Source organism: Tetrao urogallus (genome assembly GCF_951394365.1).
Source record: "Tetrao urogallus genome assembly, chromosome: 1".
In the NCBI taxonomy this organism is placed as follows: domain Eukaryota; kingdom Metazoa; phylum Chordata; class Aves; order Galliformes; family Phasianidae; genus Tetrao; species Tetrao urogallus.
This window is the reverse complement of record NC_136813.1, coordinates 148,695,339-148,767,014: the sequence shown is the minus strand read 5'-3', so window position 1 is coordinate 148,767,014 and position 71,676 is coordinate 148,695,339. Positions and strand designations below refer to the sequence as shown.

The 71,676-nt window shown below is 42.5% G+C and overlaps 4 protein-coding genes across 4 annotated transcripts; 2 read left to right on the top strand and 2 right to left on the bottom strand.

Annotated features, from left to right (window-relative positions):
- Positions 1–28,813: 28,813 nt before the first annotated feature.
- On the top strand, positions 28,814–29,995 carry SNRPF (small nuclear ribonucleoprotein polypeptide F; the record flags this gene model as incomplete). Its single annotated transcript, XM_079533016.1, has 4 exons — positions 28,814–28,909; positions 28,952–29,077; positions 29,249–29,313; positions 29,929–29,995. 4 exons carry the CDS (start codon positions 28,814–28,816, stop codon positions 29,993–29,995), a joined length of 354 nt encoding a protein of 117 aa, XP_079389142.1.
- Positions 29,996–33,058: 3,063 nt separating this feature from the next.
- Positions 33,059–39,505, top strand: AMDHD1 (amidohydrolase domain containing 1; the record flags this gene model as incomplete). Its single annotated transcript, XM_079544672.1, has 9 exons — positions 33,059–33,195; positions 33,399–33,505; positions 33,661–33,725; positions 34,333–34,610; positions 36,123–36,348; positions 37,254–37,378; positions 38,253–38,346; positions 38,749–38,909; positions 39,391–39,505. The coding sequence occupies 9 exons, from the start codon at positions 33,059–33,061 to the stop codon at positions 39,503–39,505; spliced, it is 1,308 nt and encodes a 435-aa protein (XP_079400798.1).
- Positions 39,506–42,682: 3,177 nt separating this feature from the next.
- On the bottom strand, positions 42,683–54,572 carry HAL (histidine ammonia-lyase; the record flags this gene model as incomplete). The annotated part of the gene is made up of 20 exons (XM_079549053.1): positions 42,683–42,832; positions 43,719–43,788; positions 43,877–43,985; positions 44,527–44,661; positions 45,710–45,875; positions 45,960–46,025; positions 46,853–46,933; positions 47,727–47,785; positions 47,902–47,997; positions 48,076–48,223; positions 49,851–49,898; positions 51,051–51,190; positions 52,471–52,596; positions 52,675–52,712; positions 52,915–52,981; positions 53,067–53,139; positions 53,245–53,319; positions 53,610–53,637; positions 53,815–53,875; positions 54,326–54,572. 20 exons carry the CDS (start codon positions 54,570–54,572, stop codon positions 42,683–42,685), a joined length of 1,983 nt encoding a protein of 660 aa, XP_079405179.1.
- Positions 54,573–57,427: 2,855 nt separating this feature from the next.
- Positions 57,428–70,935, bottom strand: LTA4H (leukotriene A4 hydrolase; the record flags this gene model as incomplete). Its single annotated transcript, XM_079538200.1, has 19 exons — positions 57,428–57,548; positions 57,904–58,008; positions 58,962–59,044; positions 59,602–59,697; positions 60,030–60,084; positions 60,668–60,738; positions 61,049–61,152; positions 61,236–61,380; positions 62,956–63,067; positions 63,179–63,249; positions 64,249–64,272; positions 64,432–64,572; positions 64,882–64,954; positions 65,651–65,703; positions 66,929–67,033; positions 67,718–67,786; positions 68,343–68,463; positions 70,106–70,236; positions 70,783–70,935. The coding sequence occupies 19 exons, from the start codon at positions 70,933–70,935 to the stop codon at positions 57,428–57,430; spliced, it is 1,833 nt and encodes a 610-aa protein (XP_079394326.1).
- Between the last annotated feature and the right edge of the window lie 741 nt (positions 70,936–71,676).

The window sequence follows — 71,676 nt, the reverse complement described above, 5'->3', positions numbered from 1 at the left end:
AAGACTTGTTTTCAACAGTACATTTTCTAGTTCTGTCATCTTACTGGAAGCGAGGACTGAGTTGGCATTTATTCCCAAATTGAAGTAGTCCACAAACCACATCAATTATTTCTCATGTGCAGCTGTTTTATCCATATGCTGTGGCTCCAGGCACTGTAAGGTTTTTTTCCTCTCTCTCCCTCTCTTTTTACCATACATTTTGGACAAGGAGGAATGAAGGGGAGCCAGCTAATCCGCATACATCCCACTTACAGCAGATTCGGGAGAATAAAAAGCCAGGCATGAGAGAAACAGAGGTGAAAGGACAGGCCGCAGAAAGAGAGCAGAAAGAGTAGGTGTAGGTGACACATGCGGTGTGACATTATGGCTGTTTCAGTATCTTCTCTTCTGCTAGGCAGAGGACAAAGCCATTTCATACTAAAGATTCCTTGACCCATATGAGGCTGTACACAGTAAGAGTCATCACATTGTGGTGCAGTATGAAGACTCAGTGTCAGAAAGAGCTCGTGCTACGCTAAGTGAACACATTACAGTCAGACTTCACAGTACTTAGATTACTTAGTACTACTGAGTATTGTTGAGTGCTGGCATAATTTATAGTAGAAAACACATCTTAAAAAGGGAATTTCTTCAATTTGTCTAACATACAACTAGCAAATTATCCACAGTACATCACACAGTTAAATGATTGACCTTGTCAGTGGAAATGGCAGACCACTTAGCTCTTCAAACTAGAAAAGTTTCATAAATGCGGAATGTGCTGTGTCTGACAATATAATGTAGCAGAGCTATGGATTCAAGTGACACATGCACATGGGTCTGCATTTAGTCTAGTCACCAGCGTCTGTTGTCAAGCTTGGATCACTAGAGAGCTTTTAAATGTCTTTTTTTTTCCTAGGTGGTTAAATACGACAATGCTTGTTCTTCACTGTCTGTGGACGTAGGACATATGAACTAAGAAGATACTCAGGGAACCAACTTACTTCTAACTGTCTTATTCTGGCATATATTAAAGTTGCATCATAATTTTTCCTGCAGTTGAAAACTGAACAATAAGCTAAACTAGCCTTTATTTTGCTTCTGCTTACAGCTAGTTCTGATGTCTCAAAACCATGCTGCAAGCAGCAGTGAAGTCATAAAATACCAGCACAGCCTGCAAAAAGCATTAACACCGATGAGGGAGTCTTCCAGGGGCTATCTCCGTCCTCTTTGAAGCAACTCTGAATTTCAGGCCCTAGTGTGCGTGCCTCTAATTCACAATATCCAGCAGGAACATGGAGGTCTGCATACGTTTTGCAATAAATCCCAGAAAAATGACAGATTTTTACAGGAGATCCTGCAGACCACATGCATGTACTCATGAGATTTAGGTGTTGGTTCCTAGAAGCTCTCAGAGGAGAAAGACAGCTTCGCTGTGCACATCCACTTCTCACCGAGTGTAGATCCAAGCTGGTCTGGGAAATTCACAGGAGCAGTGGAATGTATAGGTGCTATGGGTCTGGGAGGCCCAAATGTCTATGTCAGTTTTGCAAACAGTCTTTGGGCACTGCTGAGTCTCATGCAAGACTCTTTTTGCTTAAGGCTTGCATATCTATATGCAGCCAAGTGCACTAATTCATCTAGGTCTTTCAGCAAGGACACGTAGGCTTATATAATGACATTTCAAATGCAAGCCCTCTTTATGCAATTGTTTTAACTCTGCTGAAATCTGTGGGATGATTTTGATAGCTAGCGGCCAAAGATTCTGCTGGCACCTCCTTCAAGCACTGCTTACTTTGTATTGTGACTGTGCTTGGAAATGGAGGAAAGAGCATACAAGAAGGGAAGGATACCAGCCAGGTGCTGCTTTGTGTGCAGAATGAAGCCATTCAACAAACAGCCCTGCAACTCTTGTTCATAAGAGTATGTTAATTCAGTGGCAAACTGGAACATTCCTACAATATTTTTGAGGAAGTTCAAGTTGCTATATGCTTAGACCGGGACATGCCAAAAATGGGGTGAAGTGGAAGAGTTTACGTTTATCTTTTTGCCATTGTTGTTGACCTGTTCCCTGCCAGTTTTGTTGTTCAGCTTTAGGTGAGGTCTCTGCATTGGATCAGCTGGCACACCTGTCCTTTTATGCATGGTTGCTTTTTATGTTATGTTGGAGAGATTCAGCTCGTTTGTTTACCGAGACTGCTGGACGTCCATGTGAGACATGTAGCTGCTCCTCATGGATTTCTGAGCTGTCCCAATGGTGTGTCCCTGACATTACTAAGGATCAGGTGCTTCTGTGGCACTTCAAGGCTATGGGACCATAATTTTCAAGAAAGTTGAAAGCACATACCTAGGACTGAGTCAGCAGCCATTCTTTTGGAGTTTTTTGGAGAATGTTATATTAAACTGCCATATTAAATTGTATGGATGAGTAGCTATGAGATATGGTTTAGTGGCTTGTGGTACCAATGGTAATGGGAGCATGGTTGGACTAGATGATCTGTAGGTCCTCTCCAACCATGTAATTCTATGATTCTATAAACAACAGCAACAACACCAACTGAACCAGTTTCTTATTCTTGAAATGAAAATTTGAATAGTATTTAAAATTATTCTTCCTTTTGGAGCATCTTTCTGCATATCCTTAAGTGTTGTCACTGATGAGAGTCTCTGAGAGTTTCGCTATTTGCCATTTTCATTACACCAAAACGGTGAGTTGACAAAGCAGCTGAAGGATGTGAACGAAGCCCTCACTCATAACAGTGAGGTATTGGGATGAGTCCTGAGTAGAATTAAACATCTTTCTTAGAAAAGAATCCTAACCGACCAGCTATTGTAGGCTGAAATGTTCCCAGAGTTTTCTCCTTGCTCCTTCATATTTGTTTAGCAAATGTTTCTTTCTTACCTCCCTCTGCATCCCTATCTCTTCCTCTTCCCTTATTACCTTCCTGCTGTTTTTTATACCAAATTTGTATAACATTTATTGTAATAAATTGACACTGGAGAAAACTGTGCAACTGAATAATAAAGGAAATGCTAAAGCATGGTGGATTGCACTTTTCTGGGTCATGGTAACATTCTTGTGCTATAAAGCATGAGTTCAGAAGCCAAATGATTTGTGGAACTCAAAACCATAGGACAATCACTCTTTGTGTTTTCTGTCTTTGTGGAATGAGTCTAGACTTCTTGGAAGGCACCCTATTGATAGCCTTGAAACTCTTCCTTCATAGCATAAGAACAGTAAAGCAGTGACAGAGTAACTTTCCATACACCCAAGCTACATCCGAGCTGTTCAAATCTGTATCCTTATCCTCATCTGACCTATGTTGTAGTCCCACAGAAGCTGCTGGAATCTTGTGCCTAAGATTTTGCAAATGAAGGAGTGCTACAGAGACCACTGTCTCTGTCTTTCCGTCTAGATTTGTGCTTAGCCTCCGAAAATAACAAAATACAGCAGAATAGTGGTATATTTTCACAATTATGCCCATAAAATCTATGAGAGACAAACAGGGAAGTAGTCCTGGCAGTGCAGGAGCAGTGAGAAGTTTGTAAATGACTTAATTGACAATCTCCACTTATTTCTCACTGATTCAATTTGCAGAGCAGTTCTGGTACGCAAGATCACCCTTGAAGACCCCTGAGCCAGAGGCTCTGCTCCAGGTGAGCAGCACTCCAGCACCCAGGGGCACATGCAGGTTCATGCAAATAGCCGGTCAGTCGTTCAGTAGCTCTAAGCCATGTGCATGGTGATGATGTCAGAGTGCCAAGGAAAACCCCAGGACATGCATAAGGTGGATGCTGCTTTGATCTAGTGATCAGCTTAGCATAATGAACTACCTACTCAAGTCCTGACCCTCTGATGCTTTAATCAGAAACCTAATGCTCTCCAGCCTGTTACAGGGAGCAAGGACAACTCAGGGTATAGGGACCAGAAGGTGGCATGATGTCTGAAAAGCAAATGACAGGACACTAAGATTTACAATTCTGCTGATTGTCTGTGGCCCCAGGCCCAGTGGAAATTACATTCCTACTCACTGAAGCACCACTAAGCCTTTCAACTCTAGTCCTTCAGTTTGAGTTTTATGATGCCAAGGGGATTGGGCTCATTGCCCACTGACAACACAAGCAATGAATTAATATTCCTTATGCCCTAGATCTTTTCTATAATGGAAAAACTCATTGGACAGCACCTATAGGGCTGTTCATAACCTTGGGAACCCATTGTTGGAAAGATGCTGACACGCTGAAGGAAATCCATACAGGAGTGGGAAGAATGAAAGGGGGAGAGCAGACCTTTGAGAAATGGGCAGAAAACCAAATCTGGTTTTCTGGCCTGGCTAAACAGGAACTGAAGAGAAACTTTTGTATATACATACATAGAATCATAGTATGATACATAAACGTTTGTACATAGAATCGTTGTATGGTCGTTCAAGGTAGTGTAGTGCACAACACAGCTGAGAAAAGAAAACCTGAACCGAATGCCAGAAACAATGAAATGAAAGGAAAAAAATGAAAGAAATGGGAGTGAGAATAAAGAAGTGTAGGGGATTTCTAGCTCCATTATAAAACTCTGTGATAATATATGTGTGGATAATATAGGAATATCAAAGCAATGAGAAACTTATGTTTCCATTTCCAGTTCATATGTCTTTACAGATCTTAAGACAGAATGTACCGACCTAGAGGGCTAATATTTTCGAGAGGCAAATAAACACATACATAGTTGCTTATGAATGAACAGTCCACAGCCATAGACAGGATAAAAAAAACCTTTTAAAGACACAGACCAGACACTAAACTCTGGGGAATATCTCTTAACTATCATCAAATACTTTCATAGTTTTCCATTCCAAGCTTACTTGGCTCTTCACCAAGCCCCAGCCATTCTCAGAGATGGTACATGGAATGACTGAATTAAGGCTGAGATAAAGTTCTTCTTCCCCAGTTTAAAAACAGAAAACACCGGAAAAGTCTGAGGAAAGATAAGGAATGCTTAAGGGTTAAATTCAGAATGATCCAGGAGTAAATAAGGCTGGGAACTTTTTATAGCTTTGTAATTTTGGCAGAGGATAACATTCTAAATACATTCCTGACTGATGAGATCCCCAAACATCTGCAAAGATATGAGCTGATAAGAGATCCCTAATTCTCATTTCATAGAGGACAGACGTAGACATCTCTAACAGCTGGAGTGACTGTGAGACTTGGGCAGAGACAGTGACACAAGCTGTCAGAAGCTGAGTGAGGAACTGCTCTCACAGCTGGATGAGAGAGCAGGGCTGCACCGTGAGAGCCCCTCCAGCCATCTGCACTGGGGTGTCCTCCTGAGCGCAAAGTGATGCAAAGAGGTGACAGAGCTCTCCCTGTGCCCTGCCCACTGCAGATCTGAGTGGTGGGAACTTGTTCTAGCTCCTAACGTTCCCACAGAACAATTTTCAGTGAGCCCTGTTTCTCTGTTTCTCCTGGGTTAGTGTTTGAAAGCATGACCCAGGCCCGTACCGGGCACAGGAGTTTCTACAGGAGTCTGAAGGCTGCAACAAAAGCTCTGAAACCTCTCTGACCCCTTGTTAACCCTCACAAAAACACTACTTTGGGTTTCTTATAACCCTTCAGGAACACAGGGTTCTTCCTGATCCCCTTTCTGTGCTGGGCCCACAGGCAGCAATGTATAACCACAACACTCACAGCATCACACAGCCAGCAGACAGCCAGGACGAGTTTTGGATATGAACTTGGAGGCATTTTGGCTCCTTGTTGCCCTTGCCTAAATATGTCTGAGCTTCTGGAAACCAGGAAGGAATGGAAACAGCACAGGGCAAGAAGCTCAGATTTTTAATGGGATTAAAATAGGTCTGAAACCAAAGAAGACAAGATCCGGTGATCCAATGTTGATTGACTCTCCTGAGAGTCAGCCAAGGAAAACATGCCACTGTTCAGAATCATGCCAAAGAACAAAGAGGAGAGGAAGGAGATGAAAGGGAGAATGGAAAAAAAAGCACAACGCCACCAGCTCAGTGCATGCATCAAGCAGAGGTCTGCCACACCAGCACTGGTGTCTAATGAGGTCAGATGATAAGACTGATGTCAGATATTCGTCTGATTTTAGTAAGAAAATGAATCCAAATGAAAATATGTCTAAACACTTTTGAAGTCATGAATTGCTGTTCTAGATAGGATGGAAGCAGAACAAGTTTGGGGGTTTAACACAGTTTAAAGGGCCTAGAAGAGATTGTTTTTCTTTCTCCTCCCATTCTCCAATTTGTGGAGCAACAGGACCTTCACATTGGGTGATCTAAACTGAAGCATCTCCATTGCCATGTAGTCTTTATTCCTTCTTCCTCATATGGAAAGGTGAAAGAAAAGAAAGAAGCAAAAATGAAAGTCACTTTTTTTTCTGAAAGAGCTGAAATTAAAAAAAAGTTTCATGCCTGTCCAAATTGTTCAATTTGAGCCACTTCACTAAAAATTCTGTTCTAAAGTATTTCAACAGAAAATAATATTCATTTTGATCCACTGTTTTAGTACACATATGACGTCTTCTCCCTTGTTGCAGCTGGATGTCAGTAGTTGTGAGCAAGCTTCACCATTCTCTGAAAGGCAAGGAGAGATGTAGGACCCATTAGTTCTACATTTCTAAACAGAATGCAGAGACAAAGAAAGTCATCACATTATCCCAGCCTACACAAGGAGACAGGGGCAGAATCCAGAGCACAGGTTCACAACAGAGGCAGGAGGAAGGCTAAGAGCGGCTCATCAGATTGCCATTGTGAAGGGTTGCTCACCAGTCTTCAACTTGAGTGTGGTGATTCACATTTTCTACTTCGGGACAATGTATTTTTCTTCAGTGAATTCTTGGCATTATGTGCCTCTGACTGTGGCCTCCCACGCACAGCAGCTCTGTATTTTGTGAAAAGCAACGTCCATTGGCGCTGAACTCTGACAGCAGATTTCAGTGCTCAGTGAGCAGCAATGATTGCTTGTGTTTTTGAAAGCAAGAATAGATGCTAAGCAGAGTTTGGATTTCTTTTTCAAGGTAATTAAAAAACAAAATAAAACAAAACAAAAAACCTCCAAAACAATCCACAACAAAATACTAAATCCATTAGGAACAACCCCCAAAACACAGCAACAAGTTTGCATGTGTCCATGTTATAACCACATTCATGATGTTGCTGGGACATGTGGTGATTGACTTTACAATACCATGGGCTCTTGGTGTAAGAATTTTAATTAACCTTAAGTTAAAGGTACAAAACTTGTGCTAGCTTGTTCCAAAGACCTTTTGTAATATTAACCCAATTACGTCAAACATTTTCTGTCAGCTATAAGGTTTATCATAAATCACAAGAAATCTTGTAATCATGTAGATCTGAGCATTATGCCTCCCCAAAGCCTCTTTCATAATGGGAAATACTGCCTTGTGTTTTTTAATGTCTTTCTTTCCTCCCTCCCTTGGGCTGTACTCTTTTCCTTCCTTTGTCCTTTCTAGAGAAATTAAAGCTTTCCCTTTGAATGACTGGAGAAAATCAACCATTAAGTTAAAATGTTTCTATCTCCTTTGTCTCCCTGTAATAGAGGAAATTTGCTTTCATCTGCACAATTATTCAGTGCAGTGGACTTCAGACTTAGCATCTAGCTTCTCCTCGGTAGTTTCTCACATGAGGTCTTTCAGCAAAAGTGGTCATGAGCAATCATACAGAAAAGATTGCTAGACCCTGGGGACATTTAGCCCAAAGACAAACCCCATTCCTGAGAATGACTAACATCACAATCATTCAAACCGAAATACCAGAACCATGCGATGTTGTGTGTCTTGGGCAGGTTCTCCTAAAGTTAAAGACATTTCCTAGAAGCTGTCTTCCTTCTCACAGATCCTCAGGATGTCCAGGGCAGCTGGCTCAAGCATGGCTGGAGCAAACCAGACCATGTCCCTATTCACAGAAGTTCATTCCCCTGGGCAGTGAGTGCCTGGGTTTGCTCAGTGGTGATCTGGAGCCCTGCACTTCAGTCCCGAACACTGAAGGAGTATGTGAAACGGAAAAAAGGAGATGCTGCCATTAGCTAAAGCTGTCTTTAAGGGGAACCCACCCAGAACCAGCTGACAGGAGAGGCCAAGTCTCAGATGACTCAGATTACCACTCTGTGGTGACTCAAGGCAGGCAGCAACTTTGGCTAAGCTGCTTGCAACAGTCATTGGGACGTGGCTATTTACTTGTTTTGGATCAAAGCATGAAAGGAGCAGCTGCTGCAGCCTCTTTGGTTTCAAGAAAAGTCTCGCCAGAGTGTGCAAATCTGGGGAATATATCTATGTGAGGTTTGCAGGTCAAATCCCATACTGGGGACTTTGATGTAATTCTGCAGCAGGCCAAAACCTCTGTTTCGATTACGTTGCTTCACCTCTTTTCCCTTTCCCTTCAAAGAATGCTGGTCCCGCTACTCAATAAGTTTAAGGCTGGTCTGATCCAATGAGAATCCTTGGTGAGAATAGCTGGCTCCTACTCAGAGCCACCTCAATGTGTGAGCCTGACCTGCAAAGACAGGTGAGTCTGGGTAACACTGTCACATCACCACATGAGATGGAGCTACGTGAAGCATGGCAACAAGGCAGGACCTGATTCTGGGGCTCTGTTCCTGAGCTTTGCTGAATGTGGAGCTTAGGCCCTGAAGTACCCTTGAAGTGTACACAGCCACTCAAACAGGCCTTGAGCAGCAATCAAGTGAGAGGCAGAGGCGTAGTGCCAGCGCTCTGCTGATCCTCTGGTCAGAGCCACTCAGCAGCACATAGAAAAGAAGCACATATTTGGGAAAGAAGACTGAAATGTTTTTTGTGTTTGTTTGTTTTGTTTGCTTTTGTGTACGTTTTGTTTGTTTAAACATTTGCTGGCTATCTGGGCAAATCATTTTCCAGCTAAGGATGTTCTTCAAAATGTTGGCTACTGTGATGGATCTTGGGGATTAGGGTGCCTGGCAAGTGAGCCCATGTGTCTTCTGATCCCCTAGGCAAACGCTGACATTTCCTAGCATGAGCAAGTTGAGTGGTGAGCACTGACTAATGAACAGCTGGTATGAATTCTTGACACTCCTGGAATCCAGAAATATGTTGAATTCTGGCAGAAGCCCAAGTATTTGCAAAGTAATGACTAAGGTGGTAATGAACCACAGCTGACTGGTTTGTTCATGTTCAGAGGCTCAGCAGTTTATCCAGCATTTCTGGCCCAGTTCTAGGTCACCTCTTCATGTCTGGGAGGTAGCTGGTGCTGGGCAATTCTATAAACACCACTGTGAAACAAGGACCCTCAAGAAGACCCATGCTCTATTCCATTGTGTGCTTGCTTCATCTTAAGGCAACCAGGATTTTTTGGTTTGTGTAAGGGCTCAAAGTTCCATCCTAGCTGCAAGGCAGGGTATGCAAACAGTTCTACAAACAGCGACCCAGGGAGAGAAGGTACCATAGGGAGAGGCTGAATCTGAGCATCAAATTAGGGAATGCCAGTGGCTTCAGCTTGTGTAAAGAGCAGCACAGAGAAGATTAAAGCTGATGAAGGAGACAGGGAAACTGCCAGGTGACTGGAGGCTTTAGGCTTAGATAATTCCAGACTGGGATTATTCTCTGAAAATACAACATATAGAAGCTGATAGACACCAGTAAATCTTGCCCCTGCCCCTCCCCCCCAACTAGGTCAACTTTGAAAATGGGATTTAGGGTCCTTTAAGCATTTCTGAACACACTGCCTCCCAATGAGGCATTTACTAGATTTGTAACCATGCCTTCATTTCTGTAGGATTTGTCTTGCTGAGCACAAAGACAAATATGATCAGAACATCCTTCAGATAACCTTCCTGCAATAGCTGGGGACATATCTGGATTGTCTTTACAGCCTCCTGTGGAGCAGATACATTCAATATTGTGAAGACAAGGTACATTTCCCAGGATGAGCCAAGAATGCAGACCACAAATTCTGAGGAGAAGATTCATGCAACTGTCTCAAATTCACCTAAACTCAGCCCAACAAATGGTTTTGCTTTCCCTTTTCCTTTTTCAAAAGGGATTTATTCTAATGATATGTGAATTTAACAGGCAGGTAAACCACAGATGGGCAAACATGAAAGATTGATGTAGCCAGATGGAATCATGTTTGTTTTAATCTGCCATCAGCAGGCACAGTAGTGACAGCCTTTTCACGCTGTTTTACAGGAACCAAATGCTCTGAAACTTGATTGCAATTATACCACAAGAAATAAGAAACCCCAAGAGAGACAGCAATAACAGTGAATGTGAGGCAGTGCTGGAGTAATACTGCTACAGAGGGGATAAACACTTCATCTTGGCCTTGCTTGTGCCAAGATGAGCAGTCTGCTCAGGTGTGGAGCTGGAGGGGAATACAGGCCCCAAATAGCAAGAGATATTTCTCAGCAAGTGCCATTTTTCTGCTGCTACCACTGCTTCCTTTCCTCCTGCTACAGGAAAGAGCCCACAGCTGTAAGCAGAGCCCAACATGAACCCCACGTACTATGGCTTTTCCCCCAGGCAGGCAGCCCTTAGCCAGGGTGTCCCACCCTGCATGTAGGCGTTCTGGGCCATGGCAGTTGTATGACTGAAAGCCCTTTTCCTGTGAGGTCACCACAATGGAAGCCTCCCTCGCTCTTCCTGCGTCCAGATCAGGGGCTGCCAGAACAAGAAAGACCTGGAGCTGTTGGAGCAGGTCCAGAGGAGGGCCTTGAAGATGCTCAGAGGGCTGGAGCACTTCTCCTGTAAAAAAAGGTTGAAGGAGCTGTGTTTCTTTAGCTTGGAGAAGGCTCCGAGGAAACCTCATTGTGTCCTTCCAGTACTTGAAGGGAGTTTATAAGCAGGAAGGGAAGCAACTTTCTACTTGGCCTGATAGTGATAGGACAAGGGAAGACTGGCTTTAAACTAAAAGAGGGGAGATTTTGGTTACATGTTAGGTGGGCATTCTTTAGCCAGAACGTCGTGAGGCACAGAGTGACCAGAGAAGGTGTGGGTGTTCCATCCCTGGAGACTTTCAAGGCCAGGTTGGATGGGGCCCTGGGCAGCCTTACCTGGTGGGTGGCAGCCCTGCCCAGAGCAGGGAGTTGAAGTTCAATGATCTTTAAGGTCCTTTCCAAGCTAAGCCATTCTGTGATTCTCCCCAGAGCCCCTGGCACTCCTGTGGCAAAAAGCCCTGTCAGTGCTTTCCAAGAAAAGCAGCAGTGTTTTGCTAAAAGTTCTGGCTGGCAGCAGGTTGGCACTGGGTTTCTTTGTTAAAAGATGACAGAGCTTACGTCTTCCGGGAGAAAGAAAAGTCCTATTGATATAATAATATCATGCCAGGCAGACAGCCCTGCCTGTGTAATCCGCCGGGAGCACAATGGCGTGTTGTGGCGCGGGCATTGTTCCCAGCTGAAAAGTGGCTGCGGTGTGCCTGGCTGAGGACGTGAGCCTGACTGACAGCTCCACAAAAGGAGATGGAGCTTGGGGAGCCCAGCTGAGGGTCCGGGGACAAGGCGGAGGCCCTCGGGGCCTGCGCATTGATTCCTTATCAGAAACGGAATGGGTCCTCTGTTTGGAAGGAACATGGTGGCAGGGAGCCTGCTCAACATGATGCTTTTTCGCGGCAGCAGGCAGACTTTCCCATACATGCTTTGCATAGAATTATTGCTGAAATCCTGGTATTCCAAGGAAACACCAAAGCTAGCTAGAGACGGCAGTAATGAAATCCTACTGACACTGAGACTTTTTGTCTTCCTTTCTTTGCTTTCCTTACTATACAGAAGTACTCACCTTAAACTCTGAAATGTCCCTTTGCTCTCAGAGAAATCACTGAGAAATGTTGGTCATTTGAAGTCTTAATTGTTAATTGGTCGTTGACAGTTGCCAAAAGCACTCAGGTTTGTAATAAGTACTTTGTTACTGAGAAGAAGTAGAAATGCAGATGATACAGAAACATTAAAATACTGCCTAGCAGGTGGATTTTGGACATTACAATTTACTGTTGCTATGCTAGCACTTTTTGTTCATTCAGATATCCTGGAAGCCATAGTAAACAGTGGAAGACATCAACAAAATTATGCTAATTATGGATGTTGCCAACAATAGAAAGCTTTTTATCTTCAAAGAAAAACATATTGCTTGTTTCTGCCCATCTAGTGTTAGCAACTAGCTTTAAGGGGAACACTAATATATCTAAATCTGGCAACATTATATAAACAGAATTAGACACTGCAGAAAGCTTGATTTTCATTTTGCATTTTTTAATGACTTTGGCTGTTCAGTGGCTGTTGAAAAGTCTAATTGCTTGATTCTCTCAATAAATGTGATGAATGTGACAAGGTTTCTTTACAAAGAATTAAAAGGTAGTATCGTCTCATAGGCAGGAATTTGCCTTGCAAATTGCCTCTTCATCTTCTATCTCTCTTTTTGACATTGGTACAGGTTAGAAATTCAACTGAAGTAATGAGGTCATAATTTCAAGACACTGACCCTGGCTTGTCTTGGGCCAAACACTGATGCCATGTCAAAGATGATGGGCTGAGCTTTGTGTGTGCAGTAGAGCTAGGTTGTTGTTAAAACTTTGTATCAGTTAACTTCCCTCAAAATTTTGCATGTGTATCTACAAACCTTTCTCAAATTGCACAGCATTTGTAATTGACAAGATACTGTTTTCTATGTAAAGTGGTTTATAACGATTCCTGTATTGTAATGACAATTCCTAACCTGATCTATGTGCAAAACCTTCTTGAGGGCTGAACTCAACTATCAGCTATGCAGTGAGAAATCTGGTGCCTACTGCAATCTTATTCGAGTAGTTTGTGGGTTTTGTGCCACCCCTCTACAGAAGCAGAGTCAGCCAGGTGTGAGAAGAGCGTGACAGTAGCCTGGCCAGATGAGTGCTGTGTCTAGGCAAATAACTAGGAAAAATAATACAGGAATGAAAAGCATCATTCTCCTCTTTGGAGGCTGACATTTTAATCAACACCCTTTCTCTAGTCAAACATATTTCAGTATTTTAGTGATGACAACTGAACAGAATCTCCATTTCTCACCTGACTTGAAGTGCATCTGTAGCATCCAAGCCTGAGCCATCAGCACTGTCATTAGGCATTCAAGAGTTGGCATGTTGCAGATGGCAGCACACATGGTGGGTAGAACCAAACTCCCTCTCTGTATTCAGGAAAGGGAATTATAAGATTTAAATGTCATGTAGCCCTAAATTTAAATGTCTTCAAAATCAGGCTGACCTTCTCTCTCCACATGAAAAATGGGCATTAAGTGCTATGCATGCAGTTGACTCAAATGCTGCTTCACATGTTCAAAACAGTGAAGATAAGCCTGAGATAGTAGCTGAGTACTGAGAGAAGTGCATCACCTGCAGTCTCTGAAACGACTCCTAGCTAAGACACACAATTTTTGACAGCTTTCCATCCAAGTAATGACCAGGCCTGAACATGCTTAATTAGCGAGATCTGACGAGTGTAAAGCCTGGGGATGTATTAGCCTTGTTTCTAAATTTGGACACACACTTTGAACTAGTAATACATGAATTAAAAGCACGATATAAATGGGATTAGACTTGGCTTGCAAAATCTTGGCTTCTTTGTCAGAAGGAATAAAAGACAGCAAGAAAACACACAGTATAGCAAATGTTTTGTACACAAATGGCTAGGAACGGGAAAAGCACAACTTTCAATATCTACTTCTGAGCAGGTATGCCTGGGCATGCCTGGGGTCCTGTGGTGGGGAGCATGACATTGTGGGAGGAGGCTCATGGGAGGGCAATGGCACCCTATGGCATACTGGGCACAGATATCCCCTTCAGAAGGAGGTACCCTCAGTCCATCTACGCATGCAGGGGCTGCAAGAATCACAGAATCACAGAATCACAGAACTGCAGGGGTTGGAAGGGACCTCCAGAGATCATCGAGTCCAACCCCCCTGCCAAAGCAGGTTCCCTACACCAGGTTGCACAGGTAGGCATCCAGGCAGGTCTTGAACATCTCCAGAGAAGGAGACTCCACCACCTCCCTGGGCAGCCTGTTCCAGTGCTCTGTCACCTCACTGTAAAGAAGTTCTTGCGCATGTTTGTGCGGAACTTCCTATGCTGCAGTTTCCAGCCGTTTCCCCTTGTCCTGTCTCCACTCACCACTGAAAACAGTCTGGCCTCGCCATTCTGCCCCCCACACCTTAGATATTTATAGACCTGGATCAGGTCCCCTCTCAGTCTTCTCTTCCCAAGGCTGAACAGACCCAATTCACTCAGCCTTTCCTCATAGGAGAGATGCTCCAGGCCCTTCACCATCTTCGTGGCCCTCTGCTGGACTCTTTCCAAGAGATCCTTGTCTTTTTTGTACTGGGGAGCCCAGAACTGGACGCAGTACTCCAGATGAGGCCTCACCAGGGCAGAGTAGAGGGGGAGGATCACCTCCCTCGACCTGCTGGACATGGCAAGGCTTCCAGGAGCACCAGCCTATCTGCTGGAGAGACACAGGGCTGCCCTGCTCCAGCACTATGGAATGGCCTGGCATCTCCAGCTACAGAGCAACCAGGAAGGTGCAGTATGGTCCAGCCACCCTGATGTGGTGCAGCTTGGGAAGTCAGGGCTGTACAGGGGGCTGGAAGAATCCACCTAAGCAAAGCTCCCACATGGAACAATAATAATAATAATAATAACAACAACAAAAAATAGGAAGTATCCAGGAACACATATTGTGAGATTTATCCAGTGGCTCTGGATGTTCCCAGAGCTCCTATCATTGGACGTGAGGGATAAGGGCAAAGTAGCCATAGGCTCAGAGCAGCACTGCCACCGGACATAACAGGGTGATTACCAGAAAAGATAAAACACCAGAGGCCGTTCAGTGATCTGTTGCAGGGCTTTACCCAGGGATTTTCTGTCTCAGCAGGAGCGCACAAAGAAAATGTAGAACTTGATGGTTCTGAAAATATGTCAGACAGCACCCAAACACATGCACCATGGATGTACACAGCTTACTTACTACCTTGTACCTACCTCACATATAATTTCATAAGAGAAATTCAAGCTTTTTTGAAGAGGGTTATTTCGTAGGAGAGCATCTTCATATGTATAAATTCAGTCTAGCACCTGTGAATCCATGTCCTGGTATGATCTCTTGGCATTAAATTATATTTTTTCCTGTCTTCTGAATATAATACTGGATGTGCTTCTGTCTTGCAGCTCCGGGAGCCGCAGATGCTCTTAGAAATGCATGGTCAAATCGTTCCTTCTAGTCTCCAGCGCTGTATCCCTAAGCAAGGATGTCCCAAGCCAGCCAAAATCTTTTCACTGGCGTTTCTACTTAGGAGAGAGCTAAATCTACTTCATGTGCTATTTTGTCTTCTTTTCCTTTCCTAATTTATCTGCAGATGTTTCAGGACTGGAGTAGAGTGCTTAGCATAAATCTCACAGCTGACGAACAAAAGACAATATTTAATGTAGTTACTTTCAAATAATCCAGTCAAGCCATCCAGACGTTTGTTGCCAAACAAGATCACCAAGGTTAAGAGGCTTGTATATACTATTCCCATTTTTCTGATGAGTTATTTGCTTTGTATTTAGAGCAGTCTGTAAACTATTTTTCTTTATAATGTAAAGGATTTTTACACACGTAAGGAATTCTCCATCCTTCACTTTACAGATGTGATTTAACAGTTCTTGCCTTCAGAGATTTTTATCTTGACAGAAATATCTGAGGTATCTAAAATATTATAATGGAGGTTAGAAATAGTACCAAGAACATAGGGCTTTTTAGAACTCATTCAGCCTGTTGCAGTGAAAGAAATTTTTTAGCTTTGGGGAGGAGTGTTTTTTTTTTAGCTTTAGTCTTGGAAGGACAAGTTCAAAAGCCAAAAAAGTCTGGAAGTTTGAGAAACATTCCCTTTTTCTATTTACATGTTTGTTTTCCCACTGCAAAGTAGTTTTAGAAGTACATTCATGAAGACTTTCCAAGCATTCCTAAGAGACATTTTATATGGAGGATATTTTATATTATATAATACAATATGTATTGTAAAGTGGGAAGATGGACATTCTGAACTAGCTTTTCCCCTTGTCTGATAATCTTCCATATGAATACACACTCAGAAAGTGGTTCTGTTCACACACCAGTAAATGTCACATCAGCTCCTCCCTTTGTCCCAGTGCACATCGGATGAGTTGCTGGTTGTTGCGTTCATGAAGGTGGTGGCCCTTAGCATTTGCCTCCTCTATGAGACCATTCTCCTCCACGGGGATCTGCTGACTCGCTTCTCTCCAGAGTTCTGCATTTTATCACATACTTCAGGCTATGAGCACTGGGCTCTGTTTCACTTGCAAATCTGTGGTCTGAATCACAAGGACGAGTATTGATGCATAAATTTTACTTGAGGTTTTAAGATGTGTGTGTGTGTCATGAGAGCCGCAACCAACACAGTTGTGTTAGTGGCTCAGAGATGCAATGCTGAAATCTTTGCTTGTCTGGGCTATGTCTGTTGCTTTTTGCTCAGACAAGTTTTGTAGTTCCTTTTACCTCAGTATTTTTGAAGCCATTTCAAATTCACTGCTGAAAATGAACTTAGAAGGAATCTTTTTTTTTTCTAGATTTGACTGTATCACTGGAAAATGTGGTGACATCAACTATAGTTCATCCACGTTCAAGTGCAGCAACCACTTCTAATAGCAGCCTTCAGCAACAGTAAAACAACTTAGAAAACGGAAGGCAATTCAAAAATGTGTGGTCATCTTCAGGAAGATCAGTATTTTCCAGTCTAGAAGAAATTTCCACAGCCAAGGAGATTTTTATTTACAAAATATGACAGTATGTGTGTGTATTCACAGTCAAACTATTTTTTTCTTAATAAATGAAGAAGTTACTACTTGAAGTTAAGCTCCCTTGATACTAGCTTGGCAGGGTAGAAATAGACAGCAAAGCTTGTTCTCTGCTACCTCCTGAGTACATAAGCTCAATTCAAAAATACCACAGAAAATGAGATACTGGAGTTGTTAGTGAATCTCCTGCAGGAAGGTTTCCAGAGGAGAGCCTCTCAGCTGCCTCCCTTCCAAGATTGTTTTGCTTCCAAGACCACAGCTGCCTCACTGCTGATCTTAATTTCTCCTTCACAAAGTCAGAGTTTCTCCTTCCAGCAGGTAACCCTTCTTGGTGGGAAGGGCAAGGCCCTTTGGTGGTTTATACCAACAGCAGACTCTGACTCTCTCTGCCTGTGACAAAGCACACATCCATGTTCACAGACATTTCTCTCCTCTCCCATTTCAGTATTCCATGACAGACTGCATGTGGGGGCTTTTTTACATCTTTCCCAAGCTGGACACAGTTGGGGAACAGCATATCTTTGATTACTTAGCAGTATCTCACCACAGCCATAGACCATGTCAACCAATCTTTTCATTTGGATTAATATAGGGTTTTTTTTTCTCTCTCTTTGTACCTTTTTCCAGCAATAGCCATGTAACAGGTCAGTGGAACAATACCAACCATCCCTTGCCAACAGCTGATATCACATTGATATTTGTCTGCTGGACTTCCATTTTTACAAGAGTGCAGTTCCTCTTGTTCCCTGGACAGACTGCACGTGTTGTGAGGAACAATATATTTGGCTCCCCTTTCAACAGTTACAGTTCCCAAAATTGAACAAGCCTGTAGTAATTCTGCCTTATCATTTTAATCTCCACATCTGCCTTTGAGCAATTTTTCTGCCTGCAACACACACAAATGTAACATTTCCTACTGATGTCACTGACATTCTCCTCCCTCTCCAGTTCATTAATAAAGTTGTTAAAAACCTTTCATTAGCCTTCAGGATGATTTACTACAGGTTGCTGCTTCCATGACTAAGGGGGACGTTAGCAGGTCTGGAACATCTCTGCAGTTTCAAGTCCTGCCTACAAGACAGACTGCTTACAAGACAGAAACAACATAATATCACAGTTTTCGGCAGCTGCATGTTGATTAATCCCTTCTCATTTTCCTCCCTTCTTTCAGAAGTTGTTTCTTTGTGATTTTACTTCCCCCTCAAAGTTTAGTAATAGCCTCGAGTCTCCCCTCTCCACAGTGTTCATATACTTGGAGAGCTGTGGCTCAGAAATTCTTCATTCTTATTTTGCAAAGGAGCTGAGTGATGGAAACAGCACACTGTAATAATTCTTCTAATCAATTAATAAACTAATTTATTGCTGGAATTATTTTTTACTTTTTTTGCCATTACATTGGGTCTTGCTGGCATGTTCTTGTCAGTGATTCCAGCTGTGGTGGGTGGGATTACTCAACAGCAATGCTGAAAATTACTTACATCAGTGAAGCTTTTTTTTTTTTTTTTTTTTTTTTGGTTCTGCATTGAAATTTGTAAAAAAGCTACTTGAATTTTCATTATCTGCTACTATAAGCCAGACAAAGAACTTATAAATCAACTGTTTTGCTCTTTCTGATCCTAATGTTTATACTCAAAAATATCACAGGCTTTCTGTGTACAGACAATTGCCTCTTCTATCACAAGATGTATGTAGCAAAGGTAAAATACGTGAACTTTTTCAAGATTCTCCACGTCTTGCTCCCATCCCATTAGAAGCAAGGGTGTCTCTTGTGTGTAGTGATAAAGCTACTTCATATTGCCCTTGTTGGATGTTCTGGGTGAAGACTTCTTTGTAAGCATCACTCTCTAAATTGGAGGTGTGGTAACACCTTGAGGTTGTGCCTCAAGAGCAGGGTGAGGAGCAGTGCCTAGGCTAGGAAGGAGAGGCATCTCAGAAATGCCCGTCTACCATGGGCGTAGGCAGCATCTTGCACATAGCTTTTGACTGGGCTAGAACATCGTGGTATAGTTCAACACAGCTGGATTTTAAAGGACAAACAGGACAGTGAGTCCTGTGTCCTAAAGTCGTATGTAATAGAATCATCCACCTTTTCTTAATTTCTTTTCCCAAACTGATACATTGATCACAATGGCCTGGTCAAGCCTGAAGAGAAGGCGAGAAAGCATTATGAAAATTAGACTCAGAACTTCAGTGCTGGGTTACTGCCTTAAGGGTGGACAATGTGAGCATGTGTTCTCTGCTGATGACAGCCTGCATCCTCCTCAGCAGCTGTGGTTTCATTATAGTATCATCTGACCCCCTGCTGGCCTCATTTTTCTCCTGAGCACTTCTTACACAGCCAATTTTTCTGTTTTTTCCCTCAGGATTCTTCACAAAGTCACTCTCCTTTGTGAGGAAAAAAGTCACTTTTTGCAGCAGAGGATCACCCCACACCAACCAGCACTGCCCAGTATTGTTCCTCTCCTGCTGCAATGTTGGTGGTGATCCCTGGCAGAACCCGACTGTATCTCTGGCTAATGAGTTGTCAGAAATTCGGCTCCGTCCCTCGCCTCCCGGGCAGGTTATTATTATGAGGGCTGTCAGTGGCGGGTGAGGATGGGGCAAGCCGTCCATTCTGCAGTCAGCGGGGAGCTGCGAATCTGTTCACAGGGGATCAGCGGGGTGCTGTGGGAACCGGTCTGCCCTGCAAGCGTCCACCAAGGACGACCATTCAAGTGGGTTCATGGCGAGCTCAGCGCGCCTGCCTCTAATGTATGCCCTAATGAGCTGACGGAGGGTGTTCTGCCTGCCTGAATGTCTTTAGTGTGGCAAAGTGGAGTGGACATTCCCATACAATAGTGGGCTTAAATTCAGCTTCTCACCGACGCCTAATTCATGGGCGGAACGGCTTTTGTGATACCTATAGAACACAAGTACAGTAGGTCATTTCACTAACTAATTGGAGTTGACAATTGCATATCTGTCCATATCTCAGAGCCATTCACACGCCTCTGGAAATGGAGGAGGTATTTTGTCTTTCTACGTGTGGTCAGCTACTGAGGAGGGAAAAATGTAGGTATCCTTCTGTGTTTCAGACAGCAACAGAGCTTTGCAACAAAAAACAGAAGTCAGACAATGTCTTTTTCACTTCCTGAATGGCAGGTAGAGCATTAAGGGTCACCATTCTCACCTCTGCTCTCCACTTCTCAAGCGATCCTTCGTTTTCCCCCCCCATCATTTGATACCCACGCAGGGAAGCCTGGCACCCTCGTCACACTTGCCAGTGATCCCACACAGGACAGATCAAGAGCCTTAGTCTTGCACACACCTTCTAGGTGCCATCACTCCCTCAACAACAGAATGGAATAATAGTCATAGTAACAACGAAAAATGTTCCTGCTTTACAAATGACTTCACAGCTTGCTAAAAGCCACTTGCTGGACCAGCAGCAGGGATGAAACCAGCCATGAACCCACACCTAGATTGGTAGGCTGCATCAAAGCTGCCATGTGCTGTAGTCTGTTTGGGCATAGCATGAATGGTCTTCAGTAGAGCATTTGGTCCTCAAAACATCAGCCACCATGACTGTGGCATTCGGACATTCTTTTGAAGAATTAACAGTGGTTTGGGCTAACTTGGGAGATTTTTATTATGATTTTTTAAACAAAAGCTTGTTTTTGTCCACTTGTCGTGCTAGAACCTCCAGGCTTTCTCAGAGCAGCCCTCAACTCAGTTAACAGTCTATTATGAAATCATATAATTAAATTAACATCTTCTATCCACTGAAAGTTTATTCCACATAGGATCTAACACGTTGAAACTGTCCGCTTAATACTTTATGCTGATACTGAAGGAGAACGAAAATTGGTGTTTCCACGTCTTGGAAGGAGACAAATAAACTTTATGCATTGACTCCATCAACTCAGAAGCAATTCAGTTGTTTGTGATTTGACATGGGGGTTTTCTAAGATGTTGCAGAGACAGAAAGCTTATGCGGCCACACCACAAAAAGAACAAAGATGAGGTAAACTGCCACAATGTTTTCCTAAGTATATTCAATAAGGGTATTACTTCGCCTAGAACAAAAGAATTTATGATGTTTTTGCTCTTAGGAAACAGTGACCTGCTAGAAGTGTGGGAAATATGTTTTTTTTTTTTTTTTTTTTAAACCAAACAGTAAATGGAACCCGCGTCAGTAAAGACAGCTCAATTTCGTTACGGTGGTGTGATCACAAAAACATTTTCTACCATGCAACTTTTAATTAGTCTCGCAAAAAATTATTCTGCTTCACTTATACGGAGTACAGTAAATGGCCACGTAAATGCGTAAGGAATGAAATAAATACGCTTTGTTCAAATGTGGTGACCTTTGGGTGGGAGACAAAGATGATAAGAGAATGAAGTTTCTTTCTGTTTCCCCTTGTATCAATGTTCCCTCATGAAATACAGTAATTATGATAAAAAGTAAACCAAAGTGAACTTCTTCACTTCACACTTCAACAGTCTTCCAGCCATACAGACGCATTCATGCATGTATGGCTGTCATTTCCAATCCAGACAATTTCTGATAAGCTTTAGCAATTCTGAGGTGCTGCCAGTTTGAGTGACAACCTTGATACCTGCAACTAAATGGTTAATCTGTTCACCATTGTGAATGTAATCAGTGCTCTTACACACAACAGAATCCCACGTTTTTCTGATGTCTGAATAAAGTGGTTGTTAGTAAATAATACAGGCTTTACATACACACTAAATGTAGTACATAATTATAGATCACTACGGATGGCATTGACTGCATTGTTTTGCAGTATTGCAGATGCACATATAAAACACATATTAGATCTGAGAAAACACGGAAAGTGCAGCATATTTACAAGTGACATAGAATGGATCTGCTTTTGTAATAAATATAATTGCATGATACTTTTCATTACAGCAACACTTCAGATGTAACGTAAGTGTGATTCATCTGTGCTCTATGGATTTTTAGTGCAATTCAGCACCCAGTTCCCATGGAACTCAGGGACATTCTGCCCTTGAAAGTACAGCGATTACTCCCATCCTGCTGCTATTTAAATGCACTTGAGATGATGTATACTTCCAAATGTGAACAACACAAAAACAGCGAAGGCAAAGGTTATGAAGACAAATGGTATTCCATTTCCCTCATTTGCTAAACACATTACAGCTCAGATCAGTGTGCTTAGCATGCACCTTTTGGCCCATCATCTGAGGTTCGAGTCAACCTGGCACACATTACAAATGTTGTATTTTTCATTTCTGTGAGCTACTGTATACCCATATATTGATTCTGAAACATTCAATCTGCAGTATTCCACATCGATACTGCAGTATTTTTCATGTGTACTTATTAATGTTGATTGCTCAGTTAAAAAAAACAATCATGCAAAAGAACACCATCTTTTCAGAATTAAGTCATTGGAATTCTGACAAACTTGGGACTGCCAATAACGGACCCATAAAGAAAACCTACTATGGATTGAATGTCAGAGAAAAGAAGGTCAGTTATTGATAAACTCAAGCGATACCTCAATAAATACAGATTCTTAAGTCTGGTAGGTGTTGTTCCCCAAACACCTCAGGGAGCAGAACTATAGTGTTATAAAGGTCACTGTCAGCACGGCCCATGGGAACAGCAGACCTGTGTCCAGCTGGATACCACATGGTGAACAGCACCGTGGCAGCCAGGCTTCCCGCTGAACATTGCTGCAAAGTAAGCTGAAGAAGGACTGTTCACCTGTGGATTTAATATCCCTTGTTACATACGTTCTTCACTGTATCATTTAATCCTCAAAATCACCTTTCCCAATGATAAAGAATGATAACAGGTTCTTTTTGGAGTAATTCAGGAAGAACCCATAAAATCACAGGGGACTGAAGCGTTTTACATCCACTTCACAGAAGCATGTAAATCCATAAAGTGTCACAAGTATGAACTAGCCCCTTTCAAATTACATATCTTTAACCATCTGTCAAAACAAGTAGTCACTTGCCTTCTGTGAAGCATCATATAAAAGGAACACAGTATCAGTCCATTGCAATCTACAACTGATCAAACAACCTTAAGGATACTTTTAGAGGTAAAATTTGTCAGAAAATACTTCACATTAAGCATGGATATTGTAAACCTTTGCCTGTTGCACATCAAAAAATGGTACAACAATTTCATATCTAAGCTAGTGTTCATTACATATAACACAGATTAAATAGATAAGTTTATTAAGTAAAGTTGGTAATGCTGTTATTAAGTTTTCACTGTTTTCCATTCAAAGCTCCTCTTTTTTAGCTGCTTATAACTTTGGCAGATTTGAGCTGTCTGCATAAATATTTACAGGAGTAGATCTCTAGAAAAGCTTTCCTGGAAAGAAGGAAATCTCTGCCCAGCTAATATTTTTAAAGAAAATTTCAGCCAACAAGGTCACTTCCAAGAAAGGTTCCTGGGAGGAAAAAAGGTGACTTTCTCATTAAAAAAAAAAAAAAAAAAAAAAGAAAAAAAGAAAAAAGCTTTTTTTTTCTGGAAAACTTTCAAGGAGCTTTGGAGCAGGGACTTGGATATCAGAATAAATGGTCCTTGCTAAGGGTGTGCCTTTGGAGATGCTTGTGAAAATCTGCTGAGATGCAACCACCACGCTAATCCCTGATTGTACTCTTCTCCAAATAATAAGTCTGCACGTGCTGGTGGGAGCGAGCTGGCTCAGACAGCACAGTCTATTTGTTGGCAGAGAGGCAGGCTTATTTCAATTGTTTTGGTTACCCAAACTAGCTTAAATATCTCTATCCTGCACTGCAGTAAACAGTGCATTGGGGTCTAATCTCCGCACTCCCCTGTCCCTGTAAGTGCATCTGCTGCCACGCTCCTGTGCAGAAGTGCTGGTTACCTACTGACCATCTCCAAACCCTGCTTACCTCCTGACCCTTCCCATCACCAATGGAGTTAGCTGTCACAGCATGAATGAGCAGCAAGACAGTGACTTGAAAGCAGTTGAAAATGGGCAGGGGATGACTCATACTTGGAGGCAGAAGCAAGAAGCAACAGGAGGATGTCCACCCAAAGTTTTGCTCTGGAGAAGAAAGACACCACATTGAGGTGAATGTCTGCCTCAACTCGATGCTGCTGAGCCCATTTGTGCTCCAGTGTAGGCAGGTGACAGCAGTTGCTAAAAGGGCCATAAAGGACTCCCATGTTGTGACTCCCCATGTTCTTCTCCATCCTTTGTGCCATCAGCCTTGTGTGCTAAGTTCTTGTTCTCTGGCCATTCTCACAGCCAACTCCTTATTCCCATGACCCTTCCTATCTTGGGCAGGCAATGTCTCTGGGGTTTGTAGGGTCTGGGAAAAGCTTGCCCACCTACACATCTCGGACTCCTGCCAACTGCAGGATGGCAGCAGGGCTCTCAGGCTGTGCTTTCTAGTTTCTCTATGGAAGCTCTTCCTCCACCCTGCTCCACGGGGATGCACACGCAAACATGCCTGGCACTACAGTGGGCCCTCGGCTCTTCCTAACCCAGACAGGCCCTCTCAAAAGCACCACCAGATTAGTAAAAAGGCAGAAGGCACTGCTCTCAGAGACACAGCAGTCTGTCTTCCAGCTGAGACATGGGTCCTGGGCTCAAGTTCAAGCCAAACACAAAATGCAGACATAGCCTCTGGAATACTTTCAGAGTCCGGGGGGTTGAGGATTTTTTTGTCTACAGCCCCTCCCTGGAAGGCAGCTTTCTGCTGCCCCAGGACCAGCACCAGCTCCCCTGGGAGAGACACAAGCAGAGGCTCCCACCCCAAATCCCTCTTCCCTTCAGCTATCACAAGAATAGACATATCTGGCCAAATTAATAAAGCCACACATTCAGAGCCTTGCAATGTCATGGAGGTTGTTCAGAACATATTTGTCCCTGCAGCTGCCAGTCCTTCATGACTCAAAGGTTTCTTTGGACACTGTGTCCGTATTTCTCTGCCTCATTGCTCCAGAACATCGCTTGGGCTCAGAGTTTTCGAAGAAGTTCAGGGATCCTAGATTTGGCTCCTTCTTTTAATCCAGCAGCACTTCTCTAACTTTCTCCTCTAGAGCAGCTTTCCTTCTGCTGTCTCTAATATGTCAAGGGAACCTCTTGTAAAGCATCTTATCTACCTTGACCATTGGCTCCTGGTGACCCACGCACTCATCCAACAGTCCCATTGCTTAACGTCTCCTCTCCTCTCCTCTCCTCTCCTCTCCTCTCCTCTCCTCTCCTCTCCTCTCCTCTCCTCTCCTCTCCTCTCCTCTCCTCTCCTCTCCTCTCCTCTCCTCTCCTCTCCTCTCCTCTCCTCTCCTCTCCTCTATCCCAAGATGTACTGTTAAAGATGGCTTTCCTCTGTTTGTCAGGGTAACTGTTGGTTTGAGAGGGCTTTGGCATGAATAAAAGATTGTCAAGGTTTAGAAACTACTGGTAGGCTTATGTCTACATCACTGGAATTTCAGCCATGGATGGAGGTAAAAAGGACAACAGAAGCAGATAAGCTTTCTTCATACAGTCCATCACCAAACACAGAGTCTCCAACATCAGACACTTTTGCTGATCCCTGCTCAGATTCCTCAAAACACTACGTGATTTGAAGCCAGCTATTAGTTTCTGTTAAGAAGTCTGTGTGAAAGCAGTTTCCAAATTCCTTCTTCACAATGCTTGGTGTCCCCCTCCCCTTTTTTTCCAGTGTACAGAAGAATTCCAGTTTATTATTTATACAGATCACTTTGTTTCCCTCAGTACGTAACCTCCAATTCATTAATGTCAAAACATAAAAGAAACAAAAGCACATAAAGCAACAAAAGTTTTCCCCAAACCAGAAGATAACAGCTGATAATTAAGGAAGTCCCATTATTTCTTGGCAAAGGAGCCCGTGTTTTCAGAAGCACATTCTTAAAAGGCCTCCCTTTAATATAGCTGCATAATTCACATGAATACTATTTTCACAAACAAATAAAGGTTTTCAATATGCATAAAAGAAGGCTTTAATGTTCTCCTAATTCCTGTACAATACCCATTCCATAGCATCCCCAGTACAGTTCGTCCTGGTGAAAGGTTCACAGCACAGCCACACTAGAAATCTCCACATAGAGAGCAACAGATTTTTATGACTCCCCCAAGACATGGGCTCTTGTTAGTGCACAACCCCAGCCTCATTTCAAACCATCAGCATTTAGAAAGAAGGCACAGGGGTGCCTTAGATTCTGGATACCCACCTCTGAAACACAGTTTGGCTTGGTTTTCAGCGATGGGGGGAGAAAGTACAGGGACAATAAGGACGGCAGCACACTCTTGTACTATTTTGTCAGTTTTAAATCAGTCTCAGGTTCATCCATCATGTGCCAGGGTTAGTTCTGTGCTGCCCTAACACACTGAGTTTATTTTGATGCCAACTTCTCCCTGAAGGTGTTTTCTCCAGGTGAAGACAGCATGGGAGCTTCATCCATGGTGTCTTCAGTGTGATGGTTGCAATTCCAGTGGACTGTCTGGCATCACAAGTTGCTCAGTGTGGGAGAACAGTGCAGCAGAGCAAAACTCTTTTACACAGGCATCAGGAAAAGGTCTGAGATGTTCAGCCAATGTGCAGTTCAGATGTTGGAACCTGCTATAGCTCTGGAACTTTCCTTAAGTAATGTGCTTATGACAGGGAGCACAGGGTTATCGCGGGGAGCTCCTGAATAGCTCTGGACAGCTCAGCTTTCTCTCAGCAGTTTGTGAGAACAGGAGCCAGTCCCCTCTGCTGAGTATTCAGGTGATATGGTGTATTAATGATGTCATTGAGCTTTTGCACTTAGATAATGTCTTTTAGGGTATCCTTCCACCAGACATGCTGCTGCTATCAGATGTCCAGCTGCTCAGCGCATTTCCTTAGGAATAAGTGTGGGCAGTCATGCTAAATTCCCAACCAAGCTGTGTAAGAGAATGCTATTCATCCACCCAAGATCTGAGGTTTGTATTAATCTACTACAAAAGCACTTTCCTGTTCATTTCCCGTTGAGCAACATCCTAAATATCCTGAGCCAAAGGCAGAAAAGAATGCAAACTATTACTTCCCCTATTACGTGAGGAAATACAAAGAGGACAAAAGGTGAAATTCACCCCTCTGCTGAAGGCCACGAGAAGACTCACGTAAGCAAACTGTCCTCTGACTCAGAATGATTCAGTCAACAAAGTAAACAGCAAATTCCTCACAGGGGGAAAAAAAGAAAAAGCTATTTTGTTTTCCGATTAACCAAGTTATCCAGTTACCTAAATAAGATGTAGTCATGCGTTCTGTGCTTCCAGTACATCTTTCTACCCTACCAGCAGGCAACACCTCATCTGTAGCTGATGAGGTTACTGACACATGCATTCTTGCACTGATTATGAAACCAGAAGCTGAGCACTTCTACTCTCAACTATGACTCCAATACTGATACCTTATGACTCTGAGAAATGCGTCTATTTTCCGGTGATTTTACAACAATAGGGCTGGAATATTTAATCATCATATCACAGAATGGCCTCAGTTGGAAAGGACCACAATGATCATCTAACCACCAGACCAGGCTGCCCAGAGCCACATCCAGCCTGGCCTTGAATGCCTCCAGGGATGGGGCATCCACCATCTCCCTGGGCAACCTGTTCCAGTGTGTCATCACCCTCCGTGTGAAAAACTTCCTCCTAATATCTAACCTAAGCCTCTCCTGTCTCAGTTTAAAACCATTCCCCCTTGTCCTGCCACCATCCGCCCTCGTAAACAGCCATTTCCTCTCCTGTTTATACACTCTCTTCAAGGACTGGAAGGCCACAATGAGGTCTCCCTGGAGTCTTCCCTTCTCCAAGCTAAACAAGCCCAGTTCCCTCAGCCTTTCCTCACAGGAGAGGTGCTCCAGCCCTCTGATCATCTTAGCGGCCCTCCTCTGGACCTTCTCCAAGAGCTCCATGTCTTTCTTATACTGGGGGCCCCAGGCCTGGACACAGTACTGCAGATGGGGCCTCACAAGAGCTGAGTAGAGGGGGAGAGGGGGACAATCACCTCCCTCTCCCTGCTGACCAATCCTCTTTCAATGCAGCCCAGAACACAGTTGGCCTTCTGGGCTGCAAGCGCACACTGCTGGCTCATGTCCAGCTTCTCATCCACCAGGACCCCCAAGTCCTTCTCCAACTCATATATTAGAGGAACTGAGTGTATTAAGAAATGAATGTAGCTGGTCCTGTATTTCTCGGCCCAGGGAGCACCTTCTCACTCCGTACAAGGAAGGCATGCAGCAAGCCGCCCGTTTAAGGCACAATCACCGTGCCAGTTCAGCACTGCCACCTCGTGGAAATCCGTCTGGCGAGAAAGAAACATTAAGAGATGGCCAGGCTGAAAGCAGTCCTCAAAGCTGCTAAATCCGAAAGCGGAAAATAACGGACACCCTGCTGATGCAGATGTAGCTGCACTCCATCGCTCTCCCTGCGCAGCGCTACGTTTCTCCTCAGCCAGCAGAACAAGCTGGCGGGGCACTCCTGGCACGTTGCAAAGTCTCCGCTGGCTGCACGTGGCACAAACCCCGCCCTCCGGGGCCTGCGGGGACCTGGGGGCTGAGGGAGCCCCAGGTGGAGAGGGAAGGCAGGGAGGGAGGGGCGAGGGGCGAAGGCCGAAGTGAGCAGTGCGGTGGCACAGGACCGCGCCGGTACCGCCCGGCCACCACAGACGGCACCGCCGCGCGGCCACCGCGCGAGATGGTGGAACGGCTCGCAGCACGGCTATTGGCTGTAGAAGAACGGGGTGGGGAATCCAGCCCAACCAACGAGAGCGAGCTCGCAGCCCCGCCGAACCAATGGACGGCCTCGCTTTTCCCTTCGCGCGCCGTGGCGGCGTAGCCAATCGCAAAGGCGGCGCAGCGGGGCGAGAGGTCAGAGATCGGCGCGGCGCCCCGGAAGTGGAAGCCGGCGCTGCTCTGCCTTCCATTCTCTCGCAGCCCGCGGCGCGCACGAGGTGTTCCCGCGTGGGCCTGCGTTTCTCGGGCCGCCGCCGCGCGCCCCGTCGCCATGGTGAGGGTGGCGCTCGCGCGGCGCGGCGCGGCTCGGCGCGGCTCGGCGCGGGGCGGGCAGGGGGCGGCGCGGGGGCGGTGGCCGTTGTTAACGGTTGGGAGGGGCGGGCGGTGCTGACCCGCACTCTCCCCGCAGAGCCTGCCCCTCAACCCGAAGCCCTTCCTCAACGGGCTGACGGGGAAACCGGTGATGGTGAAGCTGAAGTGGGGGATGGAGTACAAGGGCTACCTCGTCTCCGTTGACGGCTACATGAACATGCAGGTGAGGCACGGCGAGAGAGAGAGGAGAGGGAGGGCCCTGGGCGCTGCTTGCTGGTGGGGGAAAAGCAAGGGCTCTGGGCTGCCCTCAGGTCCGTGTGGCCAGAATTGCTGCGAGTCGAAGTGGCCGTGAGGCTCCCGTTGATGTAATCTTTGCGCTGGTTTTTGTTCCAAGCTTGCGAACACAGAAGAGTATATCGACGGTGCGCTGTCTGGACACCTGGGGGAAGTTTTGATAAGGTAAACGTGGTGTCTGAGCAGGGGAGTGGGGTCTTCTAAGTCTTGTGTTACTTCTTCTGTTAAAGCTTGTGGATCTAAGAGCTGTGCTTCTTATCTGTACTGGAGTGCTAAACGTCACTGTAACTTGTGTGAAGGCTATGGGCTGTAACCTTTAAGCTGGGATCCCTTCTGAGGAGAGAAATAGATAGTTTCAGAAAGAAAAAGTATTTAAAGAAATATTTATGATCCCTTCCTCAAGTAACTAAACACCTTAGTTCTCCAGCTTATTGCAGGTCTGTAAATCCTCTTGGCAGTAGTAGAATGTATTAGGATGCATGAGTTGTTGTTGCAGCTGCTGAAAACATTGTGTGCGTGGAAGTAATGCTTGACCATGGCTGTTAATCCACATGAAAAACTTTCTTGTACATCACTGTTAACTGCCTACTGCTTTCATAAACTTGTCTTGTATTTGCAGTGAATCTTTATGGAAAAGCTGAACAATGTAAACAGCGGACATTTTTTGCACAGGTCTTGAGTGTTGCCAGGTTGCAGTCAAGTAGGAAAATGCTTAAAGCAGTGTATTTGTGAGGGAAATGAAGGCATTTCAACTAAGGGAACTCTTGATTCTATTTACAGGTGCAATAATGTTTTGTACATCAGAGGTGTGGAAGAAGAGGAAGAAGATGGAGAAATGAGAGAATGATGTTTTGTATGTCTGGAAATAAAGTTTTTTCTTTTTTTTTCTTTTCCATAACTTTGTAATCAGGTGTTATTTTTGTTGTTCTTGTATTTTACTATGGGGGAAGTTCACTCTTAAAAAGGTCTATGGTGAGACCTTAAAAAGGTCCTATTGATGTCCAGAAAAAAATGCTGGAAGAATAGGTAATGCTGTCAACTTTAAACTAAAAGTCTTTGAGTGAAAACAAAGTATGAAACAAAAAAAAAAAAAAAAAAGAAAAAAAGAAAAAACCAACAACAACAAAAAAAAACACCACACAACTAAAACTTGTAATTATTAGGCAATTTCTTTCAAGGGAAGCACTGGAATTTAAATGGTTCCCAGAATGAATTAAATCTTTTAAGGTGTGTTCTCTAAGACAAAATAGATGGCTCACTCTCATATCACCTCAGTGTGGATCAGTGTCAGAACTCTGTTGTTGCATGGCTGTTCTGTGGTGCAGACTCGCCTACAGTAGAAGATAAAAAACTTTGTGTCTTTAGCATGTAACTGACAGCTACAATGACAACAGAAGAGTCCAGGAGTAGACTGAGGGTGCTGCAGGAATAGAATCAAAGGCAGGAGAATCTTGTGTAGTCTTCATGACTAATATCCATACACAAAGACTCTCAGCAGCTATAAAGATTCATGAATTTTAGTGGCACTCATACAGTTAAAACATCCTGTGAATTGGGAATGCCTGATCTCAGTCTGCTATATTATGAAAAAAAACCAACAGAACACCAAAAGTAACAACAACCCACTCTTAGTTATCAGGCATCCAGAACACTATAAAGTTTTGGCAGGAACGCAGTAACTTTCTCAAATGTTAAGAGCAATCATTGACATTAACAGAAGCTGTTCCTTGCCTATCAGCATTTCCTGATGCAAACCATTGCTTTGCTAATGCTGCTAGTCAGAGCCTCCCCATGTGAGGAATCTACCTGCAGCTGTAGGTTGGAGAGGCATTCTGCAAGCCAGAACGCAAATGGCTATACCTCGTGGATTTGTGTGTAACTTTGTCCCTTCTCGTCAATGACTGCTTGTCATATACATCTGTTGTCAAATACAGATGTATATTTTCCATTTTGCAGATGGAGAAAATAGAGCAAAAGCAGGCAGTGACCCAGCTATGGAGGTAAAACTCTCTGGGACAGAACATGAAACCTGCTCCTGTATCAGTGTAGTTCACTGAACTGTGAGCAAGCCACTGCAACTGAGCTTCAGTTTACTAAGAAGTGGAAATGATACTTAAGGCCCTTCTCAAGGTTTTGAAGTGAAAAAGGCCCAATTCTGTTGAAGAAATCTCATATTCCCATTAGGAAAAGAGCTGATTAAGCTAAAGCCAGTACTAGCAGAATAGATCAGTGCTTTTAAATTGGAGCTGGGCTTAGGACACACCTCAAAACATGCAGAGCAAATGTGTTCCTAAATATTTTCAGTAGCAGGAATGAGAGGCAAAACAATATCTGGTTTATGATACGGTATGCACAGTTTAACACATACGATGCAGAATGAGGCCTTTCCCACGTTGCCATTGATAATGTCAGCGGTGTAAGTATTAGGGGAGATTGGAACTCAGCAGCCAGCTGCTTCTCTTACTGAGGGCTGCTCCTCTGCTTGTAGAGTATGTGGGGCTGGGATGAGCTGGGTGAAGTATGATCTTAGCACTTCATCAGCAAGCGGTGCCATCATTGTGATAACATCTGCGTGATAGTGTTAGCTTTTCAGAATAACTGGGAAGCTCTAATGTATGCTGGGCAGGACTGAACTGCTGTGCTGAGCTTCACCACAGTGTGCTGTGCTGCATGCTTAACATGTCGGCTCGTGCTGTTGCTGTTCTTTAATTTCTGTTTTCATACATATGGTGATACTGCTGGGGAAAGCCAAAATAAGCAGCGGGAACTCCTGAAAGCAGTACAGCACCATCTTCCACCTCTCTTGCTCATTTTTTGCACGCCTGGTGAGGGAGAATGCTCTGAAGGAACACACATTGCTTTGTGGTTCAGCACTTGAGCCAACATACCCATCTGTTTCTGCTATATGGGAATATGTGTACGCACTTCAGTGTTGCAAGTGTTATACATTGATCCCTTTTCTAAATGAAAAGAGGATATCTAAAGACTACTGCCACAAAGGCAATTGAGGGACCACCTGGTTAGAAATAAATTCCACTTGCCGACGGGGGATTACTGGAGCCCTATTGCTCGCTGTGTCTGAAGAGAGAATTATAGAACCACAGAATCACCTGAGTTAAAAGGGACCCACGAGGATCATCAAGTCCAACTCCTGGCTTCACACAGGACCACCCACAAATCACACACTCAGTCTGAGAATGTTGTCCAAATGCTCCTTGAACTCCGGCAGCTTGGAGCCGCGCACTGCCCTGGGCATGCTGTTCTGCGCCCACCGCCTCCTGCTGAAGCACCATTCCCGCTCGACCCGCCCCTCCCCTGCACAGCTCCGTGCCGTACTCTCGGGCCCTGTCGCTGTCACGCAGAGCAGGGCTCAGCGCCGCCCCTCCGCTCCCTGTGAGGAGTTGCAGCCGCCATCAGGCCTCCTCTCAGCTCCTCTGCTCTGCTCTGAGCTAACTAGGGAAGCTCAGCGGCTTTCATGCGCTTTGTCCTCCGTGCCATTCAGCACCTTCGTAGCCCTGCGCTGGACACTATGGAGTGTCTAGAAGAAAACTGAACATCCGTATTTGCTCCTTAGTTTTCCCATCCCTAACTCTGCAGGGGGCAGCAGACTCTAACCGACCTTTTGATCACTGATTTGGACAACCAGTGTCTGCCCCGGTAAAGGAACGCCGCCTGGGTGCCTGGAGCACCGCGAGGCATTACGTTCCCTTGGGGCTGGGACGCGGCCGTGCTAAGCACACCATTCGGAAATTCTCCATTCCGTTGTAGGGTTTTGCTGCCCACCTCCAGGGCAGCCCCGGCTGGACAGGAGGGCTTACGCCCCGCCCCGGGGGACTTTGAGCTGAGCGGCAGGCTGCCCTCCTCTCCGACCACCATTTGTGCCAGCGGGGGCATCGTGCTGTCTGCAGCCATGGCGGGCGAGTACCGGCTGCTGCTGGCAAATGCCCGGCAACTGGTGCTGGTGTGCGGCCACGGCGAGCAGTACTTGCTGCGGGAGGGCATGGCGAGGCTGGACGTGCTGCACGATGCCAGCCTCGTAGTGGGGCTGTGAGTGCTGTGAGGAGGGCCGGGAGGAAGCAGAGCGTCCCTGGGTCGGCGCTGGGGCTTAGGTCTGGGCTTAGAGGTGCATCGGTGATATTCTCCAGACCCTGCCCTGGGTTGGAGAGCTGGTGCCTCAGGTGCTCTGCTAGCGTCTGGAAGCTTAATTCGATATCATGCTCAGGCCTTTGTGTGTTGCCTCCTGTTTGCAGAGATGGTTATATAAAAGCCGTGGGCCCGGCAGATGCTATCCGCCGCAGCTTTGCAGGAGCAACGTTTGAAAGTCAAATTGACTGCACTGGGAAGTGCGTATTGCCAGGTGGGTGTGTTATGCCTTACTGTTGTCATACAGGAGGTCTGCAAGCCTGAGGGGCTTTGTAGGGAGCTTCTGCTTTGTTAAACTTGTTTGCGTGCTCCCACAGCTCTGTCACACAGATAAATAACAGGAGTGTATGTATGCTGTGTTTCTTTTAGGCCTGGTGGATGCGCATACACATCCTGTGTGGGCTGGTGATAGGGTGCATGAGTTTGCAATGAAGGTAACAGCATGCAATCACGGAGCTGGGGTTTACCTTCCCTCCCCCCCCTACTTCTCTCCTCCCTGTTTTTAAAAACTGCATGACCCTTTCTTCTTTCCGGTGACATTTCTTCTGTAGAAAATGGTATAATTTCTGTCCGGTAATCTAATAAAGGGAGGAGGAGTGATGTCTGAGGACTGTAGGCTGTGAGAGCACTGTGAATGTAGCTTTTGCAGCCAGCCTGAGTCTCTGTGCCTTGACTCCTGGCACTCCTTGTGCCAGGAGTGTCAGTTTCTGTTACCATTTTCACCTTAAAGTCTTTTTTTTCCTTCTTGTTTTTCTGCATAGAAGAGTCTTTAAGAAGTAGGTTTTCCCCTTAGGTTCAGAGGGAAATAAATCTTCAAAGGAATTTTTAATGCAGCTTTTTACATCATTTCTTTGCTCAGGTGGAGGGGACAGATAGAAGAGGAGGGAGGGTGAATTAATGGGGATTTGTTTTTCCTCTTTCTGTCTATCGCTGCAAAGAGACCTCAGGGCACTTTCCAGAATCTCTGGGATAGAAAATTCACATTTAATGGCTAATTTTATGTGTGCGGTGGGTGTTTTTGTTCCCCTTTTTTTCCCCAAGCTGGCAGGTGCTTCCTATATGGAAATCCACCAGGCTGGAGGAGGAATACATTTCACCGTGGAACACACCCGGAAGGCCACAGAAGAAGAGCTGTTCACTACTTTCAAACACCGACTTGAACGCATGTGCAGAGCAGGATCTACTTTGGTTGAGTGCAAGAGCGGATATGGCTTGAACTTAGAAACAGAACTCAAAATGCTGAGAGTGATTGAACGTGCTAGGCAGTCCATGGATATTGGCATTTCTTCAACTTACTGTGGAGCTCATTCTGTGCCAAAGTAATATAACTTATTTTTTCTTGCTATTTTTGTTACTGTTTTGCATTGAAATTTGGCTGTTATTTTGAGAAAAACAACTTCTGACTAACCCTCCTAAAAGATAACAGAGTATATTCAAAGCTATACATCTGTGTTACCAGTTTGGGTCTTCTTAAATCCCCTTTTTTTCATTCATGTGGTCATGTCCAGAATATTTTACTTGTATTTTCTATGACCCATCAAACTTAGATTCTGCCTCAGGCGTTTTTTCTGACCAGGAGGAATTTTGCAGCTCTTCCCTGATCTGAGACCTGAATGTTCAGAGCACAGGCCCTCTGCTGGCTCATGAATGTTTGGGAGAGTTACATATTGAGGGAAGCATCATGAATTGGTGAGCTCAAGTTTTCAGATCTTTATTTCCTTCAGCCTTAGTAACAGTGTAGGATCTCAAGAGAGCATGTTGCCCATGGGTTTGGGGCTGGAAAGTGCTCTGTTTAGGGATTCAGATGCAAATAAGATTATGAGTTTGTTCCCGAGAATGTGAGATCAAGACTTAATGTTTCCCTCTGTTTTGTCTTGGCTCTGGTTCTAATCTTTACATTCAGATTACTCCAAAGACTGCTGAGCCTAAATTAAAAGAGGGAGAAGGCTTGACATGAGCTCAAGCAACCCAGACTGTTTCAGTAAGAGGTGAACAAAGGAAGGGCAGTGTGCCAGGTTTTACTGTGCTTTGTGACTGTGCAACTGTGTTCATAAATCAGAATAGAATGTGAGTTCTTGAATTTACTGCCACTGTAAAACTGAAAACTCACCCACATAGAAGCTCATCATGATTTTACAGTGCCTGAAATGAGGATAGAGATGTCACCGATATTTAGCTGCAGTATGTCACTTATCTTTAGATCTTAAAATTGCAGAATACTAACTTTAATTTTGGGGTTGTTAATTCTTTCAGAGGCATTTACTCTCCTGGGTTATCTTTGTGTAATTGAGGGTTCATAAATGATTCTGACATTGGCAGATCTAATCTCAGGAGCTCTGTCTGATTTAGAAATGGTTACCTAGTCATTACTCTGAATGATATCATCAGAGGAGGAGATAATGATTTGTGCTACACGTACCCTTTGAGCTTTGATATTTGCATAAAAATACTGCATGAATATCATTTTAAAATTTAAATAATTATTTACATATTTTAAATAGTTATATGTTAGGATACAATATAAGTAGATCAGACTATATGGATAGGAAAGCTGAAATTTTGGTTCGTAAATGTCCCGTGTCTTGGTTAGCATCCAAAGAAATCAGCCTTATAAAAACAAATTGTAATATTATCTTAATATTCTTTAAATGGAAAGTAAGTCATGTTTGGATCTACGTAAGTTACAGTGCTTTTATTTTTTAATTTGAAGGTTGAATGATTTGTATTTGCATTATTTTCTCAATAATTTAGCAGTTGCATGTATGGTTTGAATGTCTGCCAAGCTTCAAAGTTATTTTTTTTAAGGCTCTGTAACATTTTCTTTCCCTTAGAGGGAAAACTGCTACTGAAGCCACAGATGACATTATTAATAACCAGCTCCCTAAACTGAAAGAACTCCAACAAAGTGGTGAAATACATGTTAACAATATAGATGTGTTCTGTGAGAAGGGAGTGTTTGATCTGGATTCTACCAGGAGAATTCTTCAAGCTGGAAAAGATACAGGTTTACAGATTAACTTCCATGGTGATGAACTCCATCCGATGAAATCTGCAGAGGTACTTCTATCTTAACGTACAGTGAAGCCACTTTTTGGTTTTGCTTTGCTTTTCTGATACTTGAATCTGTGAATTAATTTCAATTTTCACAGCCAGTTTTTTTCCTAAGATTTTGCAAAGTCCATCATCCATAGGTAGTAGGAAAGTGCAGCCGTTGTGCAATTTTGGAGTTAAGGACATGGAGAGAAATATTGACTTCTGTGACTAACATGCACTGCCTAATCAAATATTGACTTTGCTCATCTTCCACATGGGATATGGATGGGGAAACCAGTGGATATATATGAACACAAAGATGACAAAAGCACAGTTTATATACAACTTGGAAAATGCTTTTTCTTTTAGAGTATGTCTAGCCCTAGCAAGTTGTACAGTAAGCACACTCAGAGCACGGGTTTAGTCTAGTGTAGGATCAAGGTTATTTTTTAAAGACAGTCTGTCTGATTCAATGTTTTGCCATCATTTAAAGAATTATTCTTTGCTGTGGGATAGCTATTCTTGTCTTTTTTAAAAAAAGATTTTAAAATCTTTTTTTTTCATTATATAAAGCCTTTTTGCTTACTTCCCTACAGAAAGAAGCAGACACATTATTTGTTCAGCAGCCAGTGTCAGACCTATCACTATTTCTTCTGCTTACTTTGTGGGCAGGAGTTAGTAATGATTTTATTCATAGCAGTCCCATAGTTTGCAAGTTCATCTGTTAGAAATGCCACTGAAGGTGTACTGCCAGTCTGTACTTAATGAGCTGTGATTAGCTTTTCACGCAGCAAATTAGAAAGTATCTTGTCTGCATTTCATTGGTTCTTTCAGGCATTCTTTATGATCTTTCTATTAGTAAATTTCACAGTTGCTTGATGACAACTGAATTAACTCTTAACAGTGAGTAATGTTGACTATTCTCTCAGCTTGGAGCTGAGCTAGGAGCCCAAGCTATCAGCCACCTAGAAGAAGTTAGTGATGAAGGAATCGCAGCAATGGCAAAAGCTAAGTGTGCAGCTGTCCTTCTGCCAACCACTGCCTACATGCTAAGGTAAGGCCACTAGATTAGAGGAATCAAAAAACCCCACGTTCCTGGTTCTGGCCTCTGGTAATACCAAGTGTAAGCGTGTATCTATCCATTGATGAGCAGGATGGATCAGTGAAGACCATCACAAAGAGCTGAACAAACCTCTTCATTTCTTACTTCTGGTACACATCCTTAAAAATGAGGCAACATTGGTTAGTGGTTACTCAGTTGGTCAAGGTACTTTCTAACTGCCAGGTGACATTCATAATGTAAGTGAATGTTTGGAGGTCAGATTGATGAAGCTGAATTGCTGTGCTACCTTGAAGTTACACCACCCCAGTGAGATATGTATATAGATATTGATGGGAGAATGGGCTTTTATGAAGCAGCTCACCATAGCAATTGTTTGCATTAGCATTGCTAAGTGAGAGAAATCCAACATATACAAATGAAATTCACAGCCTCAAGTTCCTGTTCTGAATTACCAGCAGAACTGGGATGAGACAGACTATTGCACTGATTATGCCACTGCTCGTGTTGGCAAGCCTGTCTTCGAAACTATACAGATCAGAAAATTCTTTGAGAAATGAAGATTTTCACCATGTAAATGCTGAAGTGCTGAGGCCTGGATAAACACCAGCATTTCATTGGCCTGCAGCCTGGTGCTTGATAGTGTCTTTTGTCATGTGCTGTTACTGCAGAAACAGTGGACCACAGTTTCATTTGTGTTATCCATAGGATGATTGGTAGCCAAGAGGAGAATTTGGCCTCTCATTTCCAAATGGATTGATGTAACTGAATGCATTAATTTAGCCAAACTGAGTGATGACTTTCACTTTTGTAATTCATCATGTAATAACTAAGTGAATGGTACTGACAAGCGTGTTTTTCCCACTAGACTGAAGCAACCTCAAGCCAGAAAAATGTTAGATGAAGGAGTTATTGTTGCTCTTGGCAGTGATTTTAATCCTAATGCATACTGTTTTTCAATGGTAAGCGATCCCTAATACTTACAAGAACATGAAATAACAAAATTTTCTGCTAGTACAGCTTGTGTATAGATCTTACATGCCTAAAACATTCTTCATATCCACAAAGAGAGCTGCATGCCCAGCTTAGACTTTTGGTCCTGCCTGTTTATGTGGGGTGGTACTATTTGCCAGAAGTTCTTGAAATTTGAAGGGGTTTGATTTTTCAAATGCACCAAGAGTCTTAGAGAATAAGCTTGCAAGTTCCCGATTTCACATTTCTCATGTTGGAATTGGCAAGATTACATTGTGCAGCACAACTCCATTTGTTTCTTGAGGTGGGAGGACAGTGCTTTGGGATTTGAGACATAAACAGTTTTATTTGCATATTGGTAACTCCCATTTTCTCCTTAATTTTCCCATTAGCCTATGGTGATGCATCTGGCTTGTGTAAACATGAAGATGTCAATGAATGAAGCCCTAGCAGCTGCCACCATTAATGCAGCTTACGCTCTGGGAAAATCAGACACACATGGTTCCATAGAGATTGGCAAGCAGGGAGATCTTGTTATTATAAATTCATCAAGGTACGTTTTCTATTGTTGTTTGTAATGTGATTTAACATAAGGGACTTAGGTTTTCACTGTGTCATGGAGAGTGGAAAGGTTAATGTATTCCTTAGGCTTTAGAAGTTACTTTCATCTATAAAAGGGGACACTGATAACATTTTATATCCACTCTCATTTCCTTTAATTCCAGTGGAGGATAAGGCCTAAGACTTTTAGGGTTAATATTACAAGTAACATATGCCTGATTACAAATTATTTGAAGATAACACCTGTTTATTTGTGGAAGGAATTCTGCTGTACTGTACTCTACTTGTACATGACTTATTGTATTCATGCAACAAGTGATCAACGTGTAAACATGGAATTCTGAATTGTCATCAACATGGCAGAGAGCTTTCCCATGGTTTAATCAAATATGTTATAACTGACAGAAATACTAGGTGTGTGACATGCTTTTGTGCAAGTATGGATATTCTTAAACATCTCGTTGTCTTTTTAGGTGGGAGCACTTGATATACCAGTTTGGGGGACATCAAACATTGATCGACTATGTTATAATTAAAGGAAAAATTGTCTATAAAAATGACAGCTGTGATATGATGAGCAGTTACTGAAAGAAGACAATCATTTACATGGATTATTTCAAAGCGACAGACAAATCAGATTTGTATTTACTAGTAAATTGTTTCACTGCTTATCTTACCACCCATTTTATTCAAATGAACTTTATCAAGCAAAAAAAACCCCAAACCATCAATTAGATCTATTTGAATTAAGACAGTTTCCTGAATATTTCAATCTGTAAAATTTGAGATAAATAAATAAAACCACAAAACCAATGACTTCTGAATGAAGAAAGAAGTTTGGGTCCAGGTAAGACATGGAAGTGCGATGTTATGTAACCTGTAGCCGAGGGCCGGGGTCTCAGGCATGCATGTTTGGAATGGCTTTGGCAGTACTGGGAGACCACAGCACCTTGAAGAAACTTTCATAGCTCCCAGGTTTGCTGAGTCTTGAACTCAGCAGAAAGCAGGAATCACTGACCTGGTAGGAAGCACAGTGTCTTACCTTTCTGAGAAGTCAAATCTCTTGGTTTCTGCAGACTTCTGCAGAAAATCAGTGGGGTCCAACAAAGTATCTCTTAGCAGCTGAACTGCAACATCCTGCCACATTTAGGATCTCATAGCAGGCATTAGAAACAGGAGGGGAAAATGCAATGTACAGCACTCACTGCATTGCTGAAAGTTTGAGTATAGTGTAGGAGAGGGAATGAAATAAGATCCACTAAACCTTAGAGATTACTCCTGTAGGCAGTTAGTGCATTGAGGTTATGGTCTGGTGAGTGCAGCCAGGCTCTGAAAATACCAGCCACACTGAAATCTAAAAGATGACCTGCAGTCTCATATAGATGCTCCAACAAACCACCACCTGAGCTCATTTATTTTAGGCTGAATCTGAAGTGACATGAGACTCATTTGTCTGTGTGTGCCTGTGATGACCAGTTAAGTATAATAACTCTCACTAAGACCAATTAGGAACTTCAGAGCTTTTTTTTTTTCTTCAAAGCTCTCTCCTCTCCCCCTCTCTCTCCTCTCTCAATTATTACACTTTTTGTGAGCTTGTACCATCCTCTGGGGACGTGGTATGTAGAAAGAAGATAACACAGCTTTGGAGTTTAACCTGTTACATTGTTCTAAGCAGAGAATCTTGGATAGGGAGGGTCTCTGTGCACACTGGCTGAAGCTCTTCTTCAGCTTTTCAAGTGGAAAGTGGCTATAGAAACAAAAGCACTTACCTTTCTTAAGAAAAAAAGTCATTTAACTATACTTGATAAGCATGAAGAGCTTTGCATCAAAAAATGTGCTGTCAACCATAGCATCTGACCTGGACTGTGGGCAGAGCTATTAGTGAAGCAGACCCTCAATGAAGGACTGTAGTCTCGTTCTGGTAGGAGCTTTATCACACCCTTCTGATCTCCCTGAGCCATGGGGTTATTAACATACAAAATGTAAGCCACATGTCTTTGTTCACGTTTGGTTTTCCTTGCATTCATGCTGCTTGGGTGCTATTTCCCACATCTGAGGTTATAGCAGTAACCACTGGGGAACTGTGTAGGGCCGCTGGTTTTGCTGTTGGAGAAACTGTTATTCAGCCATATCTTGAGGCTGAAGGCAAATGTTATAACAACCAGATTGTTGTATAACAACCAGACTTGTGTACTGTAGGGGGTCATCATCACAGCTGGTTTTATTTAACAGCTGGCTGGCTGTGAGATGGAAGAGCTTCAGCAGGAGTTTGAGATAAGCTTGTTGCAGAGTCTGTAGCTGGAAGGGTGGAGACAGATTTGGCACATGGGGGAGAGACAGAGGCCAGAGGAGGGACCTCGCACACCATAGTGTTGTCCTAATTCCCAGGTCTGCTTATTGCTGAGCTGTAGACCGATCACCACACTCATGTTTGTAACTTGGAATGACAGGCCAAAAGTCACCTACCTCTCAGTAGGGCAGGACAGGACCTTGCAACCCTGCACAACTTGTGCTTTCTCCTGGCCAGGTTCAAAGTCTCCCTGCTGGCTTGCCAGTGGGTGTGTGTCCCATTCTCAGGGCATACTTCCCACTGCAGACCCCAAAGACACATATGGGTGGACCCATACCAGTAATTTGGCTGCCCCTTGCAGCATAACTGATGACCTGGAAGGTTTCCAGCCCATGCTGGACCCCCTGTGGCTGTGATCTTCAGGCCAGTATTGCCGAGGTCACTGGTTTTTAACTGGCCCTTAAATGTCGTCACTGTGCTATGATGGGAAGCCTAAATCCTGACTCTTTCCTTGCAAAACACACAAAGCCTGTGCCAGAGGTCGATGCTGTAACACAAAGCACATTACAACACAAGTTCCAAAGTGGAACAGGGCAGCCAGTAGCCAACTGGATGCCCAATAAGTAGTGGAAGTGCAGGTCTCCAGTGCTGGTTCACATTCACTGCTCCCACAACTCCTCCTCCTGCTCTCCCAGAAACCATCAGTACCTTTTGCAGGTCTCTTTGTCAACTGGGCTGCTTATTTCTAAGCTAAGCCTTTGCTTTTAACACCTTTCATCATGACAGAAAAACACATTGCTGTAGCCGTATGTGGAACCTTTCTACATTTATTGCAGGTATGAGACCATAAGTCTTGGAAAGCTGCATTAAGTGTAGTCCATCATCAGAGTGCAGTGTTTTTGTTCTGGAGCAGTAATCACCACAGCACAGAACTCTTTTGATTTGTGAACCACCTGTCTCCAAAATGCTTTTGTTATACAAGAATCTGTATGCTTTACATAACATGTGCACAGTGCTGGAGGGACAAAGGGGAAAAGGGTTAAGCGCTGAGATAATTTTGCTCATGGCAGAATGGAGAGTACTGCAGCAGTTTTCCAAAGGAAAAAAAAAGAAAGAAAAAGAAGTGAGAATAACAAGTCTCAGCTGTTCAGTATCATTGGCAGAGATACAGAGAATACAAGCGAAGAGCTGACAAAAATACAGAAGGCACTGAGTAAAATATCCACTGATTTCAGCAGGACTCTGAATGTTTTGTGTTTGAAAGCTCAGGGTGTTTAATGAGATCCATACTATAATGACCAAGCTGTCTATCCCATGGGAAAGAACAGGGCAGCCGTTTCTTTACTGCTGCTATGTGCTCCCGAGTGAGACAAGCGGTTCCTTTGGGCCACCTGAAGAAACCATGTTGAATTTTGGTGAAACAGCCACACTCAGGCCAGGCCCTGGGTCTGCTCTGTATCTGAGGAGAGCGATTGTTACAGTTCGTTGTGATGCCTGTGGTTGTGGCCATTGTGCACTTTCCTTTCCAGCGATCCCAGGGAGAAGGCTGTTGGTGAACCAGGTCTGGATTCAGGGATGTGTTCTCTCCTATATTTTTCAATGTAAGGTTCAGCTACCTCCCACACCTGTGAAATCAGAGAGTGAAACAGGGGAGTGAGAAGCAAATAAATAAATAAATAAAATTCATACTTGGTCAGACATCAGCACACAACTTCAGGAAACCCTGTGGGAAAGTTAGTGGGATGTAGGTGAGAATTACCGACCTGCATGGATTGGTGGTAGGTAGGTGATCAGCAGAAACAGCAGAGCAGCCAGAGTGAGGGTTGGAGAAGAGCATGAGGATGGAGTTGAGAGGGGATAGAGAAAGATACAGCTCTGGGAGGACAAGGTGAAAGGATGTGAGATGAAAAAGTCGCATCATGTCTTGTGGCCAGGTTAATGCTCAGTGTGTAACACCTGGGAGAGGATCACTGCTATTTGTTACCACATCACTGGGTCATGAGAGGGCCAAGGAAACAAATGGCAGCTGACATGGCCAAAGAGAAAGGGAAGGGGGTGGTGGCTGCTGTTCAAGGCAGAAAAGGAGAGAGTTCTACAGTTTCCTTTTTCTCGTCTTTAAGGACAGCAAGACAGCTGCAGATCAAAAGCTTTACAGTGGAGAGACTGGGTCTTCCATTTGGTTAGTCTCCAGAATTGTTTTGTTACGTTTTACAAACAAATAAGAGAGATTCTACAGTCCCACAGCTGTGCAAACACTTGGCCTGGGTTAGCACCTTTGGCTGCTGCTGTTCCCTCACCCCTGTCCCCTTACCATGCCCAGGAGCCTCCCGGCTGGGGAGCTCATGCAGCCCCTTTGAATGGGGATCAGTGCCCAGAGAGAGTCCCCCCTTCCCTGGCACAGGAGCACTGCCTCTGGCTCCAGCAGTGAGCGTAGTGAGGGGCATGTCCTGAGCGGAGCTGCAGCTGCCCCTATGGCCAGGCCACACCGACCTGCCAGAAGCCAGCACTCGCCTTCTGCTCCACCAGCAGCCTCTGAGCGGCTTCGATGTCCGGGGCCATGAAACGGTCCTTCATCCAAGGCCTGCAATGAGTTGGCCAAACATTAACCACCAGCAGTGGACCTCTGAAACAGTGGGTGACCCCCACCTGAGGCATTTATCTGATCTTACCTCACCACCGAGCGCACGAGGTCGTAGACCTTCTCCAATGGGGTGGTCGTCTTCAGGGGGCGTAAGAATTCAATGCCCTGGCAAGCGGCGAGCAGCTCTATGGCCAGAACTAGAAATCACAGCAGCGGGAGAGACATTCAGCAGGCACAGCTCAAGGCGAGGCTTCCTTCACCAGTCTCTCCGTGGTATTTGGTGTAGCTGCTGTGATCTGCACAGCCCAGAGCACTCACATGTATGGGCAAATGAGTGCAGTGTTTGTGTGCTGTGTATTACTGTGTACTTCCACTAAGAGTTACAACTCTATCCAAGCACATCCTCTGCCAAATGAATAAATAAAAGAATAAAAAAGCAAGAGAGCAAGCTGTTGTTCCAACCAAGGGAGGAAAGTTTTGCTGAGAAGCCTGTATTAGCAGTTTTCTTTCATAAGAAACACAGCCCTGGGTTTACCTCATCTCTGTCTAAAGATCCAACTGTTTGTGAAAGTATATACTTAATAAAACATTTTAAAAGTTATTTCTAGTGAATTAAGCCTTTTTTTTTTCTTTTTTCTTTTTTTTTTCCCCCTGAACAACATCTGAATAGAATGGCACTAATATCTTGATCTGGTTATGTGCACAAGGTCTATCTGGAAATCAGCATTTTAATGTTACCTTGTTCCACATGCTCAATGACTCTCAGTGCTTTTCTCGCAGACCATCCTCCCATGGACACGTGGTCCTCCGTAGCAGCACTGGTGGACAGAGAATCCACAGAGGAGGGGTGGCACAAGGCTTTGTTCTCCGAAACTGCAAAAACCCCATGAGGAAATGTAGGGCAGAACAGATAATGACACCAGAAGCATTGGCCAGCCTGGAAAAAAGGGCCCATCCACTACCACAGTCTGTAGGAGAGTCCAACCTTCACTTCTTTTCGGAGAATGCATCAATGTTATAGCTGAGTACTTTGTAAGGAACACCTTGCAAACTGCCATTGCTTTTGAAAAAGGCCACCAATACCAGTCTTTGGGTGTAGCTCAGACTGACTAGTTTTCTGCAAGGTATTTATCTACTCCAGTGACCTCTATTCCTGGTTGTTTGCATTCCCCACTTGCAATTTACCATCCGCTTACAGCATGTTTGTCTTCATGTGGACTCCCTGTGAACTCTAATGTCCCACAGGCCAGCACGTTTGTTGTTGCTTTAGTCCTGAGTACAAGAGGAAAAATGTACTAGTGCTTATTTTTGGCTTGTTCCTCCAACACTCTGCCCTGGGAAATCCAATCTCTCCAAGCTGTAGTTTGATACTGCTGTAAACACCTGGCCATTGGTTGGAGACACCAAGCAATTCAGCCTGGCTTTGAGACAAGCGGTGTCCCTGTGAGAATCTAGGCATAAAGGTTCTCCCATTTAGAGACCAACCCTATTCAGGCAGAGGCTCTGGGTTATGCAGAGTGGCTCGGACAGTTGTATGTGTTACCTGCAGCATTTATTGTGAGTTTTACAGCCCTGTTTGAGCCAATGTGCAGGCTGCTGGTTGCATAACTCTCACTAATTTCAGCTGGAGCTCATGGGTTGGCAACATCTGAGTGCTCTCTGCCAAGCCCATCAAGATGCAAGCACTCCCAAAGTCCACCTCAGAGCAGTAAGTGCTCTCATGGAGCAGTGGAGAACAAAAAAACCCCGAGCTGAAATAATTGCAGCTGCACCGAATGCTCAGACATCACACCCAGCCAGCTCAAAGCATGTGGAAAAGAGAAGGAAAACAGGAGCAGATCCCTTGACAACTGTGAAATTACAACTACTTCAATATAAACTGGTCTTTGGTTTGCTCTGTTGATATTGCTTAAGCACTCACCCAGGGCAGCTGCTGTGCAGTGAGCAATCATGAAGCCGGAGTTCAGACCTCCTTCGGTGACTAAAAATGCTGGCAGTTCGCTGAGCGAGGGGTTGCAGAGCCTCTCAATTCTTCTTTCACTAATTGCAGCGAGTTCGTGCACGCCGATTGCCAAGTAGTCCAAAGCCTATAAAAGATCTCCTCATTCAATCAGACGACAGGAAAATTAAACAGAAACAAAGATGTCTTTTTTCTCCATATGCTTAATTACCTTTGCAGGGTATTCACCGTGAAAATTTCCTCCAGAAATGGTCTCTGCTCTTTCAGCAAACACCATCTTGAAGGAGAAATTAAGGCACAAACATAAATGAATGGAGCTTACATGACAGATATGCCATCTTCCTTATCTGAAGGAATATTTCGACTAGTAGGCTTTTATTTGCAGATACACTGTATTACCCAGTCTCAGTTCTCCAAACCTGTGGACAGTTTTGATGTGTTTTTTCAAATGGACTGGATGAAGACAAGTGTTCAGTTAGGGAGTGGAATTACTGGGGTTGTATAGAAACACGTATTTGGATCCTAGCAGAGCTGCTTGGTGCATTCTCTCTGAGGCAGGTAGAGCATTAGGTAACAAGCAGCACTGCTTGGCAGCTCACAGTGGGATGTTAGAGCATCTTTATAGTGCTGAGAAGGACCGAGCCTTGCTGAACCACGAGGAGGCCTACTGATCACACACATTTTGTCTGCCTTCCTTGATGGAGCACAAATCTTGTCCTGGATTGCAGGTCTCACTAATGCTGCACCACCAGATGTTTCATATGGCAAGCCACCATCCATCCAAGTCCATTTGATTGCTAAGCCCCATCATTCTACATATTCAACATATGCATATAGAGTACTGTCTTGTACATCTTTAATGTGCACTAAGCTGAAATCACAAGTGGTTTCCTTGCCTTCAAAACACACCTGCATGCACTGATGGCAGCTAGTGATAGCTACTGATTGAAGTCTATAGAACTTTCTTTTTTGCCTCATATGCAAATAATTACTTAGGAAAAAGTCAAACAAACAAACAAACAAACAAAAAAACCCAAAGAAACAACCAACAGATAAAAAAGGACAGACAAGAGTGTGCAAAGAAATAAAATCATATAAAGATACAGGGTTGTCCGTGGCACTATTGATTTCAGTTGTCATGATGTCCTTCACAAAAGCAATTGTATCATTTACTACTCCGTGGACCTGGAAGAAAAGACATAGTATCTGCGCTGAGTGTCTGCACTTATTTCACCTTGGTGGTGGTGCTGACCCAGTTGCAGGTGCTCTCTTTCCCACTGTCCCAGTCTCTACCTCCACACTTCAAGACAACCTTGGATTTGCTCTTAAAATCAGTGCTGCTGTGGGACACTACCCACCCTAGACACCTGAAGACTTGGTTTTCTGTTATGATGGCAGTAGCACTAAATAAGTCATTCTTCAGTTGTTTGTGTTTGTTCATCCTAACTGGAAGATAAGATACTTCATCAGTGGCATAAGTGTTATTAGGGGAAAGTTATTTTAAAATCCCCCACAGAAAATGAGAAGTCTTATTAACCAGCTAATTAGCTGGTAATTCCACTGATTTAATAATTTTGCACATGTTAAAACTCAGGGCATTGAGTTCATCCAGCATGTTTGAGACTCAACAAATACACAAACATTTTGTCACTCTGTGTCCTACCAGAAACACCTTTCCCCAGTTCAAGGTCTTAGCATCAGTACAAAAGAAATACTACAACAGCTGCACATGGGGGAACCAGCACCTTCCCTCTGCTTCCAGAGCTGGGTCTTTTTCAGATCCAAACACAGATGTGTGCAGGGGATCAGCAAATTACACATCAACAATTAATAGGAACTCTGAAGTAAGGGAGAAGAAAAATAACATCTCTTCCTCTAGCAGAGTCAGACAAAATGCACAGGTGACTGTATTTCTGAGGAGGGAACTCTGATATCATTTTTTCTACTGGTAGGAAAGGAAATGAAAGTTGATTTTTACCTGAGGGCAGCAGCGCATTGTGTATGCGTCCTGAACTCGGTCACAAAATCGGTGGCTCTCTAGGAAGAATAAGAGGATAAAAACCAAATATTCCTCACACAAAAGCAAATGTACTACAGTTGTAAGACCCAGCCTGCCTATGCAACCTGGCACAGTGAAGGCTGACATTATTTACCTGCTATTTCTGATGGATGATGGTCAGAATCCAGAAGGGACCTGAACCGAAATGCCACTTCAGCCTGCCCTCGGTGTGGACGCACAGCATGGATGTCTAGCAAAACAAATGAGACTGTTTGGCTTTGCCTCTCTCCAGTGTCTGCCAGCAAACAGAGAAAAGCTCAGCACCCACCAGTATCAAAGGCCTTAGTTGTACCCTTCAGGACTTCAAGTGTAAGGGCAGCCACTATGTCTGCTTGCCTAGCAATGGCGCTGGCTCTTTCAACTGCTTCGCAGCCCAGCGAGGTGATCATTTGTGTCCCATTGATGAGAGCCAGACCCTTCAAAGAGAGAACAGATGTTAACCAAGTCCACATGCTGCGATCACTCCCCATCTCTAAGATGATTCTCTTTCTCACATAAGTTATTTGAAGACCTTTGCTGAGCTCCCTGGATTGTCCTGAAGAAAATCATAAGAACAACTTGACCAAGTATCTTTGCTACACAAATTGTCAGTGTTCATGAGCCCGCTAAGTCATTATAGACGCCCTTGGAATTCCAGTGGTTTCAAGAAGGAGGTTTAGTTCATGCTACTTCAAAGTTAAAATGAAAAGCCTTTTCCAAGTGCTTTGGAAGTGGATTTTTTTTTTTTCTTTCTTTTTTTTAAGTCATTAAACCAAAGAAGTTAGGATCATGGGGTGTGCAAAAACAGTCATAACAAGGAAATGGAGAGTTGAAACAGAATTAAAAATTTTAACTGCTTTGAAAGATTTGTTGAGTGCCCTTAAAGTACAGCTTTGCTCTAAACAAACATGAGAGTCTTCTGTCTGCCTGTAGGAAATACTGGATTTGGCTTCCTGCTGCTACTGTTCTTGTTATTTTACAACTTGGGGGCTTCTGAGGCCCCATACCAGAGAACTCCACCTCAAATCTGCACTGTTCCCAGGCAAACTTGTTACTTGAAGTGAGGTTAATCTCACTTGATTTTAACCACCTAGAAGCCACCTTCAGTGTGGTTCAGGTCTGTCACATGAACTTTAGCTTCAGTCCAAGGGCAGAGAGGTGCCTTCAGAGGACTTCTTAGCTGTTCTGAGATGAGATGAAGTGTTTTTTGGAAGATGGCTGTCCCTCTTCAGTCACCACACAGACAATCTAAACACCACATCTGGGACTGATTTCAAGTCAAGGGGGTGACACTAGGAGAGGTAAATCCCATTTGAGACAGTACTTTATCAAGTACAGCATAATCCACTCATGTTACTACTAGTGGCTGCACACTAAACATCATAAGGTATATTTTAAAAGTGAATGTATGCATTTTTTCTAAAATCATCCATAGCAAAAGCCTTCAGAATTCAGAATAACCCACTAGTAGGAGCTATCTTCTCTAAGGATGCAATACAAACCTGTGTGTAAATTCACATTTGTAACAAATCACAAAGCCTAGGCTGTAAAATGAGGACAGATGTGAATACAAGACCTGTAGGTTTTGACAACAAAGTGAACTGCTGGCTGGCAACCAGGACAGATCTGCAGCAGTGCTGCAAGGAATACATCTGCTACAACTATTGGTATTGCTACTGCAATAACTTCCACTGCTGGTCAGGAGCATTGGAAGTACAGACCCATTACAGTTACTGCTTGCAAAAGGACTGGATTCTATCACTGGCAATGAAATGGGGGCAGGAGGCAGGATGGGACTTATCTGTCTGCTGGCTAGAAGCCTTACAGTCACAGTTTAGCTGTGGTTGTACTGAATCCCACACATGGGAGCTGCAATGGAAATGCTGCCATAAGCTCTGCTGGTGAATGGAGCCTCTGGCATCCCTCCCTGTGGCTGACTTCAAATACCTTTCTGAAGCTTCATCTAAAATGACTGTTGGCTCATGTCAGGCTTTAGTTGCAAGTATAAAGCAACTAGTGATTGACTAAACTTGCTTTTCAACAGCTGACATTACCCTTTATTACCTCTTTTGGTTTCAAGGTAATTGGTTTCAGACCATGGGCTTCGAGGACCTGTGAAGGAGTTCAATGAAGAGTTATGCATATATATATATATTTCAGTAATCCAATACCCCAAACTTTGAAAGCTTAACTGTTTCTGTACATTAATACAAAAAATAAAAAAATAAAAAAAATCCCCAAGCGGAGGACGAAAAAAAAGCTTTATGTTACAAAAAATTTAGACTAATTTTTCTTCTGAGCTAAATAAGGAACAGCATTTTTGGGCTTCTAAACTAGCACTTCATTTCCCAATATCATTAAAAGAAGGCAGTAGGAACACTACTATGAGATGTTGACACAGCCCATTAACGTCTACCATGTATTATCTGGTGGGAAAGAGTAATAGGAGAGAAGGCTGGAAACACCTTGTGATGATAGCTCTGCCTGACATAGGTTCATAAAAGAGTGAGTTGAGGTGTCTCTTACTTCAGAAAATGGGAGGTCCAGGACATGCTAGCCTCCTTCCTCCCTATCTTACTACTTCTACAGCCTACTGTGATGATACAGTTATCAATCTACAAATAAATCTGGTGTTCAAATATTTACAGATAGGACTGATGTGTTTGAAAGAGCAAATTACCATGAAAGATATGAGAGAACCTAGCTTTGGAGGTGTTCAACACCAGATCAATCTGCTGATGTACTGTGATAGGATAACAATTAATTCATTAAAAAAAATTCCATTGTAAGGCATCTTGCTTTAAAGGAGGGTACTGTAAAGTTTCCCTGTGACCCTTGTTAATCATTCTAAAATTGAATGTGCAAATCTGTGTATCTGCCTAAAGCCGTTATAAGTGCACTAGAAATGTTACTGATAAATTCCTGCTTTCAATAAATCTCCAGTTACTCCTTGCAGTTTTGAATTGACCTTGGGTTTGTTGGAACAGTGTTGATGTTTATGGAGTTGAAGATGTACTGATAGCTCTTCACAGCTGGTATCACATCCTGCCCACCTCTAAATGGTGTCACTGCAGTATTTTGAACGGTGATAACATAACATGGTATTTCTTTGGACATGCTGCGCATTCATTTCTGCTCCAGGGACACAAGCCAGTTGTCCCATTCTCATCGATCTACCCTCCTTAAGGTAGAGGATGAGCTGCTAAACACAACCTAGTCCCAGTTAAACCCAGTACAGAAAATCCAAATACTCTTAAATCTTACATATTTAGCATCAGCCCAGCCACTCTTTGGGGACCACATCTTTCCCTCTCCTGCTAATCCCAACGCAAGATGAGAGAGGGGGGCCAAGTCTCCGCTGGCTCCAACTGTTCCCTTCTCAGGGATATAAGGCAGGCAGGAAGCTAGAAATAAAACAAATACAGCTCCTGTTAGAGCTTCCCCTTGATGCAGTTATTCCTTGGAAAACAGTGAAGCCAGAAAGTAGGTGGTCACAGTTATACTCTGTAATTAATGGCTGTGGTCAGTGGCACAAATAGGACTACTCTTCTTGCAGAGAGATTTGTTGCCTACTCCCAGACTAGTTGCAGTTTATAAAGAGATTGATTCCCTTTTGAATTCAGCTCTGTTAGAAGTGAGAGGACCATGGCTAGTGGTGATAGCATCTATAAGCATATGGCACCATCAAAATGTCACTCTTCTCAGATCCCCATCACAGCCTTACCACCAGTCAAAGCTCTAAGTTCATTTCTCAGCCCACTAAACATTGAGTAACTTCTAGAAACCATCTCCAAAGCATTTTTCCCTGCCTCAATCACAATGACTGTGTGAATTTAATGACCTTGAAGGTCTTTTCCAGCCTTCATGATTCCAGGATTCTGCTCAAGACATGGCTTAGTGGACATGGTGGTGCTCACGGTTGGACCTGATGATCTTAGAGGTCTTTTCCAACCTTAATGATTCTATGATTATGTGAAATGAAGAGACCCAGGAAATCCAGGGAAAAGGATGGAAGAGACCATCCTATTTCTTTTCTTTTGAAGTGCTAAGCAGTATAAAGCCTTGTATTCTTCAGGCCTCACATTTATAAACATGGTTCTGTTGTCACAGATGTGTCGCAGCATTAGAGCAATCTTCCATTCTACAGGTTTTGCTAAAAAAAAGGGAAGTTGAACTCATGTACAGTGCCGAGCCCTCTCAATAAGAGTCCCTGTTTATCCCAAAGATAAGTCCTGCACAGGAAGAGGAGAAGCTCTTTGGTCACAACTATCATATTAGAATGCCTCAGCAGGCATTAAAGCTCGGTGTGAACCAGCATTATCTGGTGATTATCTACTATATGTAGTGAATCTACATTATCCAGGTTCAGCTCCTGCTTCTGCCAGAAGCTTTCTGCTTAATCTTGAGCTGATCAGCTTAGTCGCTAACCTTTCCTGACATTTCTGCTCACACCCAAGTTCTTCCATAAAGCCTCTACCCACGAGCTTGTAGAGGACTGAGCCCTGGTTCCTCACAACTACCAAGTCAAGAGAACAACAGAACAACACCCACAGCTTGACTCATTGAGCCCATCCTTTAAAGAAACGGTTAAAAATAAATGAAGCATACAAGAACATGAAAACAGAAAACATAAACATAACAACAACAAACGATTTTCGTGATCTTTCTGTAAACATCTTTTTACCATTAAATGCTTCAATAACTTGCTGGAGGGTTTCTAGGGATATTCCACTGTAGCCTTTTGCTAGGACATTGATCCTCAGTCCTAGCAGCATGCGGGACCTCTCTGGGGTTAAAGGTTTCCCCACACCTGAAACAGCAGTGGGCTCAGTTATTGATCTGCTATCAACTGCACAAAAAGGGAAAATACTGAGCAATTTCCCATTACCTGCAGAATGCGAGCGAACCAAGTTCATTTGAAGCTCCCTACAGAAAATAAAAGAGTTACACAAGAAGCTCTTTCAAAGGCAATTTCTGTTTTGCACAAAACAGAAACAGCAAAGCAGCCCCCTCTCGTCTAGCCACAGATGAATAAGCAGTACGCAGTGTGCAACATGCTTCTCTGCAGTGCTTTGTCTTCTTTCTTTCCCCAAAGGAAAGGAGGGAGAAAGCTGCATACGTAACTTACATCAGTTTGCTGTTTGGAATGACAGTTCTGGCAAACTTCCCAAACCCTGTGGTGATTCCATAAACAACTGCAAGAACCATACATGCCTGGTTAAGGAGACAAAGTTTTCAAAGTGACTGACAAAAACAATTAATAGAGGTGAGACTCTTCACCTGTCTGTTCCTTTACAATCCTTTCAATCACTTCTCGCGATTGCTTGACTTTGGCTTCAGCTTCAGGGGTGAGCTAGAAAATGTGCATTTTGAACATTAATTTATGTATCCTCATGTAATTTCTTATTGTAGGAAGATAAACATGTAATTTATAGCCACATTTGTTCAGAAGTCTTACCTTTATCTTGTAGAGCCCTTTTCCTAAGTTGACCAAGTCCTGTGTTGTTAAGCTGTTGCCATCTAAAGAGATATACTACACCGAGAAACCTTTTAGTTTGCAATACATATACACATAACATTAATGATCAGAGTTACAGAACAAAACAAACAGGCAGAGCTCAGCAATGATGAGAAGCTCGTGCATACTCTCATCCGTAAGACAAGAACATCATAGCAAAAACATAATAAGGAAACTATAATACATGTTTCTAGGCCCAGCAGAACTGACAGGCACCAGTGTCATGAATACTGCAGTGGTTGAACTCTCAACAAGCTCTGATAAGCAGATCATTACTGAGCTGGGCAATCGTTGGCCATTCCTACCTGTTCTGGTTCTCGATATTTGCTATATCTGAAAGTTCTGTAAAGGAAAATGAAGGGCAAAAGGGTTGTTACATGCAGTAGTGTCTGTTTGATTGGAGCTGGCAAAATGTATTAAGAATGAAGGAACACTTCAAGAATGTGGAAATCTAGAAAACTGTGTATCTGGAAATATAAAATATTCAAAGAAGATTCAAAAAAAGGATACAAATGAACTCCTTCTGGCTGAGATGGTATGAAGTCTGGAGACATTATATCTCCTTCTATAACTAGAAGAGATAGATGCAAAGTGAATAGGAACAGAATCTAACCATATTCTACATATAGATGAATATGTTATTAATTACAGTACATAACCTTAAGTAATATAACTTGCAGTTGTCAGCACCAGACATGTTTGTATGCCTCCATGACAATAATTAGCATTCATGTAGTTTATTTTATGTACTTCAAAGATGAAAACAGGACAGTCCAACACCTGGACATGCTCCATACCCCAATCATCAACAGTACATAACATCTGACACAGATGATTGTACACAGCATCCCGTAACTTCTAAACCTTAAATAGTTCTTACTAACAAAGGTTGCATTTGGTTGTTTTTCCATACAAATCTTTGACACTGTCTCAGATACAACTTCAGATGAATTAGAGCGCAGCTGCCCACTCAGGCAGCAACGCAATCGTTCTGTCACACATCACCTAAGGTTTCGCTTACCAACTTCAACAAACTCGTTGTCCTCCAGGGCATCCTCCACTGTATCATCAAGATCCAGCAAGCCGAGACCCTTGCACCTCCGAACAAAAAACTTCACTTCTTCCACTGAGGTAAATCCGCCGTTATCAGGTTTGTTCTTCATGTACCTCCTCACAGCCTCCTTTCCCAGCCATCCAACTGTGTTCGTGCCATGTGGGCATGGCACTGCCAGCCATTCTCCTCGGACATGCACTGTGTATCTTAGCATGTTTCCTCCTCAGATTATTCCTCGCCTGAAAGCAGCTGCAGTGAAGCAGCCTTACATTCACACACGGCAGCCTGGAGAGCGATGTCTGGCTGGATTGCAGTGTCCCAATCAGATAAAGGCAAAAATCCTCCCCCAAAGTTCCCCACCTTTGTAAATAAGTGAGATCGATGCATTCAGCTAACTTCATCCAATCAAACCAAATCGAGGGAGCACACCCTTTTCCAGGAAAGGGAAAAGGAAGCTACTGCCGCAGGATTTTTTTTTTGGCCAAAGACCAGGAATATAAAAGTGAAAATTTAGGAGCTGGAGTTAATGTATCAAGAAGAAATAAATCAGAGTAAGAGGAAATGCAGCTGCTCTGAAAAATTAAGGGCTTAATGAGAGTTAACAGAGGTGTCTGTTAACTATGAGCATGGCATTAGCTGCATTTGAAAACCTTCATGAAGGACAGGGCTGGAAGGTATTCAGCCCTTGATGGACTGGTCATGGCTGTTGGAATTGAAGGGAGACTGGACCCTTAGCTCTTAGTGTAAGACTAAGACTACACTCATAGTCCTAGTGTAAGACACTGCTCGCTCCTGCACTGAAGTTTTAGGACACAATATTCTATTGCAGGTGAGAAGATTCATGAACTTCCCTCCATTACTCTCTCACATGTGCTTGGGATGATATTGTCAGAATGGTAGCAACAAATAACGGGCCACATGTGCACACCACCAGGACTGGTGCTGCTATTCCAAATTTCTTCTGCAGATGCAAAGAAGAAAAAATGTGCAGAATACCAATTAGAATGGTGCTATAACAACGTTTAGCAATGACCGTGCCCACACAGAAGATTGGTGGAAGTCAGTGTGTAGGAACCAGCACCTGCAGAGCCGGACACTATTGAAAGCTGCATCTGCCACTGCCTTTTTCCTAGCTCTGGCAGCAAGAAGTCAAGATCAGATGTCAGTATGAACTGCTAAATCACTATGCAGGATACGGACTTTTATGACTAAAAACGTTATCCCAAAAAGCAATGAAAACAAAGGGTTTCATTGCAAGAGAATAGCTTGAATGAGTACCAGATACCCCCTCTTCCTATTAAAACCTTTTCTGAGAAAATCTCCATTCATTCAGGCACAACTGTCACAGGAGACTGATTATATTTTGGAGTGAATGGAAGGGACAGAGTAATCTGAACTAGAGAAAAATTCCTTTCAGTGAAGTTTCCCACTAGAAGTTATCACTCGGAGGGGCAGCAACAAAAGTCTCACTAAGTGTCTCACTTAAGTCCTTAAGGCAGGAAAGTCTGAGCAGTTTTAGTAGTTTCTTTGCTATTCATTTAATGCTATTTTGGTTCCAAAAAAGCCAGTACCTTTAATGACTTTGTTAAAAGATGTCTGACAGAACATTAATTAAAAAGTTAAGCTCATTTTAGTTAACAGATATATGTAGATTAGATCAGAATGAAAGGACCCAGTATATCTTGATTTAATAAAATCTAACAAGATGCATTCAGGCCTTAATTTATGTTAGAGCTGCTAACAGGAAAAGATGAATCTCCTGGTGAAATACCTAGCTTCATCTACTGGAAAGCCTAATTAAAACTCAGAGAGATATAAATTGAATGAGTCTCCATTTCCATTCTAATTGCAACTATTCACCATAATTTATGTAGCTTTCTTTCTCCTTTAGAATAGCATTTTCGTGCTCTCTGTCACTCCTTGATATGGGGTCATCTCCACATCAACGAATTAAAATTATGCCAACTGATCATTTCCAGGAAAAGTTCTTCTCAAACTCAGTTCACAGAGTAACCCATAGATGGCAGCATTTGCAACGGCTTCACCTCTACTAACAACAATGGGGAGAAACACAGCCAGCCCTCTTCCCGCTTTTAGCCTTATCTCTAAATTGTTATATTAGCATAGAGCAGTTCACAGCCAGAGCTGTTTATAAAATGGAAATATTAAACAAATTCAAAACCACGAAAGAATTAGAAAAACAGAATCAAAGAACATTGTTGGTAGAGACCACAAGGATCATCGAGTCCAACTCCAGGCTCCACACTGGACTATGCAAAATCAATCTGGGCTGAACAAACCTAAGGACCTCAGCTACTCCTCATCTTGCCCTTAGACCCTTCACCATCTTTGTAGCTCTCCTTTGGTCACTCTTCAATAACTTTATGTCCTTCTTGTATTGTGACAACTAAACATGACCAATTAGGTGGGCAACCATGTCATAGAAGGAGATTAAGTTCATTAAATAAGACTTTTTCCGCATGAAGTCATGAGGACTGTTGACCAATGACTGCACTGTCTGCTATTTTACCACAACTCCCAGAATAATCTTCTCCATAACCCTGCCAGGAACCCAAGCGAGACTGACAGGCCCATAATTAGCAGGCTTGTCTTTTTGTATTTCTTGGAAATTACAACAATGTTTGCCAGCTTCCAGTAAATAAGAAAACTATTATTTTGATACAGATCAATACACAGACAAGCGAGCAATAAAAAGATTTATTTTTCAGTTGTCAGATACTTGAAATTCTAATTGTATATTGCTATGAAAGAGAAAGCTGTGCACAAAGAGCCACACTCTTTCCAGGTTTTTAAATCCCATGACTGACAAATGACAACATCTCAGAATTTTTTTTTTTGTGTTCTACCAATTGCTTGCAAAGAAACCCTTCTCCTAGTTCCAAAGATTTAGTGATTTTTGCAGTATTACACGGAGTTGCAAAATAGAAAGTACCAAATTTGATCTAAATAGTACCAAAGCAGCAGAACATTTTACGCCATCATCAAGCATGCATACAAACAGTTTGCAGAATCAGCAATAAGAAATTTTCAAATGAATCAATAAGTTTGTCACTGATCCAGCTTCAAGTCTTTGCCCACAAGCATTGATGTGACTGGGTGCATACAGGCTTTATGCTCCAGGAATGTCTTGACAGCAAGATCTCGAGACTTGTCAAAATTGTAAAGGTCCCTATTAAAAAAAAAACAAAAACCACACTTCATATACTGTTATGAGAAAAGAAAAAAAGACTATGAAAGAAACAAATGACAGTACAATGGCTCAATGAATATTTTCTCAAGGCTTTACTTTTCTCTTGACAGCTTCACATTTAGAGACATACTGGGGCATAAACTTTAACCTATTTAAAAAAAGCCAGAAAGTGGAGAGTGACTCTGAAGATAATCTTGTTTGCAGCATATAGAAAATTCCGTGCTATATCACTATAAAGCATAACATAATGCATATACAATATCTAGAATTACTTATCCTGTTTTACTAAAAATGCCAACAGCGTGAGCTTCCACAACCTGGACATTACTTCTACCTGAACAAGGGTCGAGTAAACTTCATCCTGCCCTGCTCTGTTGCCATTTTTAGAGCCAGAGGAATCGCTTCTTCCCACTTGGACTGGATGCAGAGGCGCAGCCATCTGGAACAAATAAACAAACAAACAGAACTTTCACTTGCTGCAGTTAGTCAGCTTGATTCTGCTCCTGTAAACGCCCCAAGCGGTGCCGCTCATGGGAATGGAATTCTGGCATAATTTCAATATAAAATATTTAGTGTCTGTATGGCATGGTACAAAAGCAGACTTTTCTATGTTATATGAACGAAATGCTTCAACTTTTCTCCAAGATGTCTGATGTTTTTTTCCTGAGGCAATGTATTTCTATTATATTACCGCAGCATCCGCTTGCATCACTCTGAACTGAATTACACAGCACTTGTCACATGGGACCTAGTTATGAAAAAATTCAAAAAATAAAATAAAAAACCTGCAAACAAAGCCTCACTACCAGCTGGCACATATTTGTTTTAAGTATGGGAAAACGATATTGCAAGAAACCAGGGAAATACTGGTTGAAATACTGGTCGAAAATAATTCGTTTTTTAATAAGGAACAAAGACCTCTAAGTTAGAGGTAAAGTAGAATAACCATCGCTCCTGCAAACGTACCCAGTACATAACAAAGGCAAAATATGTGAGTCATCATGATATTTGAAAATGACTATGACCTCAAAGATACATTGTTTTTAAAAGCAAGTGACCTGTTTTAACAATATGTAAATATCAAGTAGAAGCGGTAAGAATTGAGACATGCAACTAAAGCCTCTCCTACCTGTTTAGATACTTCTTTTGATATTTACACTTATTCCAAGAGACAGAAGCTCTGTAATAGCAGGTGCTTGCTCTACTAGACTACATTTGCCCAACTTGTAAGTAACAATACCAATTTGGTAAGCATGCTTACAAGCACATACAAAACATAGGAACAGCTGCGTCAGTTCAATGAAACAGTATGGCTCAAACCATTTATGAAGCAGGGCAATTTGTTTTATGCAAGCATTTAATGCTAGAAAAAGCATCCATACTAGAACAAACCTGAATCGTATTTCAGAATTGCTTATAGCATTGAAGTCATACACTTGCTGCATTCGTTTGACATGTGACAACGGCAGAGGAGCCTGAAAAAGGCAATTGCATAGTCAGAATAAGGCAGAGGCACACCTCAAGCCACATACTTCAAAAATAAACAGGATCGTTCTCGAGAACTGAAGTTACATGGGATTTAAAAACTTTAGCTGATAAACTTGTTCCTTTCACCTTTTCAGAGCATCAGGAAAGGGACAATGAGTAATCATTAGCAAATTCCCGCATTCAGTACTACCAGCCATTTCAAATCTTCAAGTACATTCTGTTTCATTAGCAGCTTTTATAGCTTATTTGCAGATCACAAACTTCAATTATAGAACAAATTCAAGCAACTTCTAATATTCTTTTTATCTTTCAATCCAAAATAGCCCATACATCCCCAGTCAGCTGGAGAACCAAACATAATCAGAGAGGCATGGCTGAACGTTTTAGTGACTATGCACAGTGAGAGCAGGTTATTACAGCAAGACTAAAAAAAGGGAAGGAAAGGGAAGGGAAGGGAAAAAGACAATTTAATTTCAAAGAACATTTGAGCCTCTATGACTGCCTTAGTGATACCAGAAGCAGTACACTCCAGCCATGCATTTACCTCCAGGAGCAACAGTGCCAAGAACTCAATCAACTGATGAGATGATATTCCCTTCAGGTCTGCTGAGCTGAATGAACCCAGATCACTCTCTTTTGCCTAAAAGCAAATAATTTCTTAAGTTTCTAATAGATATTCCTAAACATAAACAGGTGTAACTTCATGTTTGAACATCTGCATATACATGTCACATAGAGCTGGCTGGATGCTTTATTAAAAATGTACTGCACTTCACATACAGAAGCCATAGCAAATTCACAGATTCCACAATGAAAGGCTACTATGCGTAACGCAAAACCTCTGGCAGCAATACTATCATCATTAACAATCTTCGTAAGCAAGTAACAGATTTCAGAAGAGAATGGTTCACCCTGTATAAAGAAGACTATTTCAACGTACAGAGACCTCAGTTAAATTCTTAAACTACTCACTTTGATCCATCTTTGGCTCAAGGCAACACAGGCATTTGTTAGCGTCATATCATACCTGTCAAAGATTATAAAGAAAGGATCACACCTAGGAAACAAGAAGTTTCTGCAATGTTTTTACAAGATGCTTAGGAATTATTTGATTGTGGCTCCACTTCTTTTTTTTTCTTCATTGTAGGCTCCAATTCAATACTGGAATACAATTTACAAACATACTATTCTCATAAAATGTATTTTTGCCTTAGTTATAAGCATTCTGTGCATAAGTGATGCAATCTATTGATCCCTGCACTCCTAAAATGATTGGTTATTTGAGCGCATGATGCTTTATTACTTGCACATTACACAGTGTAGAAGAAAAAAGAATATTGTCGCAACAAACTGTCAAAGAAAAAAGAAAAAAATACCATTCCTGGCAACTTCCAAAGCAAAATGAATTACCAGCGGAATTAAGAAGAAAGCAACTTTAATAAAGCTTTTTTTTCTTCTATAAAACATATATCCTTTTTTTACATAGCACAAGGTCATTTTCTAATAGTACATTTGTAAGAAGACTTTCACCCTGATTACAAACTGTTGTATTATCATTTGGAATATCAGCTTTGGAAGGAATAGACATACTGTAACAAAACGTAGCTTACGTGGGTTTCACAGGTGGCATTCCTGGAGCATGCAGCCAAGAGTTCCAGTCTACTTTATCAAGAATATCTACCTATGAACAACACAAGTTCTTAGTGAATTTTAAGAGTCATTTTTAGACAAAAGCATGCCCTATGAAACCAGTTTCAATTTTTTTTTTTAAAGTACCTCCAACTATCATGCAAAACATTCCAGAAATAGAACAGAGAGCAAACCAACCCACAAACATCATAATGCAAACCCATCTCTGTAAGATTGCAGACTGCATAATATTAAGACCCTGAGATAAAAAGGAGAAAGAAAAAGAACTGGTCCTTAAAGAAGTTAATTCCTGAGTTGTGCCATAGCTTGACATAATCAAAAGGTTTTAAATACTACCCAACCTTATCCTTGAAGTAGGAGTACAAGAACGTCTTCCAGTCGTCGGTTACTATGCTCTTATAAGCAAACTGCTGTATATAAGCCTTCAAGAAGCCCATGAAGACATCTAAGAATTAAAAAGAAACAACCCTTTCAGTGTTTGAAATTAACATGGAAAAGAATTATTTGTGAAGCCTAACTAACGCTTACCTGGTCCTCCAAGAAGTTGCTCAAGGTAAAAAAGCAAAGCAAAGCCTTTCTCATATGGAACAGATGAATAGGCAACATCAGGATCTACTTCATTCAGATTGGGGACAAGGTTACTGATGGGATTTTTATCTCCAAGCGTATTTATCTGCAACAAAAATATAGAAAAATATATTCTTGAAAAAAACATAAATAAATCACAGCTAATCCTATTTATAAAGATATCATCCATCCAAAATAGAGACAGCCTCGTCCCAAATCACTGTCTCAATCTTTTTCTTAAGTTTTCAATCTGTGCAGTTTACTGAACTTCTTCTCATTTTGCTCTAAGAATGTCCAACCACGCATCAAACAAAAAGACATTAGGATCAATTACTTCATGTTCCCAACATTCCTAAGTAGTTAATTACTGTCACGCATGTTGCAATCATGAGAACTTAGGGATTATTTATTATCAAACTACTTGTTTTAAGTAGGTGGCATAAAAGGTTAAAAACAAAAAAACAAGTTGAAATAAAATAGATAAACTGCATTATCAAATAGAGTGAGAGGCAGCTATTTTGACACAGATTGGAAATCTGAAAACTGAAGTTTACCAATGCTACCTAATCTAACAAAATTTATCATCCTTCTTAGATAGTAATAGATTTGCAAAACGTTCAAATATAATTCAGTATACAGGAGAAAAGAAACAAAAATCGTGTATTTGTATTTGGCACTGGTGATTCTGATGGTCATGCTTGCAGATAAGCTTGAGGCTTTAGGGACATAATTCAATGATGGGACCCAGTAGGCTGAACTGATGGTTGGATTGGATGATGTTGAAGGTCTCTGCCAACCTACATGACTCTATAGTTCTTCAATTTTGACAAGCTTTCAGCTGCTTACTAGTAAGTGAACAAGTGACACTACAGTTTATCTATACCCAGTTACAACCAAGAGAAGCTAGAAAGAAGTTCATCCTTATAAAATAGCTCAAAACATTGCAAAAAGCTTTATTTATTTTCTAAGCTAATTACCTTGGGAAGATAACATACCTTGGAATCAAAGTTGGGCATCCTTTAGTAAGAAAATGCTAGGAAAGCTCACATATCTAGACAAGTCTTACTCCTGAGAACAGTGAAATCAGCTTTATTTTAATTACAAGGGCCACTCTGAAAGTAATGCTTCCTACATTGTTATGTTGGCACACAGCATCAGAGGTGGATGTTGGTGGTGTGGCAGCAGAGGTTGAACCTTCCTGCCCACATTCTGTTACATCTTGTTGCCATGAGACAGATGGCAGCAAAGGGGCAGTGTGACAAAACAGCATCTGACAAAGAAGTGCATACGAAGCAAAGGCGTGGAACTGAATTCCTCCATGCAGAAACAAACACACTCGTTGACATTCACTGATGTTTGCTGAGCGTGTATGGAGATCAAACAGTGGATGTGAGCACAGTGAGGCATTTTTTGGGTGATGTGTTCCAGCAGTAGTGACAGTGGGTCACCTCTACTGGTACAGATTTTTAAGAATGCAGCATGCAGGCTCCTGTTTCTTGCCGCCAAAAATGCACAGCTAATGGTGGGGACTATGTTGAAAAACAGTGTTTTCTAGCTGAGAATTTGGTCCATCCAACAGCGTTATTGTGCTTATGGTATCTCTTGCAGTTTCACAGTCTTACTTTCAGAGCAACCTGTGTAGGTGCACACCTAAAGTTAACAAAATCTTGAAGATATTTACCGTATTCTGCAGTTCCCTCCATCCTCCTAAGGCTTTGAAGTGCCTGAACTGCTCACCAAACAACCGACCACCAATCCTGCGTTCCAGATATACAGTATGCCCCTCATTCAGCCTGGAAACATACTGATAATGTCAGCAGTGGTAGGATGACAAAATGAATTTCACTATTCTCCTTGCAGATTTTTTAATATATATTTTGCCTTGTGCTGAACATGATACCTACCAGAAATGCTCCCATGTTTTGTTTGTTACCAAGTTTCCTGTCCAACTGTGAGAGATTTCATGAGCAATAACCTAAAACAGAAAAAGACAGATTTACCTTTTAGACTCTCCTGAAAACAAATCCCAACAGAAAGGAAAAATCCTAGCAGGATTACTGCACTACATTCCCAAGGTCAACAGATAGTCAAAGATCTGTAAGTTTTTCCATATAAACATCAGTTGGAGGACTAACCCTATGCAATCAAACCATCATGAGAAATAATTCTGAATCTGTAGCTTGCAAATCAGAGCCACACTGATCAACAAAAATAATTCTTCTGATAGAACTGTTCAGGTACTTGTTTGTGAAATCACATTACAGAGCACCGGATACATGTCAAGTAATGGACTAATATTACTTCCTCACAAACCTGTTTGTCTGCTGCAGGGCTGGGATGTTCTAAAGAAGCAAACAAGAAGAAAACAGTTGCCCCCTTGAAGGATAATGATGAACGATACATTAAAAAGTACCCATGTCTAATATTTCAGTGCTCTTGGGACAACCATCACATAAGGAATCATATTCATTTTTTAAGGCAGTGTATCAGTCTAGTAGAGAGACCTATCAGATAAAACAGCTTCCAGAGTACTCAACTTACTGGACAAAATTAGAATTTATTCAATTTGTACTCATGATTTTCACTTTGCAAGTAAGTCATACACAGTGCAAGTTCTAACTCATAGAGGCAAGTATACTGAAGAAGTTGCCTACAAACAATTTAGAAGAAAGCAACTTAGCTGTGATTTTTAAATGTATCAACGTTCCTATATAATACAGGACAGGAAAAAAAAAGCTACTGAGCAGCTGACTTCAGTCCCCTATATATTAAGGAGGATAAGTCATTTTCATCTGTTCATCATGCATAATGGTTATTTTAGAATTTAAACACACTGTGTAAGACTTTTTGTATCACTGTTAACTTTTAATTCTCCTCATGAACAAGAGACTAAGTTTTCAGATATTCAATAGAAAGCTTAGATGCAAATTCAAGCTATATTCTAATTGAAGACATGAACTTATTTTGCACTTACATTTGATAGAGATCGATCACCTGCCTACAAAAGAAAAAAAAAAGGCAACTGTCATTTCAGGTAAAGCTCAAAATATACCACACAAATCTTTCTGGACAAAAGATGGCCTGCAGATAAACATCCATCATATGATGGATGAGTAAACTCTAAGGAAAGCTTGACCTTCACCATTGTTACACTTACCAATAGGGTTGGAGTTACAAAAGTAAGGCAAGGATTCTCCATACCACCATAAGGAAAAGAAGGTGGTAAGACTAACAAATCATACTGTCCCCATACATAAGGTCCTGCTAAATCTTCAGCTGTTTGCAGCATAGCTTCAGTCTGAAAGAAGAATTCATATTAGTTTATGATACGATTTCTAACTACAAACACTAGAGACGTTATAAGCTACTGACCACACACTGCATTCTCTCTCATCTCGGAATGTCCCACATGATAAACAAGTAAAACACTGTGCAGCAATAATTATGTTTAGTAATAGTTCTGTGTTGTACTAGAACAGCAGCATTTTTGGGGTAGGAAGAGGAGAAAGCAGGGCTACAGATGAACAAAACTCTAAGCTACATCCTGTTCCTTTTTCAATACTAAGTAAAACAATTAGTTTAGAAAACATTTTTGTTAATTACCTACCTCAGCAAATTCGTAGGCTGATTTATCCACCAGCTCCTTTTCAGCCCACACCAGTGTCCTTGGACCAATCTTTCTGTTGGAAGTGAAAATGCCAGTGAGAACACTATGAACCGGAAAACATTCTATGGGAAACTAACACAGAAAGCACACGTTGATGTGCTCATGGGTAACCCATGATGTTCAAGAACTTTGTTACAGAATCTTCCTCTCCTTTTTCTCTCCAATGCTGAAGTGACACTGGAATCGGCTTCAGAAAACAAAACAAACCACAGCCATCTACAGGACTAATAAATAGGGAATGCATTTACAGACATTAAAATGCTGCTAAGGCCTAATTCGCGGGCATTATTACTGGTTGGATTAACACATCCTGAAGGCTGAAGCCTTCATTTTCTGTCTTTTGTACAACAGTAGGCTTACTTGTTACTAGAGAAAAAAATACATTTTTCCTTGAGCTAAAAGAAGCTCTCAGTGGCTCCAATCAGCTCTAAAATCTTCATAGTTGATCTTAATGCAAAAGTATACTGAATAGGAAAATAATGCAAGAGTGAATCAAGATTCCAGTAAGGTGAAGTACTGTAGAACAATTCAGTTTCAGGATGAAGTTCACTTCCTCACAGGTTCACTGAACCTCTCAGACTTTTAAAAACTAGAAATTTGATCAAGTGACCAAAGAAAAATTCATAAAAATAACGACAACAAAAATAAAACCTGTGAATATTTTTTTCTTAACCGCTATTAATATTTATACTTTGTGAGATTCACTCACCTGCTTTCTAAATCTCCAACCACTAAAGCAATTAAGTAGGAAGGTATGGGAACCTAAAGGAGAACATTAAAAAAAAAAATTACATTATTTAATACAAGCTGCCGACATCATTGATTCAAGCAAAATAAAACAATGGTACATAAGGTAAGTGTACATGTTTCCTCTATAGCTTTTTGCCTTACATTATTACAAAGGTACTGTTATTTCTCTCCAAATGATATTTCTTCATCTACAAGTACTTGTTCCATTTATCTTTCATACAAAGGACACCATTTTTTTTAAAGTGTTATTTCTGCTTGAAAAGGAAAAAAAAAGAAATCTGTAGCTATAAAGGCATACAAAAAAACATCACTTCTTTGGTAAGCATTCAAAAGAAAGTCAGTTTTCCAAATGAATTCCAGTACCATTAAGTCATATTTGTTTTCATTTCACATATTAAGACAACATATTCTGGAAAAGATTTAAGTTCATTGACTTGTGTTATAGAGAGGTTATTAAAAGATTAATAACAAATTCCCACATTTTGATGCCTGATAAGTTAGGATCAAGTTCTGAAATGACTTCAACTCTCAACAGCTTTTGTGTCATAAATCCATTTTACAAAGATTGCTCTCCACAACACTTCTCCCAGGCCAGGATCAAAGGAACAAAAAAGTGATTCTAGGTAAGCTCAACATATATACATATCCAAGAATTCGATGAATCTGACGTTATAGGTTGCACAAGTCCACTCGACTTAGCAGCAGCGTATTTCTAGATAACGTACAACGAACACCAAAGCCTTATACACTAGACCAAGAGCATAAAATGTTTTTGGCTCTACAGAGCAGGTACAACACTGTACTGAAGCTCACAGATGAAGGAACTACTTGTTTTCCTCTCTTTTCTCAGGTTTCACACAGCAGCCAAATCAGTCCAACAGCAGCTGCAGTTCAGAGGTTCCACTCCTCTCTCCAGCCACCCAAGCCCATCTCACCATGCCCTTACTCAGACCTTCACTCATCCAGATCATTTCCCTTTGCTTAATTGTTTTTCCTGCCTGTTGAGCAATATGAACTAGGCTCACTAGGAGATCCCACAAACACCAGGACTGTAGCCTATAACGTTGTGAGAACAAAAGCCAGGAGAATAAATTGAGACAGCCACGTTAGGAACAGTGGAATCATTGAACTAGCTGCACTACATAACGAATCCGCAATCTTTAATTAGTTGGAGATGCTTTCCATGAAAGCAGTAAGACCTAAGGCAGGCCTTTACTTACTAGCCTGTAGCACTTACATTCTGACTGAATCTGTAAATCTTCCGACTGCTGTCCTCTGGGTCAGGCATCTCTCCATCACGACCAGCACTCATAAGAGCCACCAACTCTTTGGGAACAGAGATCTGAAAGAAGGCATTGCAGCCATGAGGAACTCAGCTGGCATACAGTGTTACATAATATACTAGAAGCAGCTGGAGCAACGACAGTAGCCCAGATGTGTCCTATTGGAAAACTTTCCCCCTCAAATTGAAAATGTTGCTTCAGGGGCTGGTAATACTGAATTAACCAAAAGGACGACCTTCAACAAGTGTTCAAAGTGTCACTTTCTTTTGGCTACTGATCATTATAGTGCACGTCTCCCTTCTTGCTTCTTTAAAGCAACCAGATTATTTACACCAACACTGCAAAGATACCCCAGCTATGCACCAGAACACGCAATTACTTAATGCACACAGGAAAGCCATTTCAAGTTTTTTACTTTACAGCACTTTCTGTTGTTTTGCTCTCAGATTTGCCAGATTTAAGAAGATTCTTTTTTCTACTCCAATACTTTTTTCTCTTTTTAAAAATAAAGATACATGTGAATGATGAAAAGATGTATATTAATAAAATGGTAAAGCCAGAGAAATGTCACAGTGAAGACACACAGTTTTTTGCCTCTTACAGTAAGTTAAAAGTCAATATTCTCTGTTTTCATTTCAAGCCACTGATTTTTTTTTTTTGGCAGCTACCACAAATAAGTAAATAAAAACCACACACTGTAATGTTTGTCTTTATTTAGACAAACCTATCTTAGGTTCACCTACCTCAGCATAGTACGTTAGTTTCACAGCAGGTGTGTCTTGGCAAGGAAGAATGGCTCTGCAATGGTTAGCCTAGACAAAAAAAAATAAAATAAAAAATCAGCTAAAATGTAACTATTTTCCCCTGCACAAAGGACTGGAAATAAATCAAATTTATGTATTATACTAGAAATCTGTACATCTTCTGCAGAGAATTAACCGCAAACCAATACTTGGTGATTTGTAGCCTATGGTAGTTTTCATAAATAAGGATTTTTTAAGGAAATAATGGTAGGTAAGACATCAGAACCACATGTGTTGGTTGAAAAGGACTGGAAGACCCATTCTAAATGTTCCTGTTTGCACAGCAGGCTTGGACCAGCTGACATCCAGGGGTCCCTTCCAACCCTACCATTCTGTAACTAGACGTTTTTCAACAAGAATGCTGGAGGGAATAAATCAGTTCTGGACTTAGTAAATTGCAAACATATAATAAACTCCCAGCAATATGCTGACTGCAGTGTTTTTGTTTACAGCCTTTGACACATGCAGTTATAGGCTGCTGTACTTTCCCCTATTAGACCTATTCCCCTGCTCAGAAACTGAGGGAATTACAGGAATACATAACAAACAACTAAGAAACATCAACCTGGCACTGGCTGAAGAGAAATGGGTGTTTCTTCCCGGAAGTTTGCTCTGGAGTAAACCACTGGAGAGCTGAAGACTTTGGAGAGCTTTCAAAGGAAATTTCAATAATTGCTTCTTGTCCCCTGTACAGTAAAGAACACTGTCAGTTTTGACATGAGTTGCAATCGCTTCTGAAATTTCTCTACAAAGCTTTCAGGAAAACAGTCTGCCATACTGTCTCAGAAGCACTGAGAACAGTAAGAACAAACAACTTCCCTTTTTTAATTATGACAGTGAAAGTCATTTGTTTTATTTCAATTTTAACACCACACGATGCTTCCATTCTCCTTTTCTATAGTTCATGGAGAATGAAGATGACTTCTTTTCACTCCTTAAACCAGCTAAGTTTGTAGTTTCCCCAAAACTATGTAAATATAAAAAACCTCAATGCAATAACTAAACAAAAAAGCATATATAAGAACATGCACACCATAATAATGAAGGATTTGAACATTCTTCAAATGCAACCCTTAAGAAGAAAATTGCTATAATTAATAATTTCTGCACAGAGAAGTACTTGCATCTGTTACCTGAAAGTTACAGGCTATACAAACTGCTCTTGGGAATTAACAAACCAAACATATCTCAGCACAAAATCCAGGTAATCAGTGCTGTTGAATACCAGATAAACTGACCAGGTACACATATCTAATTTATAACTAACATTCCAAAGTACGTATCTGAGAGCAAAAGAAAAAACAATCTGTACTATCATAAGGCACACATGCTCACTGAACAGTCAGCCTTTCAGTTGAAATTCTTCACTTTCCTATCATCGCTTTATTTTGATTTCCAAGGAAGACTATGCCTAACATGAGATTATAAATGCTTACAAGAAAGATTAGTCTCTATTTGTGACTTTATTGTTGCTACAGTGAAAAAAACCAGATCGAAGCCAAACAAAAGAAACAACTCTCTGTATCTCCACTGTCACCTATTTGTTCGAGGACTTAATTCTTCTAGTTTGACATTCATTCACAAGCATTTCCCCAGAAGAGACAGATGCCTTATTACATTCCTTTTTCTTCCACAATATTACAGATTAAAGATGAGTTCATAGAGACAGGAAGCATTTTGTTTCTTATTGTTTCGTATTCAATTTCCTGGACAATTTAATTCAAACGAAAGGACCTCTCCATAACTCACAGCTTTGGGCTCTAGCAGGTGAGATGGTACGGAGTATTAACAACACAGCAAACTGCCAAAAATGTATCAACTTGGCAATGGTTTTTTATTTCATGCTACTTAGAAGAAGTAGATTACAGTTACAAGCCCCTCTTTTCATTCTACTTGGGCTAGGTAACACAATAAAGATTTTGATATTTGAGAACACATTGGTATCTAATCCCAGGTGTAACCTGTAGTTTTTAGGTAACATGGGGTCCTTTGCATAAAGGAAAGGAAAACAGTCTGTATTTCCGCAGGCTTCATCCTGCAGCAACTCATCCAGAGTGCAGACAGCTGAGCAAGGAGGACTCCTGCAGAGGAGAAGCACCAAAACACTCCACCATCCCATCATGAAACCCTGGATGTGGGTACAGACTCCTAAAGGTTTGCCTTTCTACTGAAGGCCAAATATGAAACTCACCGACAAGATCACATAGCAATGAAACTCACCACTCCAACACGTCCCTTTGCAAGCTTTACCCAAAGACTCCACAAGCAGAAAAGCAGCTTATGCAGCATGCTTTGGAAAGCATTTGAAAGAGCAGGCACAGGGCATACCTTCTCATCTCGAAGGGGAGCGTGATTTCCAGCGGGGTCCCCTTGAAGCTGTGCTTTTCCCCAAAAGCAAATTTTGCATCCTGTCCGTTTGCAGTCACTTTAAATATCTGGACGTCTTTTGTATCCAAAACCTGGAAGGAACTGAGTAGCGTTAAGGACTGGCACGGCCTTCCTCGTTACCTCTGTACCTTAAACACGAGTCTGCCTGAAGAGGGAAGCATTTACATTTCTCAGGCAGAAATAGGGAGGCAAAGCAAGCACGCTGGGCGCTGGGAACTGAAATCTGAGGACAGCAGTGCTGAGGTTAAAGGCTGGAAGGGGAGTCTGCAAGGAAACCAAGCATACAAATCCCAGGAGACCCAAACCTGGCTTTGTTTAACTTATATAAAGCTCACGAGGCTCGCACTTTCAATTGCATACTCTGCGAAAATAACTGGCAAAGGAAAGAGCCGTAAGCGCAGCGTTCTAATAGCTTATTCCCACTCCTTCGCCATTTTAAGGTGAAAACACCGCGTCCCCTCGGGGACGACACGAAGGGAAGAGCAGACAGAGCGGCGATGCGGCGGCCGGGGCTAAGAAACGGAAGAGCCGCGGCGCTCCGAGCTGACCCCGCACCCCCACGCTGGGCCCGCCCGCAGCGCGGCGGTGGTCGCTCCCGCCCGCCCGCCCGCCGTTACCAGGCAACGCAGCGCGTCCCGCTCGGCGCGCGCGGTGAAAGCCGCCGTGCCCCGCAGCGCGTGCGCGCCGAAGTCCACGCGGCAGCGCAGGTGGAGGTGGCGCGTGAGGCAGCAGGAGGGCGACGCGAAGGAACTCGGGTCCGAAGCCGCCATCGCTCGCACGCGCTCTGCGCCCCGAGCGGCAGTCGCGGGCCATGCCGCCGTCACCGTCACCGTCACCGCCCCGCCCACCGAGGGCAGGAGCAGGGCGGCGCGCGGGGCTCTGGGAAGCGTGGTTTTGCGGTCGGTCGGAGGGGGCTTCGGCAGCGCGCGGAGAACTACAATTCCCATAGCGCATCGCGGGAAAAGGGGGGGGGAAGGCGAGGCGAGTGTGGAAACGTAACCGAACGAATGGAAGCAGAGCACAGCATACGGGGAAGGGATGTAGCGGTAGCTGCGAGAACGCCTTCCGTACAGTTCCTCGTTAGTATAGTGGTAAGTATCCCCGCCTGTCACGCGGGAGACCGGGGTTCGATTCCCCGACGGGGAGGTACGTGATTTTTTCTTCCCCTTCCATATAAAAAGTAATCCTTTGTGAAATCAAGGCTGCAGCTGCTGAAAAAATAAAAGCCTCCTGGAACAGTACCCCAATTTTGGGAAACAGATATGTACAGAAGAAAATTATTCCAGTCCTCTTTGTCCACCTCTGTCAGGACTGGATGGACTGCCTGATTTGTGGTACAGCCTGCTCAGCTACTTATTTGAACTAGCGTGCGGGAGTGTACTTTTGTACTTAAACAGCTCAAACAGCTTTTGCAGGTGAAAGCCCTTCCCCTGAGAATGCATACAAATATTGAATCAGCGGTGTTATAGTTGTATGTAAATGACTAATTAATAGTAAAGAGGATGGACTTG